The 70697-nt window shown below is 46.8% G+C and overlaps 1 protein-coding gene across 2 annotated transcripts; it reads left to right on the forward strand.

Annotated features, from left to right (window-relative positions):
* The first annotated feature begins 217 nt into the window (after nt 1-217).
* Nucleotides 218-56477, forward strand: DPYSL2 (dihydropyrimidinase like 2). Of its 2 annotated transcripts, XM_049830985.1 has the most exons (15): nt 218-331; nt 1281-1650; nt 16065-16153; nt 17478-17662; nt 35619-35783; nt 36936-36997; nt 38173-38253; nt 39158-39226; nt 43809-43929; nt 47399-47555; nt 47714-47855; nt 48076-48246; nt 51096-51275; nt 52727-52892; nt 53575-56477. In XM_049830985.1, the coding sequence occupies exons 2-15, from the start codon at nt 1300-1302 to the stop codon at nt 53664-53666; spliced, it is 2031 nt and encodes a 676-aa protein (XP_049686942.1). In that variant the 5' UTR covers nt 218-331; nt 1281-1299; the 3' UTR covers nt 53667-56477. The 2 variants fall into 2 exon arrangements, with proteins under 2 accessions (XP_049686942.1, XP_049686943.1); XM_049830986.1 differs by lacking the exons at nt 218-331; nt 1281-1650 and adding an exon at nt 12564-12682.
* Nucleotides 56478-70697: the final 14220 nt, after the last annotated feature.

Raw genomic sequence — 70697 nt, forward strand, 5'->3', positions numbered from 1 at the left:
GAAGGGACAGCGCCGGCGGCCCGGCCCGGCCCGGGGGGGGGGCTCGCCCGGCCCCGGCCCCCCCTCGGCCCCGGCCCCCCTCGGCCCCTCGCTTTCTCGCTCGCCTCCGCCTTTGCCTCCGTCTCCCAGCGCAGGGAGGCTGTGGGCATGGGTAAGAGCGGGGAGGCAAGGGGCTGCTGCTGCTGCTGCTCTGTCTCCTCCTCTAGAAACCTGTGTTCAGCCGGAGCCGCCTTTGGCTGCCTCGCCTGATCCCCCGCAGGGAGGGACTGGGGGCTGCTGGCATTGCAGAGGCTTAATTGACTCGCAAGGTCACTAATTTCGGCTCCTGGAGGTAAGTCTCGGTTAACGGCTCGTTGTCCTCTCTCCCTCGGTTCCCACACCCCTCTCCCGTCTGTCTCTCTTCCTCATTCTCTCTCCAGTGCCATCCATCGACCCTTTTCCTCCCTGAAGAGGGTCTAAGCCGAGTCACGGCACCAGCGATGCCCCAAAACCCAGAAAGATGAGTCAGCATTTTGCCTCCCGCTAGCCCCACTAACCCAACCGCGATCTCATCTGCTCCCCGCCCTCCGGCTCCGCTGCTTTGAGAAAAGTGAGGAACAATAGGATTCCCGGAGCACTCCCTGACTCCACCATTGCGGGGCTAGGGGAGGAAGGGGAAAGGGTGGTGGGAGGAAGGAAGAGATCCTTTCTCCCCTGCCTTGGGAACACGCCTCCAGAGCAGCCGGAGGTGAGGGGGGTGCTCAGTCCCCATCAGCCTCTGTACAACTTGTAGCGGTAGCAGCACGCTGGGGAAGGGGAGGGGGGGAAAGGGTGTGTGTGATGGGGGCTGTTGCTCCAACCTGATCGAGTCCATTTGCCAATTCACCAGTCGCATCACTTCCGGATCAGTCCTCAGTTTCTGCTGCAGAGTGAGGATTTTTTTTTTTTTTTTTTTTTTTTTTTCTTCTTCTCCTCTCTCTCCTTTTCCCTCCCTCCCCATCTGGATGCTGGGAACTTGAAACCTCCTCCCTTGATTGCAGCAGGATCTGCCCCAATCTTCCCTCAACTTTGCACTGCATCAAAGAAAACAGAGCGAGCCACAGGCTATATTGTACCGATGGGGGCAGGGGATCTGCCAGGCACAGCCCTTTGCAATTGATGTTGCCGTATCTCTAGGACCCAGAGCGATCTCTCTTTTTTTTTTTCTTTCTTCTCTTTTTCTCCCCCCTCTCCTCCTTTCGTGTGTGTGCATGTGTGTGTGAAGGATCCTCCTGGTTACCGCTGTTATTATTTTCCCTTAGCAGAGAGACCACACAAGCCATGGCTGAGAGGAAGCAGTCTGGCCGGCAGGGCGAGGAAGAAGAAGTGCCAGCCTTCTTCAAAAACCTGGGCTCGGGCAGTCCCAAGCCCCGGCAGAAATTCTGTGGCATGTTCTGCCCGGTGGAAGGCTCCCTGGAGAACAAGACCATCGACTTCGACTCCCTCTCGGTGGGCCGCGGATCTAACAAAGTCGTGGCAAAGCAGAAGGACGTTGCCCACCTGGGTCCGGATGCTCAATCTGTCTATTCCAGGCAGAGCGGGAAGGGAGGGGAACCATCTGTTGATTTCGGGAGAAAGGTGGAGATCAGGAGTGCCACTGGGAAGGAGGCGCTGCAGAACCTAAATGATAAGGTGGGTACACATATATAGATGTATGTGTGCGTGTGAGAGATGCAACTCGAACATGTAATAGGCTGCAGAAGGGATGTATCCTTTCCACCCTGCAGTTTTTTGCTTTTATATCACTTGCGTGTGTGTGGCAGTCAGTGTCTTCCTCTAAGAAGCAGCATCTCTCCTAGAGCCTTCTTGCCAGACAGACGTCTAACGTTATCCGTGTGCTCTCTGCAGGTGTGTGTGTATGTGCGCAGGGAAGAGGGCAGAAGAAGAAAGGAGCCCCCGCACCCGCAAACATTCTCCCTTTCCCTGCCCTGCCTTCCTATTTGGTGATAGAGACTGACTTTTTTGTTTCTTGGGCGATTTCCCCCAGCACAACGGTAGCAAAATGCCCCACCCAGCTAGTGAACGCAGCTCACGGGAACAGAAATGCAATTGTTAGCAAAAGAGCATCAATGAGCCTCCACCTACAGGGATTAAATCCCTGCAGGCTTCTTCCAGGGGAAACTCCTACCCCCTCCTCCCAGGGGAGGACAGACTCCAGAGTGACCCCTGGGAGCTGTATTTCAATACCAATTTTGATCAAGGCCTCTGGCTACAGTGGGAATTTTTGCCTCAGGAAGATCTGGGACTTTCACAGGAATGTGGCGTTCTCTTAGAAACCCGCTGAACTCCTCCCAGTCTTTTAAGACTCCTGAAGCTATTTTCTCGCTCTCTGTATGTGTCACGGTGTAATAAAGCCTATCCTCTTCCTGAGGCAAAACCCATTCAATCCATAGCTCTAGCTGACAGTGCACCTTTGCTTTCCTCGATAAATAGATTTAAGCAAGCTTTATTCAGATCTGAGCCACGAAATACTCTGTGTGTTCCTCTGACAATGCTGGCTCCTATGCATAGGCTGGAAGAGCGGAAATGAAGGAAGCGCCGACCAGCAAACCGATAAACTCCTAGCATACTGGGAAAGAGTTTCTGTGAGTAGTCCACCAGTGGGTTTACAGAGCAGTGCTTTCTTCTGGGAACTGTTTCTAGGATGTGCCTTCTGATTTTTTTAATAGCGGTATGGACTACATATACAGGGCAGAAGTCTGCCTGGAATTTATAATATGGGCTTGTTCGCCACTTTCTCCTGCTTTCAGAAACGGGAAATATTACTAGGAGTATTACTGGGGACTCATCCTTCTCAAATCAGACCCTACTCTGCTTCTTCCTACTACAGTAACCTAAGGGCTCCATCCAGCCATATTTACATGCGTGAACAACTGCTGTTTACAGTGAGATCACAAAGGTAGGCCTTGATATTCAGAAGCGGTACGCACCGACCTTTAATTAGGAGTGGGATATGCTCCACACCACTTCAAACCCGATTTGCCAAACCCAAACAAAAGTTTGCCACTACAGATGCCTATGGTTTGATTTGACCATATTGAAGTGCCTACTAATTGAGCAACTTTCCATGATGAATTAGTCTTGTTGGACTAACCAAGGTGCGTCTCAAGAATAAAGGGCATACACCTTTTCATCTTGGGGAGTCAAAGGTTTTGTGCAATTCAGGACACTTTCAGGACTCATTTCCGACAATTTGACATGGCGATGTCCTGCAGGACATAAGTGTAAACAGGTGATACATTAATTCTGAAAAGCTCAATTATTTTGTGATTAACATAATAAAAAACTTTAAGTACAATGTGGTGAAAAATCAGCAGTCCACACAGAATATTAATGACATTTTTTAAAAAAGTGTGGTTTTTTGGTTCTATTTTAACGATTGTCGTATAAATGTTAGCTGAGGCCATGAAATAATGGGATAGTGCAACATTGGAGTTGTTTCTCATTAGCTTTACATAACACTGATGCCAATGGATTGTGTTGTGAGGGGTTGTGAGCATTCGGGTAAGTGCAGTCTTTTATTATAAATGTCTCGCTATGGATTGGCACTTTATTGCAGGAGTGTTTTAGCTTTGATGGTTTTCCAGCTGACTGCAACTGTAGCTTGAATCAATGGTTACATCCTCAGCAGGTAAAACTGGCTTTACTTCAGTGTAGTTAACAGAAATGTGTTTATGATGATAATCGAAACTCAACATATTAAAAAGGAAAAAAAAAAAAGGTAAAGAAAAATAATGTTGCTGGAAGTGGCGTTAAAGGAAACGGTGCATTAAAATCATTTCAGGTAGGAGTTAAAAGGCTTCTGAAGTTCTGCAACTGAATTTGGCCCATTATTTTTGAACCTCTGACTGAAGCATTTAGTAACACATCTGAAATAGGTTCTCCCTGGATAGACTATACGCTATTTCTATGTGATAGGAATCTAAATTATAGTGGAAAGGAACAGTATGCTAATTTATAGGATCTTGAATTTATAACTTGCATGAATTATTTCACAATAGGCTAGAAATCTTACTGCTTCTTTTTCTTTAGCTTGAGGCTGACAGTAGTTGCGACTTTTATCAATACACGTAACAACCAACATAGAGGATGGTCCATGCTCTCTTTCAGCAACCAAAGGACCATATTGTGAGCTGATGGGAATGGGTGCCTAACAACTGGAGGCAATGGAGATAGGTGGAAGTATTTTAGCCAGTGACTGGATCCAAAACCAGTCATCCTTTCTGTCACTGTATAGAAAGCTCTTGAATTAATCACCACCAAAATAATTAACAAAGCAAGATGGAGAAGCTATTTTTTATTTTTCTCAGTTCTTAACTGTCCAGAGGATAAAAAAAGGAATGTAATTATTCCACATTAAATTGCAATATATTGTTCTGCAGGCAAAGATAAGGGTAATCAAATCTCTTTGTGTCTCTCCTGTCTAGGGTATTCTATAGGCATCTATCATGGCCTCGCTTTATTGCCTCTGGGCCATGCTGCCTCATAATTCAGGGTTAAGATCCTCTCTGGAGGCACCAGCAAGGCTCTCTGTCTTGGTTTAAGCAGCTCTTTACAGTGAGGCCTCTGGAGGCAGTGTGACCTATTCAACAGGTCTGCAACTCAGCAGATCTGAGGCAAGGTCTGTTACTTCCCAGCTGTCAGGCCTTGGAGAATTACCTGTGCTTCTATTTCCCATCTTAAACTTTGTCACCTTCCCTGGTTAGACTGTTAGTGCCTGGTCCTGGAGCTACTTGCTCAATGCCTGAGCATTGCTTAGTGCTTTGAGGCCCTGACCTCAGCTGGGCCATCGCTGCAGACTAACAGGAACGTCACGTTCAAACCCGGCATTTCTTGAATGAGACAATAAGCGCTTGGCTTGGCTTTCATAAACTGCTGTGCACCTGCAAGCCCACTGCCTACAGTGGGATTGGGTATTCGGATAGCATCAGGGCAGGGACCTGTGGAACTTACTCATAGCACTGCAAGCTACCTTGTCTCAGAGCAGGGGGACTGATAAAATGGCTTCCCAGGGCATTAGTCCTCCGTTCCTTAGATGACCGGTCTTGAGACACGTGCATTCGTCTGGACTTTGAAAAACCTTGGCCATTGCTTGCTTGACCTGGGTCATTTCTTTGTGTGCGTTTCCCAGGTTTCCCATGTGTGTAATCGGTTTTCCTTCTGTTTCGCTCATCTGTTGAGATTCTTTGGGACAGAGACGGTCTTTTAGGGAACATCTATAGGGGAAAGCAATGTTTGATTGCAAGAGGGATCAGCAAGCCTGGGGCTTGCTTTAATCTAGTTTGCACAGAGAGCCTGAGTAGGTGCTAAGACATTTCAACACAGCTACAAGCCCTGGGGTCCCAGATCTCGCCTTCAGGTGCTAGCTAAAGTTCCCATTGCCGTCTTGTCCTTACTCCAGTGATTCAGGTGGTTCTCCTGCGCAGCAGACAGTCACCTTTTCATACCTTTTTTGCATCCCTTAGAAACAGTTCATGGACCTTTAGGAAGTGCAGAGCACTGGGTGGAAACTACTGGTCTAAACCAACAAAGCTATGTCCTATTGTAATATGATAAGTAACAATAATGAATAAACAGAGACTAGGAAAATATTTTTATTTTAGAATTGACAGGAGAGGAATCACTTGCAAATGCAATGTCATGAAGCTTTTGACGTGACTGGACTTTTTGCTAAAACCTCAAAGCTCTCAGGATCGTGGTGGTTCGTTCCTGGAAAGAAATAATTAACAGGACATTGTTGAGAGCTCAAATAATCATAGACTCTGGAACATTAATGGAACTGTCGTGTAAAACAAAGAAGTTGTTCCAGACAGCTGGAATTGCAGTTCTGAGTTTAATTTGTTACAATGCCTGCAATTTTTCTAGCCTTATTTTGACAGTCATTGCTTGAAAAATAATCATACAGGAGGATGACTTGCATGTTCTTCCAATGGATCATAATGGTTTGTCTGACTACTGAAAAAAAACCCCATAGAGAAACTAACAATTATGAGCACAAATGGCAAATTCCTCTTAACTTCTTAGATAGCTCTCAAAGCCATCAATCTGCATAGCTGGAACGTGCCATACATCCAACGGGTGTCTTGTGGCGTGGTCTGTTAGTGTTATGTCAGGAATTTACCAATACCCCACTCTCCCATGCAGAAATGAGCAAGGGGCTTTGATGCGCTGCCAACTTACCATTTGGGCTAAAGACTGGAGGGAGAACTTGTACACCTGGGGCCAGATCTCCCCACTCAGTTTAGAGCTGAGCCAATTCAGAGGTCTGGTCTTTCAGCAGCACCTTTCAACGCAGGCTTTGTCTCGGGGGAATAGATGCAGTATCTGGCACAATGAGACTGGCAGCTTTGCATGCCACCCTTACGCCAGCGCTGTGGCCATCATTTGACACGAGCCATCTGTTTTTAGTAGGTGCTAAGCAGTTGTTTAAGTCTGCTGGAAATCTTTTACCTGCAAGACCATGTCTTAACTCCCTGTATCGCTTGTCTTATGGCACATTAAATCGGAGTCTATCTTCCGTGGTGGTATTATAGAGTTGGGAAATGATGTAGGCAGCAAAGCTCGTGTGAAGTTGATGTGTGTGTTCTGCATGAATTCTTACCCTAATAAAGGGGCAGCATCTGGGAGCAGCGCTGCAGGAAAAGTACCAAAGCTCAAACCTCTTTACTGTAAGATTCACACAGAAGCGTAATGTGCTGTTCTTTGGTCACCTCCCAGAGATCTGGAATGAATCCCAAGGTGGGAAGAGAAAGGTCAGAATTTCATTTTCTCGTTGTCTGGGGTAATGACTGTCCTGTACATCAAAGCTGGCTGACACAAGCAATGACAGCAATTGCTGAAAGCCTGATGCTTTGCCCCGTAGGTTTTTGGGGAAGGAGAAGGGATTATAACGTTAAGAAACAATGCAAATCACTGTGAAAATAGCCATTTCTTAGACCCTACTCATGGTTCCCTTGGGCCTGGAGGTGCTAAACTCTTTCCATTGGGTGAAAGGGAGGAGCAATGACAAGGATGCCCAAATGTCCCATGCCTTTGTTCCAGAAATGCTGTATTTAACTATAGCGAAGGTCACAGCATGAGTGTAGGCAGTAAGCTGTTCAGAGAGGAAAGCACATTTTTGCTCTGTATTGTACTACCCATGACAGAGCGATCCCTGTCTAGAACCTCAAAGAGGGCTGTCTCTTTCCCGATAGCATGACGCGATAGCAAATTAACTGTGGAGCAGCGGCTGGGGCTTGTTTAAGGACAATTAAGTCGGTAGTGGACCTGAAATGCTCAGGACATTTCCTCTAAGAAACACACTATAACGGTAACGGTCTTCTTAGAAGGTTATTTCTGAACCTTCTCAAGGTTTCCTGGGATTTTAAAGGAAACAAAATCAATGGGAAGGTTAATTTTAATTTGCAGATCAAACGTACATTTTTATCGACCGGTTTGTGCGGTTAGAAAGTGAATCTCCCCCTCATAATCTAAAATAGTCTGTATTCAAAAAAGATTAGGCTGTTTCTCTGAGAAGTTGTATGATTTTTACCTCACAGTAGCACATTTGACCTCTATGGTTATTTCCATGTCATGACACTTAACTTTAATTTTCTCCTGTAAGATAATGAAACAAACGAAAGATGCACATTGGCAAGTATAATTCCCCTCTGTAATTTAATTTATAGTGATCAATAACGGACAGTTCTTTCATCATCTTTTGGGAAGGACAGATGTACTTCTTCTGCCATATATCAGCCTGTATTTAATCCTCTCAGCGCTTCACAAGATGCAGGGGGTTGCTGGATCCATGGGAAACTCCTTTCAAGTCATTGAGACTCGGAGCTGATGCAGCAATTGGCATGGGCAGAATCACGACAGAAAATTAGGGCCTGATGGGTGAACTCATGAAAGCTCTTTTCGCCCAGTCCTGCTGCCTCTGATCGCGATGACAGGAGCCTCGCTGACTTTGGCAGCGGGTGATTCCCCAACAGGGAGTGGGATTTATTAGCATCTAACAAGCCTAAAGGGAAATCTAGAGCTTGTTGATGCTGTAGTGCTAGAATTTCAGATACTTCCAGGAATGCTTCTCTGATCCCTCTTTTGATTACATTTTAAAATGTGTATTTCCACTTGCAGGTTTTATAATTTCTTAGCAAAATGTCCTTGTGGGTAAACCTTTAAGAATTCAGTAGGAGTAAAAGCAATCGGGTGTTGCAGAAATTCTGTGGGGTTTGTTGCAACTACACTAAAATTCCACAGAGAAAGAGACTCTTTTAATAGTTTTTTCCCAGCCACACTGTAACTCCACAGTGGGAATAAAATTCCTTGCGAAGTGCATTGTGGTAGTCCAGAGAATCTGTAAGTTAAGATTCAGAGCTGATGTAAATTGATTTCCACTGATGCCTGTGATGATTTATTTTAGCATAGATTATCACTGTACAGAGATTCTCATATTCTTGTGCCATTTTCCCTCTAGACCTTTCCAGAAGACAAATTTAGGCATAGATGTTCCTTTAACACGAAACGCGTTCCTGCTGCAGAGAGCCTGCAGAAGATGTCCCACACCAGCTGATTATCTGTGCAGAAATGGCTGACGGCCATCTCGTGCAGCCACTGGCCGATATACCCCCAACTACCCTGAGCCCAAGGACGAGCCAGAGACGCTCAGCACAGCTCTGTATGTGGCCAGGGTAGAGGCTGGCAGCGCAAATGTGGGCATAATGCTCTGTTTTCTGCATTTCTTCCCCTGTTCTGCCGCTTGGAGAACGTTGTCGGGGCCCTCAGAAATGCTGATGTAGCATAATGGAAGACATTTACGGCCTTTTGCTCTTCTTCTACTGCTGATGTGACTTGGCTGCATCAGCCTCGCTGGTCTTGTCGTAGTGGCTGCAGTCAGGGAGCTGGGTTGGGCTGGCCAACCGTCCCTCATCACTTTTCCTTCGTTAATGTTTGGCAAGGAGGATTTGGCAGCGCTCAAGCTCTGTAGCACCTTCTAATTTTAGCCTGCTCAGCCTGCCGTGTGCATTAGCAGACCTATGGAAGGCAAAGCGCATCAACTTTATCTAGAAATCCCACCACTTCCCGCAGTACCTTGGCAGGTAACGGCATCGCTGTATGACAGCTGGACTGGATACAAACCTGCAAGGATTTAAGAAGCGGGTTCAACTCTCTTCTTTTAACCTAGGGCCTGACTCCTGCCCCTGACGTTTCAAAAGTAGTTATCTTTCTTCATTTAGCTTATAGGGGGAATTTAGACACAAAGTATAGCTTTACCAGAGGAATAAACCAGCTTTTGTAAAAAAAAAAAAAAAAAATGCAGGTGTACATAGTGGTATCTTCTGACTCTGTTCCCCATTTTTCTCATCCCAACATTGTCCTTTAGCCTCAATAGCTCTTCTCCTTCCCTCCTGATCACCTCCCCTCATGTTCCTTGCCTTTGTTTAGCAAGGCTAACTAAGCCAGTTTGCAACTACATTAATAATTTTTAAATTATTTATTTTGACACCCTTTTAGCTCATCGCTAGAAGGAAAGAAAATTGGGCCATACTGGCAATTGGTGTAATGGAGCTAGAAGATACACCTGGGAGCTCAGTTCTGGTCCTTTGGGTACATGCTAAATCATACGGAAGTTTTTAAAATTTGGTGCTCTGTAGATGTTGAATATTGAACAACCGTGTTTTTCAGCCCTTTAATCTCTTCATTTATTTTATTCTGTACTACTTAGGTTCTTGCCACATGGTGATGGGAAGGAAAAGCTAAATGTCACCTGAAGATTCGTTATTACTTTCTGAACCTAGTCACTACTGGATTCAAGTTACGGAATGTATTCAAAGTTCAAGAACTGCCGTTCTGAATTAGGCCCATGTGCAGTAAGGCTTGCCTTTTAAAAAAAGTCTTTTAAATAGCTGCCTTTGAGCAGATGAGAATAGCTTTAGAAACATCAGCGTGCTGATGGCATCATCCCCTTAAAGGTGCTTCTGTTTCTTCTGCCAGTACTGCTGTTCCACAACTTTTAGCGTAATGTGGAGAAATGACCCTGCCCAAGGTCGGGGAGGCGAGTCGGCGCTGGAGATGTACGTACGGTTTCCTGCGCCCATCTCGGTGGCGGTTCCTCTCTAATCGTGTCGCTGCTGCTAGGGCAGGATCTTGAAATGGTAGCTGGTCTTACCACATCTCAGGTCAGCTGCCCAAGCGCCTCGATGCTATCTCTGAAACCCTTAGGCAGCGTTTGCTTCCTCTTTGATAGCTGAAGACACTCTTTTACCTGGCACGCAGAGGCAAGAAAGCATTCAGATAGAAAATTGAGGAGGAAAGCTAGCATTAAAGGGAAAAAAGGAACAGTTGCATTGTCTAAATTTAGAAATCTGATGTAAATGCTTTCTTCCATGTTCTGAGCAAAAATATGCTGAGGTTTTAAAACTTCTTTCGGCACAGATCAGGAGGGGCAGGATAACTCATTTAGTATTGTCTATTCTAATCATTAAATTGAAATAAAACCCTACAGGCTAACAAATTAATCATTTTGCTACTGTCATAATGAGCCACTTTTTCATTTGCTACTAATTGGATATTAACTGATTGGTACATTAGCTACTTAAATGTTGCCTGATGCCCTACCTATACATAGGAAAAACTCTTCTACTCTTTTCTTTATAGCTTCCTGTGAACTAACGTACATAAAAGGTCCTGGTAGTCATCTGTTTGAACAGATGTTGCCTTTATAATTTACTGCAGTGAGATACTGAAGGTTTTAATTTCTTATGAGCTGCGTACAGTGTGTGCCATGGAACTACTTGGGTACGTAAAGGTTTTGTGATAGGAGAGGCTTGCGGTTTGCTTTGTGTGACATGAAATTCACCCATGATGAGGGAAGAAGGTAAGTCTTTGTCGGTCGTTAATTGTCTGTTATAACCTCCAAGCAGAAGTGGATTTGCGCTATTTATGAGTTCTCCAAAAGGTGTCTTGTACCTTCCCCCAACGCAACTGATGTAAGAGGAACTGGGGTAGACAGATGTATTTTGAATGGTTATCCCACACTCTGGCCGCGGATCCCATCTCCATTGCACTGGGGCAAGCGCACCGTAAATAACGAGGGAATATTTATGCCATTTAATGCATTTCTTTCCTTGAAGTACCAGCTTATGGAGTTCAGGGAGTGAGAAATTTAAGACTCCAAGTGTGACTGAAACATTGAACATGGGAGTTGGCAAGACTGGAATAGTAAGGAAAGGCCAGAGTGACTGGAGAGGACCACCGTGCCTGTGCGCGTAGCTCCGATCCCACGTTTCCCTGGCACTAAAGCTTCAGGTTAGTGACCACGGGAGGGGGGGACTGGAATCTGGGCTGTATTTTCTGCGGTAGAAGGTATTTAGAAAGCACGGCAGACATGCTGGGAAATCAGAGGGCCGGGAGTAGCTTCAGACCTTCCCCCCCCTCCCCCCCCCCCCCCAATTTGCTAATGCTTCCCAACAGCTTTCTGCTCCGCTAGCGCCAAGAAGGGCGGGGTGGGACAAAGAAGATGGACGGCAGCGCCTTTGCCAGCCCCACCGGCTCCCCGGGCAGCCCGCCTCTCCTCCCGTGGGGGTAGAAGGAGGGTGTCCGCACCCCCACCCCCCCCCCCCCCCCCCCCGCCGGGGTGGTGGTGGGTGGGCGTCGTTTCGGAGCATCCCCCACCCCCGGCTACCGCACCGCAGGTGCTGGGCCCGCTGCGGGGCGGGGGCGACCGCCCGTTTCCCCTCCCACCCCCCCCGAGCAAGGCGCGGCAGCTCCGCTAACCGGTCCCTTGGCAGCAGCTTGGCCCCGCCGCGGACCGGGGGAACTGGGCGGCGGCGGCGGCGGCGGGGGGGGGCACCCGACTCTTCCCCGCCCCCGGCTTTCCCGCCGGCGCCGGGAGCGCGCGCCCCCGCGCCATTCCTCCCGCCCCCATTGCGCCACTTTGCATAGCAGCGCCTTCCCCTCTCCCCATTTGCACGGCGGCCGCCTCTCATTTGCATCCCCGCCAGGCTCTCGGCCAATAGGCGTCCCGAGCTGCGCTGTTCATTTCCCTCCCACCCCTCCTTCCCGCCACCGCGGGAAGGGGGCGGCCAGGAGGGCGCATGCGCCGCTCCTTCCCCGCTCCTCCGCTGTTGTTGCTGGCGGCGCTCGTCCTCCCCCCCCCCCCCCGCCCCCCCCCGTTCCCTGCGCGGCCGGGGCTGGGCTGGGCTGGGCGGTGCGGGACTGGGTTGGACTGGGCTGGGCTGGGCTGGGCTCCGGGCAGAGGGAAGAAAGGGAGACGCGCAGGGGTGGCTGCTTCTCCCCTTCCTGCTATTGCGGAGAACAGGGCTCGCTTTCCAACCCCCCCCCCCCCCTTCCCCAGCCCCAGCCGTGCCGCGCCCTGCCCGGCGGACCCTCCGCTCCTCTTCCTTGTGATCGCATTGATTTGGGGCTCGGGGGATTTATTTTTATTCTATTTTATTGCTGCGCTTCTTTTTTTCTTTCTTTTTTTTTTTTTTTTTTTTTTTTCCGGTGGAGGGGAGGTCGGGGAGCAGTTGCTGCACGGGAGACAATAGCCATCCAGCAGCCACCCCGCTTCTCCCCCCCTCCCCCCCAAAAAAAAAAAAAAAAATTTTCATTAAATAAATAAATCGGGGAGTGATTTCCCAAGATGTCTTATCAGGGGAAGAAAAATATTCCACGGATCACGGTGAGTGGAATACCCGGGAATAAAAGCGGGGGAGGGGTGCGCGGGGATTAAGCCCTTTGTGTGCTCGCAGGGCGATGGCAGGGCTTTGGGGCAGGATAATGGGATCAGGGGCTAATGCAGCGCTTCCTGTGCTGCAGCACGGCTGGATGCCGGGGGGGGGGGGGGGGGGGGGGCAACGGCTGGACGGGGGAGGTGGTGGTTGGAAAGGGGGGAGGGGGTCAGCGGCAGTTTGAGCGAGGTGCGGGAGAACCGCGGAGATGCTGAGCGCCCGGCTTGGAGCTGGGGGGGGGGGGGGGGGGGGGGGGAGGATTTCATCAGCATCGCCCCGCCGGCCCCGGGGGGAGCCTCGGGGACAGCGGTGCCTTCGGCCGGGGTGGGGGGGGGGGGGGGGCTCCCCTGCCTGCAGGGTTTGTGCCCCCCCACTCCACCCCCCCCGGTGTTGGGGGTGGGGTGGGGGGAGAGGGATGGAGCCCCCCGTCCTGCGCCAGCCCGGCAAAAAGGCGGCTCGGAGGGTGGATGGGGTGGGGTGGGGGGATCGGCCGGACCCCCCCCCCCCCCCCCCCAGCCCGGCGGGTTGGCGCTGGGGATGGATCAGGATTTCTCTTTTTCTTCCCCAAGAAGCTTCTCGCAAGGCGCGCCTTTGGGTGCGCTCCGCGATGCGCTGAGCCGGGGGGAGCGGGGAAGGAGCCGTTATATAAACCCCTCCCTTCTCCTGGGAGCCCATTTAGGGCAGGTACCGCAGATCCGAGGGTACTAACTTTTCCTTACGTAAGGCAACATATTCGCATCTAACGGGCCGTTACAGCCATTTCGTTTTTTTTTTTTATTTTTTTTATTTTTTTTTTTCATTATTGGCAGCGGCTCCTTCTCGCAGCCCCACGGACACACCCATCCCAGTCCTCCCTCCTCAGCCCCCGCGGCAGAAAAGTGAGCTCTGAAATGGAGCTTTGAAGTGTGACATTGGTGCAGGAGCCGCTGGGCTGCAGGGTTACGTTTTAAACCGTGTCCGGGAAATGCAGGGGATGCACAGAATTGTTACGTGATAAACGGAGCATCCTCCTTTTTGGAGGGGTGGGGTGCGGAATAGTTCTCCTCTGAGAGCCCGATGTTAGGGAGTTTAAAAAGATGCCTACGTTTAAATAAGGATGAAGGTTACTGCTGAATCGCTGTCACGGGCCAAAAGTAGCATGACGCATTTTTCTTATGACTGAATGCTCCGATTTATGTTGCGTGCACCCAGCGCGATTCTCTTGTAAAAATAAGGGACAGAAAAAAATCAGGGTCTGGTCTTATTTGCTGTTGTACAAACCCGGGCTCGATCTACGGAGACTAACGCTTGAAGAAGAAGGATCGTCAACGTCTAGCTGTCCTATTTTGACTGCATCAGGAGGGTAAATACATCCAGGTTTAGCGGCAGGCCCTCGCCCGGTTGCAAACTGCGTGCGCTTTTGTCTCCAAGGTGGCTGAAACGAGCAGAAGGATTCGCACTGATTTCAGAGCCTACCATACAGCCGCAGCAGGAGACCCGTTAACTAGCAGAAGCGTTCAGAGCATCATCGAAACAGTCCAGGCTGCGTTTTTGTTGGGTCGTTATATTTTATTTTATTTTTTCTTCTTTCCGAATTGATGCCCAGTGCATTAGGACTTGGGCTGTCAGTGACATCAATGGCCAAACTAGCCGATTTCACTAGCAGCCGGCCTTTTTAATAGCACAAGGAGTCTGCACTGGAGGTGGGCATAAATACTGCAGTGTTTCTGGAAATGGTAAACATGTAGGACAGTTTGCTGTAGAGGCTGGCGTTGAAAGACAAGTGGGTTTTTCACGCCCCAAGTTAATTCATTCAGGCTTATTGGCATTCACAGCAGATCCTAAATTTAAATCTTGGGGTTTTCTTTCTTTGTTTTTTTAAATCGGTGGCGTTATTCAGGGAAACTCTCTATTGCAGCAGTAGGAGAAAGGAGAAGGAAAAAAAGGAGGGGGAAGGAGAACCACTGAACATCTCATAGATGTTTAGCAGTTATATAAAAGATGGATATAGTGGCATAAATCAGGAGCTGATGCAATTCCTGTAGCCCTTTTGGCGTTAAAAGAGCCGTGTCAGCTTGTGTCTGTTGAGAACCTGGTGCTCCGGCTTTTCAGTTTTATTATAAGCTCTTCGGGGAAAATGCCTGATTCTTTTCTTCCGTTTGACCGGCGGAGGAGTCCCAGCTCAAAATAAGGGCCCTGAGCACCGCTGTCACTGTCTTCTACGTATTTGCTGTAAGTTCAAGGCACCACCGAGTTAAAGTCCTGCTTTCTACCCCTTCTTGAAGTCAGCGTTTGGTTTCACCAGCCTTTGGCTGTGCTGTTCTGGTATAGCTTTGTTCTCGTACAAAGACGTTTCTGGGAGGAGGGAAGAGAATCAGAGCAAGTACAAGTGCAGATATAAGGGCCAAGGTGTAGTTCAAGCCGAGCGCTGCATAGCGTGGATGTGCTTTGCTTTAAATAGATGCATCTGTAACATAGGGAACGGAGGAACCAGAGGAAGAGAGCAGTCGCTTTTAACTTTCCTCCCAATCCAGAGCTCTGCAGAGTGTGTTTCGCTCTTGTTTACGACTACTGCAAAAAAAGATAAATTGGTCTTTGACCTGAAGTCTCGCGAAAGCGAGATGTAACCTGGGCTGCGATAAAAGCAGATCGCCTGATAGCTGCCTCATTATAATTACCTTTCTGTTCCTGCCAAACTGTCGTCTGATTTGAGGAAACTTTAATAACTGTTTTTTAAATCCTTCTCTTAAACTTGATTTGCTAATACGTGCTTATTTCCATCTGATTATGCAGTAGGGCTCTGGAAAGGCAGCAAAAGTATCCGCTGCATCGAAACATCACTAAGTTGGACAAAATGAGTTTGTTTGTGTTGTGTAACCCGTGGCAACAGACTTTTGGTCCATTTCCCTGACAGCAGTTGACTCACAGTTAGCCAAGTAGTGACTCCAGTGTGTGGGTGCATATAGGAAATTGTGCATACGACCAAGGCAGAAAAAATAGAGATGTGGCTATTACGCATCCCTCCAAGTATTATTATTTAATGCTTTTGCTGTAGGTGATGGTGGCAAACTGCAGGTATGAATGAAGCTGCCAAGTAGACAAGCCCACTGGAACCCAACTCCTTTTCTGTTCTGAGTTTTTTGGATCATTAGTGTGATGAAAGGACTTGCAGATGAAATAAAATATATTATCTTTCCAGTTGAAAGTGCAGCAATTGACTTGTGTTTTGACATGCACTTTTGAATAATGCAGAGGTTGTTTCTGTCTCTGCTCTTTCATCTCTGAAATGACACTTGCAGACTGTCAGCTTTCTCACAGAATAATTATGTATTGTTGTATGCTTCTTTGTTGCAGAGTGATCGTCTTTTGATCAAAGGTGGTAAAATAGTTAATGACGACCAGTCTTTTTATGCAGACATTTACATGGAAGATGGGTTGATAAAGTAAGTGAAGCCTGATACCGTGGTGTGATTGGAAATGTACAGAAATGTTCTGCAGATTAGCAAGGAAAAACTTAGTCTCTGAGCTGTATTAAATTGCAGTGAAAAATGAATATTTCATGTATATCCTGGTGTTTGAGGGAGGAACTTTAAAAACAAGATGTTGAATTACATAAACGCTGTTATTAAAGCATGGGTCAAAGGAGGTACTTACATGTGCTTAATTTCAGCCATGTGAATAGCCCCATGCTGAGATGATACATATGTTTGAAGTTATCTGTGTTGTAACATTTTACTGAGTTATGACTTAAGATACTTTGAATGCAGAGTTCAGCATCCTAATACAGTTAATTCTGTTTTGGGGTAGGAGGCTGGACTTAGGTGACCTCTTGAGGCCTCTTGCAGCGCCGTCTTCTATGATTCTATGATGCAAGGATCAGTCCAAACCCCCTTCAAGTTAAAAATGATCCTGTAGTTTAAGGACTGAGGTTCAGACCTCTTTCCAGCCTGCTTCTGTGTTTTCAGTCCTGAAACATGCGTTTCTGGCACGTTAAATATATTACAGATATCTTTGGAAAATGACTCTTAGGAAAAAATGGACGAGCCAGAGGTTACAAACAAGGAATCTTCCTGTTCTGGCTAAACGGTCAGCACATGTGCTTTGTTAATCAAGGTTAAAAGTTAAAGGAGCCAGCCAAAGACAGCTAAATTAATTGCAATGTGTCATCCACTGTGGCACTTTTAAGAATATGTCTGTGAAGAGCTAGACTGGAGAGACCTTTGATGGTCTCATCAGGAATTTGGTAGCTGATATCTTCGTGGGCTTGTATTTGTGCAGGGACTACACGATCTTTTTGCAAGAAAGGAAAGCAGACAATAGAGAGGCAAAAATTCTTCCAGTGCTCCTAAAACAATACTAGCATCTAAATTGCTCTTAGATAGCTAGGATCAAGTGTCGAACTGCTACTTGGCAACCCCAGTCCAGTCCCAGTAAAGCTGCTCGCAAGGTCCTCGCTGTGTTGGTGCGGCGATCATCCGATTATCTGCATGGTCCCTTCTCCAGCTGCCTGCCAGTGCGGCTCCTTCTTTTCCTTCCCGTTCAGTCTAATACTGCCCCGAGGTCCTGAAGTAATTGCATACTTGGCTCTCAATTATGCAACTGCTTCAAGGGGAAGAATAAAACATTATCAGCTACCGATGCCGATCCTGTACGTTGCTTTATATGGAAAAAGAAAACACTAGCCAGATTAAGTAGCACAAGGGTGTATGTTTACAGGCTGTTCGCTTTGTTTGTGTCTGACTTGCTGTTTGCAACCTGTTTACCCAGGCAAATAGGAGAGAATCTGATTGTGCCAGGGGGAGTGAAAACTATTGAAGCCCATGGCAGGATGGTGATTCCTGGAGGGATTGATGTTCACACCCGCTTCCAGATGCCGGAACAGGGGATGACGTCCGCTGATGACTTCTTCCAGGGGACCAAGGCTGCGCTGGCTGGGGGCACCACCATGATCAGTAAGCTGGCTGTTTTTTCTCTTCCAAGACAGCTTCCCTTTTCCCTTTCTCAGATAAGTACAGAAACTGTGGGCTGTTTAAGTCACGTGATATTTTGGACCAGGTACCGGCAGTGGGGGATTTCTGATGTCTTTCCAGGTTGCTGAGAAAAGCTTGTGTAGGGGTGGGAAAAGGGGTGGAAAAGCAAGACCCCACGATTTCCACATCTCACAGCCGTCAGTCGTTTCACTCTTGTCTTCTCTGTTGGCAGGGTTTACCTTGCTACTTGTGTGACTTTGCCAGATATTTGGGTCTGCTCCTACTGAAACCGGTGTCACTTTGACCTTTGGCTCCAGTATGAGTAGCCGATACTCTGCCTTCCTGTGCCTCGGTTCCTTTCTCCATGATGTCTATGGATAGATGTCCATCGTATGGTTCACACCCGGAAGCTTGATGCCAGCGTACTATGTGTCTTTGAAAACAGGGCCACTTATTTAAGGATTTTCACATGCCCGCTTATGTATGCGGCTTGAGCACCAGAATTTTTGTTAGCGTCGTTCCTCTTGTGCTCATATCCTCTTTTGGAGGAAGAGAGAAACTGGGAAGTGAAAATATCTCAAAATAAAAAAGCAGACTGACTGACTGTTCTGCTGACACCAGGGTTAGACACTCGTGGTGTTCCACTCTGGCTCTAAAATGCCTCATGAATGATTTCCAGGCTATCTGTCCCTGCTTGCGTTGGCTACAGATGCTTGGCTTGTCAGAGCCAGGATCTTAAAACTCTGTGAGTCATTGTTGTTAACCTTGTTTGAGCTAGAGAAAAAAATAAAAACCTCTGTTCCAGTGCAGCTGATCACGTGTAAACTGTACCACGGCGCCCTGGAGTCTGTTGCCGCATACAGGAATCAAGGATGAAGGGGTAAAGCGATAGTATATCTGAGCATCTGGCATTCTTTCATGTACTTTGAGGTGCTGCCATTTCGCAGGAGGGGAGTTAAGGTACAGAGAAATGAAAGAGCGTGGTTCAGAACAGGTACGAGTGTCTATTGTCCAATCCACGGATATAAAGAGATCTTAGGCACAGCCAGGAATCGGCCCATCCCTCCTCAGTTCAAACCTAACTCCTTGTGGACTAGAACATCCTCATCTCTTCGAGGAGGGTTGTGAGCGATCTTTGATCCCTGGCCTGGTGGGTGGACTCGGATTGATTGACATGGAGTTTGGGAGTAGGAGCCACTGGGGCAAACACAGCGGGGCTGTTCTGTGTTTCAGAAACAAATCTTTTTCTGGGTCTGGACCTTGCAAAGAGGTTGTGTCTGGCCTGTGAACTTGATCTAATGCTTCAAATAAATAACCTTAAGATAACCCAGGAAATTATTTTTCATAATGTTATCACTTTGGAGTATGAAGTTTGTGTATGAAGATAACCTCACACGTACAGAGAACGTAAAGTGGGAGCGTCGCTGTGGATGTGCATACTAATATCCAGTTTTTTCTTCAAATCTTTGATGTCAATTTAAATTAATAACACCGAAATGGTATTTTCTTTTCAGCTTCAGCTCATTGACTTTGTTTCATTGGTTGCTAATTTCTTGTTAGTACACCTGGTTCACACTTGAATTATCGTTCTGTTCTTCCTTGTTAGGTTGAATTAGATCAAAATAACATTCTCCCTCATCTGCATCTGACCTTTCAACAGCATTATTTCCCACAGTGGCACTTTTTAAAACATTTGAAGCGGAAATTGTTTAGGCAAAATTTTCTGAAGTAGCCCTTTTTCTTTGGTTGCCCGATTTTACCTATGCAGAGCCTCGTACTTCAGAAACGCTTGGACCTTTCCGTATGTGGGTACATGTATATTGCCTTTTTGACTGTAGCATCTGAATATCTCGCTAATGGTGTTTGTAGCACTTCTCTGAGTTAGCGAAGTTGGAGGAGAGTCGCCCATTTTATAATTTCTCATTTTACAGCTGTGGAAAAAAAAAAAAAAAGCACAATGTAGATTATGAACATGGGCGAACCATGTAGGGGAGGCTAGTGGCTAAACTTGACCTTACTGCCTTCCTGAGTGTCTCCAATTAGGATACCAAAATACACAATCATCTCTGAACAAAAATCATCTTCCTAAAGCGTAGCAGCAAGGACAGTAGTTGGATGGCTTAGGCCGATGGAGAGATGTTTCTGATGGGCGGGTATCAGCAACTGGAGCTGAACAGTGGAAAGCAGGATAAATAATCCAACTAGACTTCAAAGCTTCAGAGACTCTGCTCTGTGTCAGCTCAGCTGTTCTCTTCTTAGCAAAATTATACCGTTTGCAAAAATGTTTTTCCGCAGTGAAGCATGCAGAACTGCCCTCGTGAACATGCTCTTGGTGGGTGGCCTTTGGTTGTTCCCCAAGCAGGTGGGAGTTGTGGTTGATGGCAGCATTTTTTCTTTTGTGAGAAGTAGGACAACATTTAGTGAACTAGACTCATAATATCACCAATAAATTGCAGCCTGAAAATGACATGCTAATGTTTATGTCATTGTGTATTTTAAATACCGTGCCTGGGACTTTTCAAAAGAGAACACGCTCCTCTCATGGAAATGTGTCTAGCTGTGTGCCTCTGTTCTTCAGGCTTTTTTGGAAAAGATAGTCTCATGGATGTGAGCTTTGTGGAAAAAACCACCCATGTTTCTTCATTTGTGCTCTAAGCAAACTTTGTATTATTTATTTACAAATAGTTTTACCCCATCCATTTTTCTTTTCTATACATAGCCCTCAACTTGGGTAAGAAAACAGGTTAGTTGGCTTCATGCTTCAGTTTGTTTCACCTTTTCATGCAGGAGGGTACTTCACGACTGTTTACAATCATCGTAGGGAAATACTTGTTTTAGGGACATCTTTTAGTGAAATTAAAACAAGAATCTTGGATAGGTCTCTATTGATCATTGGTTTTATAAGAACTGTGGGTGAAATCCTGGCTTCGTCGAGGAAATGGAGTGTTTTGTCCTTGACCTCAGCAGTGCCAGGAATTGACCCTGTATGTCTGGTTTGGTTTCAGCGAACTTCGTTTTCAGCTCAGCTCAAATTGAGTGTTGTTCCTTTAATTCTCATGGCAGACACATCCAAGGGAAGCACAGAGGAGTTCAAGAATGTAACCTATTGTTTCCAAGCCCTGTGCTCTCTTTTACTTCCGTTCCCCTTGAAAGTAAATTCGCTACTACAGCATCGGAGATAGGAGAATCCGACTCTCAACTGGTATCAAATGGAGCAGCCCCATTTTCCTCGTGGGACCGGTGGAGATTTAGCCTGGTGGGAAGCAGACCTGTGTCCAGTCCAGTGCTTCCCAACTCGTCCCCTGGTTAGCTCCCTCCCTGGAAAGAGGGAGCGTGGCTGGCGGTGACGATCTGAATTAGTCCTTTTCTCCTCTGTGTCCGCTGTGTTCCCACAGGGCTCTCCAGTCCTGGCTCTCCTGAGCCCTCCTCTAGGTTGCTTCGCTCAGGAGTTAGGGCTGATTGCTTTTTCTAGCTACTCGTTCCACGGAGGCCATCTGACCAGGAATTCCAGCTATGATCCTTCTGTCTCTACCCTCTTCAGTGCCAAAGGCAAGACTCCAGCTGACTTTGCTAACGTATGAAAAAAATACAGTTAGTTGGTTTTGCTGTGCAGAGCTGCCGAGAGATGAAGTGACGTGTTGTGATACGATTGATTGTTTTTCTGAAACGGCAATTTGCACGATCGTTTCGCTGTCCCTACCTTAAAACAACATTACTGTGGGTATGTCAGCCGAGGGCGAACAGCACTGTGCATGTATTAGGATAACATTACTCTGGAAAAAACTTGGATTATTGCCCTTTTAAAATGTCAGAATACAGTGTTTGGATATTAAGTTGAAGGGAGGATTCCAGGATGATCCGCAGAAGGCTTTGGAGGAGAGAGGAATATTAGATAGGCTCCAGCTCGTTCAGGGTAGCTTCCCTAAGCTGCGCCGTATTCCATGGAAAGAGAACAGTCCTTTCAGAGTTTTGGAAAAGGACTCTGCCTGAAGTTGCCCTTTACGAGAGGCTCTTTCTCATCCATGGAGCCACCGTTTTGTTGAGCTAAAGACGGCGTTTTTGAGCCCCTATTGTCCCAACTTGAGATAGGTTGATGCCCTAGGATATAAACCAGTCCCTGGAGCTATTCGGGAAGGAAGATACCGCTGCTAAGAACAAGGTGGCCTCTCCAAGTCTTGTGACGGATTGGTTGCTTATTAACTGTGAGGGGTGAAATCCCCATCCAAATCAACGGTAAAACTCCCCCTGATTTTAGTAGAGGCGGCATTGCCTTTCTCTGCTCCTAGCCCTTCAGAAAGGATGAAGCCAAGCTGTGTGTATTTACTGGCTCTCTGATCCTCTAGCCTGTTTAATGTCCCAGTGAGATCTGCATCTATCCAGGCCAGCTCCCACACACATTTCAGCCCCCCCCCCCCCCCCCGAAGACTGTGCGTCTTCCTGGGTATCTGCTGTCCTTGAGTGAAATGGCTTGCTGACATTGCCTGTGTTGACTCAGTCAACCACTGTTATAATCACAGAGAGAAATTACAGTGAGAGAAATTATAGCTCTTTCTGGGTTGGTGACTGGGAAGGCAGCTGCCTTTTGAACTTGACTAGCAGTTATCCTAATAACATGGAGAATGTACGCTGGGGATATGAGCCTTTGTGTCTTGGAAGGTTCAGAAAATGAAGGGGCACTTCACATGGGCTGCAGTCTGCTTCTTAATGCTTTACCCTGCTATTAAAGAGAGAGCTTACGTGCAGGATGGCAGAGGTTTTCAGGAGCTGCTCAGCTACGATCACGTTTGTAGTGAGCTGACACCGGGTCTCCTAGGTCATCCTGAAGACCAGCACCTTGCCAGAAAGAAATGTTCCCAGTCTAGTGTGCTTCCTTGCCTCTCGTTTTTTGAACTGAGAGACATGACTGGAGAGAGTGGAGCCGCCCCGAAGGAGATCAGAGTCTAAAACTGCAACAGTGTGAGCTTAGAGTAGAGTTTAGAAAAAGGCAAGGGCAACTTGGCATGGGATGGCGTTTAGACCCGCCAGTGAAGACTAGATCATATTTTACCCTACTGGGTGCTGCTATTTTGTATTTTCGTGGTTAGTCCTCTGCTGGTAGAGAGCAAGAGTCGAAATGGTGGGCAGAGGAGGAGGACGGAAACAGAGGGACAGAAGGAGGTGACAGCCGTGGTCATGCAGTAACTTGTGGCCGAGCTGAAAGTATAAAACCAAGCGTTTCGAGTCCAAGGGCGGTGACCACAGAGCTGCAGTGTCTCACCAAGTCTCTGTGGTTATGTGTACACAGCGCTGCATTGTTCTGCAGACTCCCGCCTGAATTTTTGTTTCTTTTTGCACCCAGTAGCAGAGATAAAAGAGGAACTGTGCAGCTGGGGACAAGCACTGTAGACGGGCTGCTTTGGGGTGCATGGCTTGTTTCACTTTCTAGCAGCTGGCGGTGGTGCTTCTGCAGCAAAGAAATGTTTTAATTCTCTAGAAATGCAATGAAAACGTCCGCTCGCTTGTACAAAAGATTATTGGTGATTTATCTGGGTAGAGGCTTCCTTGAACTCTGTTATTAAGATAATGACATTACCACACAGGAGCGTAGAGTCCCTCCGGCCCTTTCTCTCCTCTCCCCAGCTCCCCTCGGTGCTTTTCATACCCCTGCGCTCTTCAGCCTCTGCACCGATTCACGCTAAATCTTGTTCGCTTCACTGACTCCCGGCTTGCTGCTGCCCTGTTTGTTGCTTTCATTCAGAGTGGGCTTAAAATCGTTAATGAGAAAGTTGGTCCGTAAACAGAGATGGGCACTCCCCCGTCGCGAGCTACTCTTCTCAAGCTTTTAAACCCCTCTAAGTCCATTAGGCTTCTCCGCCTGCAGAAGTGTCTGCAGCTACCGTACGGACGACAGCCTGCCTCGCTGGGGCCGGCTCTGCTTCCAGCCATCCCTGTGACGCTGGCTTTCCGCTGGATGGGATCGCTTCTATTGTTCTTGATGGGGTTTCCAAAGGGGTCTCGTTGGAAGCGAACGAATCTGCCAAGCCCTTGATGTCCCTTGCCAGTTAGCACAGAAGGAAACAGCTGTTCGGTCCTCGGCATACGTTGTGTGTTACTGCGTGGATTTTATTCCCCCCCCCTTTGGGCTGCGACTATTGTTTGTCATCTCTTTGCTGCTGAGAGAACAGGCCCCTGTGAGGAACAGATGAGGACTTCAGGAGCTGTGGAGCTTTGCCTGAGGTTATGCAGGAGGCCTGTGGTGGGATAGCGTCTTTAACTCTGGCTGTCAGACAGTCGGGCTAATGACTCTGCCTACCAGCTGGGCCATCTTGCCTTCTTAGCGCTGGAGAGCGAAATCAGCAGTGTCTGGTTTTGGGCTGGAGTCCTGTGAAACCGCTGCAGTCCGGCGTGGCTTGTTTGCAAGTCAGTCGGTAGATTTTTCCCTATTTTCCCATCTTCTACCTTCCCCGGAGCTGCTCTGGATCGTGTCCCTCGCTCCTCTCCCAGCCTGCTGCCTCTTTGGCAACGCTCGTTTTTTTATAAAGAGCAGGTGAGCGGGGCCCTTGCTCCGTTTCTGTTTTGCCGCGTTCTGCTCTGGACCCGCTCCATGCCTGTCACCGCGGAGGAAGGAGTGGATGGAGGCTGTCCCACACGTGCTGGAGCCTGGAGACTCTGATTTAGTTATGAACAAATGAATGTTGAAATGGCAACACCACCGACACTGCAGCCGTCTTCCTGCAGATGTGACTGACCTAGATTTTTCCGCGCATCTGAAAAGAGGGATTTGGCACGCACTCAGGAGAAATAACCAATGTTGTCTGTTTATGCAATAGCACTTAATACCTCTTATTCCATACAATGGTTGGGATCAGTAGGGCTGCTTTCCCACCGCGTGGAGAAGAGTTCATGCTCTTTTGTTTGAAGAGCTGCTTTTAAATGCTTTTCTTGCTTTCCTGTGTCCGGTGCTCTCATCCCCAAGCCCATGCCTTATGGATGACACACAGGAGAAGTAAAGAGCTAATGGGTTTCACCAGTGCGTCGTGTCTTAGATAGTCCCTTACATCAATGGAAAATGCATGTGGTACTTTGAAGGGTGCCGGTGCGAAAGTTGGGTCCTTCAGGTAAAGCCTGTCTACTGTAGATGGAAAAGCAATCTTAAAAAAATAAAATACAATTATCCACCTCGGTTAATGTAACATCATTAGCTGTCTGTGATAGGTTTTCAGGGCATGTGTGCTAAATCCTGCTGTATAACCTGTCTTAATCACCTTCAAGTTGAGACAAGGTCTTAAAAGAAACGGTAGGAAATGGTGCCTCCAGCTCTTTTCTTGGCTTGTTTTTCTGGGCACGGATTTTTTTGCCTTCCTACCAGTGTTCAATCCCTTGGCTTCCTTTACCTTCCTGTGAGCTTGACTCAGCAGAAACCGTCCTTGTCAGACAGGAACTTTTAACTTTCCGCGTTGGGAATTAGCTTTGCGTGTCAGGGGAAGGAAGCAAGTGATGCTTGAATGAAGTGATGGCTAAAGCTAAATGCAGTATTTCTCACTTGGGGTGGATGCAGGCGAGTGCTGTCTGTAGAGCGGAATTTGACGTCTTGGGTCAGCAGAGTCTTTTTTCCATCTTTCCTTCAGCCTCTATGCCTTCAGTTCATAGATCCCATCTGTTTCTTAGAGACTGGATTGTTTTTTAATCTTTCTGGTGAGAGGGAGAAATGTTTAAGGAATACAAATTAGCTCCTCCTGTCTAGCATGTTTTAATCATGCTTATAAATTGCCAGTTTTTACCAACTTGGGGCTGTGCCTGCATCTTTGCGCAGCCCTAGCTCCCATGGAAGCCATGTTGCATTTAAAAGGAATGCAACGATGGACACTTAAGAGTAATGGCTTCTGGGAATACTCTTTTCTTCCCTTGATACACTGCAGTTAGTGTTAGGACTACCTCTGTGACGACGGGCATGTCATTTAATTTCTCCATGCTAGTTGCTAGCTGTCCATAATGGGAGGTGGCTTTGTTGCCAAGGGGTTGTAAACTTCAATTGAAATTAGTTAAGTTCACCTAGACCCTCATATTATAAGTACAAAGTGATTATTTTCACGAGAGCCTGACGTGTGAAACACTGGCTGCCACCTAGCCGTGAGATAGTCCCTGTTCCTCCCAGCTGGGACCAGTGCAGATGCAGACACCCAGTCCCTGCCGTTCGTGATGCACAGCCCTGGTTACTGTCAGGATATGAATAAAAGGAAAAACCCTGTGTGAGGCAGAGACGAGGTAAGCCCTGTGTGCATAAAGTGCTTTTGGCTTCCTGGATCCTGAAAGCCTATTTTAGGTAATAGGAGGAACCGTTTGACTTCGACATGCAAATGTTAACTGGGGAGTCTCTCGGTGAATTTTCAAAGCCCATCAAAAGGGGCCGTGCTTTTGGAAAGTTCCCCTTCCTGACCGCGTCTAGGGCATATTTTCACCAGATTGCTTTGCTCCTGAAAGCAGTTACATATGTGCAGTGTGTATATTTTTGGAATCTGGGGGACTCTGTGGTGTTTTACATATGAATGAAATTCCCTGGCACAGCCTACAGGCAACGTGAGCTGGTAAAGGAGTTCCTTGAGAATGATCCCGTATTATTACATAGCACTGCTTTTGTGCAAAGGAGAGGAAGGGGGAAAGTTCCCAAAGCATAGCACAGCAAGAGATAGCGTAACCCAATATCGTCTCAAAAATCTCACTGCAGAAATGCATGTCAGTTAACGATACTTCCCAACAGACTTTTCTTTATTTCAGATAAGATTTCTCAGGGTTCGTATCAGTGTCCAAAGAGAAGAGGTCAGCTACTGATGGGGTGCAAAGTACTTTTCAGGCTGATGTGGAGAGACTCTTGATTGACTGTGAACTGAAAAAGTTCTGTAAAGTCTTTTGTAGCACAACAGTAGCGGGAGGAAAATGTAGATGTGCGGGATGTTCTTAAGTGAAGTAGAATTAGGCCACTGTACCAAGACCAGAGTTCGCTTCTGCTGCTTTCTGACAAGCAGTTAGTCCTTTTGCTGTGTAAACACACTATAAAAGGGGAAAATGGCAGCTGCATGGAAATGACTCACACCGGGCTGTCCCGCAGCATGGATCCAGGGGCAATTCGGGCTGTAGGGGTCCTGGATCGGAAGAGCCGCAGGCACGGTGTCCACCTTTGGGTTGGCCAGATCAGGCGCTGCCCAGGAGTGCATCCTTTCCTACCTCAAATGTGGTGCTTTGTGCCCCCAAACAAGGGGGAGTTTCCTGGGCCTGGGAAGATACCAGGCTGCTTCAGAGGCTGGACAGGGCTATTTCAGACCTGGAGGAAGGAAATTTGGCAGCTGGGGACTGTGTCACAGAGTTCCTATTTAAACAAAGGATGATCTACTTAGGGGCTCCTACAGGTTATTATTACAGCAATCTCAACGGCTGTTTTTGCAGGCAGTATTAGCCTTACAAAGTTGATAGAAAACTAGCAGATGGCTAGGTGTAGTCAGAAAATTGACGTGCGCAGAGGGAACGTGCTGCTTGATCTGTGTCCTACAATAGGTTTTTTAGAAGATGGGTTCTGCTGCACCTCCACATCAGGTCCCACCACAGTTTTCTCTGGACGTGTGGACATTTGGGTCTGGTTCAGTCCTCACTTCTTTGTCTATAGTTCTGTCTGACAGTCATCAAAGTCAGTGGTTTAACTGAGAACAGAATGGGGAGTCTTGGTGTCTTACCAGAAGTGGTATGGTGGCGATTGATGAAAACCTCTTCCTCAAAGCGTCATGTCACTTCATCACAGCCACAAGAAGGAGAAGTGTCTGGTCCTCATCCAGCGAAGGGAGGTGTTTATATGGCAAATACACAGAGGGAAAGGACATGTTCACCAAGCAGATTCCACCTCCCCCTCCCCGTTTCCCTCACAAGCTGTTTAAAAAAAAACAACCCAAAACCAAAACCCAAAGGTGCTTCTATAGAATCAGAACTCTTTGTATTCAGTTGATTTTGTTGGGGAAAAAATTCATCTTTCTAGTCCTGAAAACAAAGCCCCCTCAGCACCATCGCAAATTTCCATTGTAAAAATTCCCGTTCTGCAGTTGTGTTCCTCTTCATCTCCAACGCCCCCCTGAGACAACCATGGGCAATGAAACGAAGCTGAGAAGCCAAAATTTGGTCCTGGCGACAGTGATGCAAATCCAGAATTGTTCCAGCTTCCCGGCTAGTGGAAAAAGCCTGACGGGCAGGGTGTATCTCCACTGACCTGAGAGGGACAGAACTGGCTTACGGCACTTGATCTTTTGTCCTCTTGTTTCTGATCAAAGTGTTGCCCCTTGGATGTGTTGTTATAGTTGTGTTTTGCCTCGACTTGAAATCCATGGCTGCAAACAGAGGTTTTCTCAATCCCATTCTCTCGAGGTTTACAGGCCAGTTAATTTATATGGAGGTCTTTGAAGTCCTGTGTACTTTTTTTCGTGGGCTTCAAGTGTGGAGTATGCCTAAAAGAAAGAATAAATCTTGGAATCGCTTGAAATCTCTTTTGTACTTGGCTCCCTGCCTCCTCTATCGTGGTGACCTCCTGAGATACAAACATAGTTTAGATGTACAATAAACCTGTACTTTAAAGAAATGAAGCCTTTTTTGATCTGATCTAAATATGTAGTCGTTCCAGCTGTTGAAGAGGGCTATTAATTACTGTTTGGACACACAGACCCCTATTCTTTACATTTGTGTCCAGCTGGCATTAAATTATTAATCATATTTTGGATCTAATCGGCTAAAAAGAGAAGTGAAATATCTGTATGACATCAATGAGGGAATAAGAGAACATTGCAGTCTGCAAATGTAATCAGTGTAGCATGGATATGTCCAATTCTTCTGAGCCTGGTCCAGCTTCTGATTCTCTGCATGGAGTCTAATAAACTGGATCTAAACTGACAGAAAACAACCAGCGATGCCATTTAGCCTGCCTTTTCTTCTATTAGTTTGGCAGACAAATGCACGCGAACGGTCCTTGTGTAGTTGTGTTAGCACAGTAAGTGCTATTCTGTGCAGAGTGTTGTTACTCTTCAGAATAATCTCTTTATTTCAATATCTTTTCTTGGGGGAAGAAAACCAACAACAATAAAATAATGTGGGAATAAATGCCCAGATATACGCAAAGCTGAAATCTGATTGCTGGACCCAGGATGTTAAGAAAATTCTTCACTTGACTTTTCGTTACCTTCAAGTGTATCAGCTTAGGTACGTCAGATACGTGAAGTGGTAACCTTAAAAGCCATCTTGTAGCTATCCTTTCTCGTCCTAGATCAAATCGTGACCCGGAGTGTGGTTTAGAGGAAGAACTGGGTATGAAATCAGAACAGAGGAGGTGTGAGGCTCTTTTAGGTTACTTGATTTGGGATTTTTGAGCTCAGAAGAAATGCTGAGGTCTCTTTCTAGCCTAAATTGATGCAGAGCCAGTGAGCTGGCAGCTGTGTGTCAGTACTTCCAGCAGAAGCCTTGTTGCTGGGAGGCTTGACTTTTGAACAACTTTGTTCCTGGACAAGGCAGCTTTTGGTAGCTCAATTTCTTCACATGTAAAACGGTCATAATGATATATTAGCTGAGAGTTTGAAGTCTCTGGGTGAAAGAAGGTCTGTGATGATGGGATAATCTTCTGTGAAGCTTCTTGGGTCAGTCAAGGGCCTGACTTCCAGTTCACATATATTGATTTTATTCCGCTCACTTTCATACTGGGAGCATTACTCCCAGTTCACGCCAGTGCCAGGAGAATATTGTTGCAGCCATAGACTAGCAACAACTCCAGACTTTTAACCAGGGAGCTGTGCAATTACCAGGGCTGAATTTAATTACAACCTCTCAATAAAATGGCTTGTGACAGAATGTACAACTCAATAAATTCACCAGATTTCATCACATGCAGTTGCTGGGAAGATTAAGTAGTATTAAAAAGGCAGATGTGTTTATAGTGATCAAGCTGCTATTTAAAGTTTTGGGTAGGGGAAATCTGCCTGCTAACAGTTAAGCTTAAACGTTAAGGATTTTCACCTTATAAACTCCTCTTAAACAATAGGCACATTTAATGCTAGTAGGAGCAGGAAATAATGTGTAAAACTGCAGTTTGTAATAGCAACTGGAACCCTGCATACATGGTTTTATAACATACACAATTTTTGTAACATCTGACCCTAATTCACGTTTATATTGACCGTATCAAATAGTTTTTCTCTTTCCTGGTAGTGGTGTTCATTAGCTGAAGAGCAAGAAAAATTTCATGCATGCTTTAGATGACATGTAATTAAACCAGCTGAAAAAAGCCTTTACGGGGAAAGCTGGAACCAAGGGCTATTAATAGAAACTCCAGGAAGGGTTTGTTAGCAAGCCAAGGCCTGCTCAAATGAGGCAGGATGCAAAAAAGAACAAAATTGAACGTGCCACAATGCCAGGAAGCTATAAAACCCATTAATCCCCACCCATGAGGACATCCATCCAAAAAGTAAAGTTTTGTTTTCAACGCAAGGCTAATAGCTGAATTCAGCTCTCCCAGTGAAGCAATAACTTCTCTTGAGCTTGGTGAGGGGTCAAAAATATAAAGGCATGGCTCTTAAACCGCCTTTTTTTTTTTTTTTTTTTTGAGAGCGTCGAAGTGCCAGAGAGATTATATGGGATTTTTTATGGCTTCAGTCTCAAAGCATCCTGCAGGCTGTTGGTTCAATTCCCCTGTCTTCTCTGTGTGATCCCTCGTGCCCATGCAGAGCAGCTACCTCCGTTCTCAAGCTGGGCACTTGTTCAGGGCCTGAGATATCCCAGCTGCAGATAGCCCCCTGCTTCAGAAAGGCTCCTAAGGACCAGAAAGCCACAGCGTATCCGAGTCTGTAAAAGGCAGCCAAGGTGTGATGCAACACTTAGAAAGCCAGTGTTTAAAGCTGAGGTCAGCACCATTTTAAGTGTGCTGTGCAGCTAGCGGGTTGATACGGTTTTTTAAAGTAAGCGAGAAGTTAGAGTGGCTGGATGAAGAGCAAAGGCGTGCTTAGAGCCAACCCTTAATATGCACGCTGACCAGCGATGTGATGAGTAAATAACAGCGCTTTATAAACCAATGCTGTTACTTCTCCTACCCTACTTAGATTTTTCATGCTTATGTTAAAACAATACTACTTTATTTTCCCCGTACTGGGAAAGTTCCCTTTAAATCAGTTCCTCTAAGTTTTTGCCTTCCCCTTTCATTTAATACCGAGTGCCTGATGTGCTGGTGCTTGTTATCTCTCCACCACAGCATTCAGCCATTTCGGCTCGTTGGACGCCTAACATTTCAGTGTGGCTGAATGCCAGCTCCGGTATATTAAAGCCACACAGATAAGCTAACAGTGGTTAGTGGTGTTGTCTCACTTCAGCTTATTGTCTGCCTTTAATCTTGAGCCGATTAATCTGTCCAAGGAGGAGCGAAGGATCACGAGCGAGACAGAAAAACAGCCATGGATGATGGGTGGGTGGGAGCTGAAATACTTGGAAGAGCAGATGTACCTTGTAGGCCATGTGAAACTGTATGTAATGATTGGAGAGCAAAACCAGGCACATGGGAGAGGTAATTAAGAGTCTTAGCGAATGTGGCTGGAACAATCGTGGCATGTGGGTATGCAGGTGCTCAAATCCCAGTGCCTTCCAAAGGGAGGTGAACGCTCGGTTTGTCTGGGAAAAGGATAAACAGACTATCCAGTAATTTTGGAATATCTTCAGTGTTTTACCAAGGGAAAAATTAGATGATTTGTAAAGTACAAAATCCCTTTTTAAATTTATTTATTTATTTATTTTTTAAAGCAGTTACTTTGCTGATGTAAACAAGCTTGCTTTTGCTTCTAAGCCATAGGCTGTTGCATTTTGGATTCGTCATCTCAGAAGGTTGGAAGACAAATCTACGGAACGTTTTCTGTTCATAGCTGAGAAACCACGGTAATCCTAACCTTGGCTTTGCCATGTAACTTGCTGAGAGCATATGTTAAATAAAGAGAAACATTAGCGTTAAGCCTGAAATTCACTCTGATTCAGGGAGCCACTACAAGGACCACAAGCTATTAAATTTCTCCTTTGAAGGTTTCAGTACTGATGAAGTGATACTTAAATGATCTTTTCCTTTTCTCTTTTTTTAATTCATTTTGTTACTGGTTTTGGAGCAAGCTTTGAGCTTAAATTGAGCTGGCAACTTCCTTTTCAGACCTCAGCAGCTGACATCATTTGTATAGCAGTAATCAGCAACAGGAAGACAATATCTGGGCTTGGAAGCACGAAGAAGTCAAGCGGTCTAGAGAATAAAGGGGTGACAACAGTCTGTGTTGCAACAGTTTGTCTTGAGTGCGTCCTGCAGATGTGAGGCCACTCCAGCGGCTGCAGGAATTGAACATTCCTGCTTTCCGAGATGAAGGCCTGGAAGATAGGGCAGTAAGCTGTCGGATTCCCTAGAGAGAAGTGGTTCAGCAAGGTCAGGACAGCACACTGTTTTTCGCATGGGAAGCCTCCAGGGTAATCTCCGCGGCTGGGTTTGCTGCGTGCTCCGGTGGGTCAGAAGACCTTGTGTCCGTGGTCCTGTGGCGGATCATACCCGAGGGTCATCTCGGGAACCTAGGGCTGTGGGAATGCAGCGGATGGAGCTTTCATCAGCTGCTTTGTACTGCTCTGAAGCACAGAGACCTTAAAGAAAAAGCTTTTTGTTTTAGTCTGAGTTCTTGAGCTTTGCCCGAGGACTGGAAGGAGAACTTCCTCTGAGCTGCACGTGGGCGATTCCTGTCCATACCAATAGGCAGAAGTAGTTGCAATGCTCGGTTCTTTGAACAGCAGGCGAAGAATCAATCTTGACTCTTCTCCTTTAAAGGATCTAGGCTCATTCTTTCTTACTTGGGGTCCCCAAAACCCCAACCCTAGCACGTAGGGACGTAGGTCGTGATCTTGCAACGTAGTTGGCCCTTTCTGTTGCAACAAGGGATGGTGAAATTGAGGAGGTGTTTGCATTTGTGTCTGAATGACCTCTAGACCAGTGCTTAGGGTTACATCCACCTTCCTCGTGTCTTATGTGCAGCATCTACCGTTTCTGCTGCCTCACGCGTGGCTACACGGCTTCATTCCTGCTCCAGGGTGCCGTCTGTCAGGTGTGGCTGCTGCTGCCCTCCAGCACTTGGACCCTTGTCCGGGGATGTCCCTGTCACTGTGACTACCCCATGGTACGCTCAGGCATATGTCGCTCCTTCCCCGAGTCTCCGGGGACTGGTTAAATGACAGGCTTTTGAAGGCCGTTGACTTACCTTGCACGTTCAGGCTGCCTTCTTGCTGACTTCTTCCACGTGAATATGAAGAAGTGGTTGATCGGTAATATTTGCCTGGCAGAAAACTGCTATGGAAACAAACTGTGGTCTATTTTGGTGGGGATGATGGGTGATTTGGCTATTGGGGAGCTCAAGGGAGCTGCTGTGAGATGTGTCGGCAGCGCAGCTTCCATATGAGATATTCTTAATCCCCAGAGCTGACTTTCATGCACATATGCACCACTACCTCCATCCCTTACCCTTATTGTAACCAGCTGTGGTTTGAGTTTGTCGAAGATCTGATGAGCTCCCTTACCCCCTCTCCCACTCCCTCCGCAAACTCCCATTAGTCATACTTGGGCAGCGCATGAAATAAGATGGTGATAAAGCTCTGATCCTAGACACCAGAGTCATTCCGAGGGGCTCCGTGCTGGGCTGTGAGGACTCCGCCGTGTTAACCCCTTGGTGCCTCCAGGCAGAATTTCCAATGCCCATAAGCCGTGTATCGTCTTGGGGCTGATAGAGCTCTTAGGGCACCTTTTGTCTTCAGTAGGGATGGATTTATTACTGTGATGTGTTAGAGATTAAATAGGCTTTTTTTGCTTTTTAATTAGTCAGTGGGTTGAGGAAGACAGCTCTTGTGTTAAGGCACCGGCCATTTGTGAAAACCTGGGTTTTCTCTCTGTCCCATTGGTAACGCAGAGAGAATGTTACTTTTCTCCTTGTTGTTCATACTACTTAAGCTAAAGATTAACTTTGGCAGAGTGACAAGGGGCTACGTACTGGCCAAGAAACAATTCAGTCTGGAAGTTAGTGGAAGGTTTCTGACCACTGGGGAGGAGGAGATCATGGAACAGAAATTGGATGATTTTTTTAAAAAACAGGACAGTTTATCGTCTGGTTAAATTTGGGTTGCTTTTCCCAAGGGTGGTGGAAAGCACATCCTTGATCTGCTGCCAGTCACCAGGCAAATTGCAGAGCTTTCACTCATAGCATAGATTTCTCTGAGGGGCAGGACGCTGCATTCTGAGCAGGCGAAGGCCACCAGCCGCTCCTGAACCCCTAAGCCACTGCTGGTCAAAGCTGCAGCTCTACTGCCGATGTGTCAGCAGAGAACTGTACATCCCAGCCTTCACTTCGCGGGCTGGCGTGACGCTTCGAGGCGCCAACAGGAGCCTTTTTGGAAAAGCACGAGTGTTTTACCTGCTGTTTCGCTATCTGTCACGTAGTCACCTTTGCGAAAGGGAGAGAGGGTGGGCAGAGCTTTGCGGGACGGATGGGGTTTTTTTGGGTAATCCTCTCGGCTTTCTACAGCGTTTGCACATCATAAACGTTGGAGACCTCGTGATCGACTCGGGTGGCTGAAGCTCGTGGATCGTTCAGGAGAGCTGCGCTGCTTTTTTTTGCAGCGGGTCGAGAGCCCCCAGCGTAAATCCAGGTCTTAAGGCAGTGCAAAACCAGTAAATCTAGGCTGATGGGTCTGCGTGGGGGCAAAGCAAAGCTTTGTACTTCAATGAGAGCGAGTAGGGCCCAAGGACTTTGTCTCTTATCCCAGTTGTGATTTAGAGCTAAGTACTGAGCTGATGGCAGCCCAGATACTCGCTAATGAAGTTAAAAATAAACTGCTTGAATTTCTCTGTTGATAATTGAAGGAACTTTTTATTTTTTTTGTGTGAGTTGATGTAAAATCAAGCCAGGGCGCTCTCCTCCTCCGCAGCAGTGCCTGCCCAGTTTGTGACCCCTCAAGTCCCGCAGGCTTTTCCTACTCTCTTAGCAGCAGTTCAGTTCCTGAGGTACTGGCTTGCTTCTTCTGTTTCATTGTGTCCAGTGAAGATCTTAGGGATCCCGTGCATTCAAATAGAAATTTGCATGCTATTCGGATTACTGTGAGGAATGCTAAATCTTCAGAAGCAGATCTCTCTTGTTACCCTTTGAGGCTGTTCTGCACCTGTGGCACTGGTGGAGCATCCTGTAGCTGCCGGTGAGCCCAGTTGCTGCTGGACCTAATGCGTTAGGCTGGCGTGAGGATCAGACGGAGCAGATGCCAGAGAAAGGCAGGACCATCGTGTTGTCACGAGGTGTCTCTCCAGCCGTGACAGACTGTCGGTCCTGCTTCTTCCAGTCCTCGCTTAGACGCCGTCTCTGGAAGGTGCTCTCGGTTGGGACGCGTAGCACAAAGCAGCTCTGATCCACTGCGTACGTGCCAGCAGCAAAACGTCTTTGCACTCTTTGGACACCTTCTCTAGCGTGTCCAGAGGCACAGACGAAAGCACTGCTGGACCATGAGGTGCTGAGTTCCGAAAGCTGCTGACTGGTGCTCACGGGGGATCTCGCCTGTGTCGTTGTTTATTTGTCACCGAACAGGAGAGCGGTGTTTGTAGAGCTCTCGGCAGTGGTTTGTGTTTGCTGCCCTGGGAGTTTCCTTTGCTCTGTTCACAATTGCAGTAAACAGGCTGTAGTAATTGAACTATTTCTTTCAGCTTCTGCTCCCTGATCAGCTTCCTGGCTGCATTCTCGGATGCGGGGCTTTAGAAACCGGGTCTTTCAAACTCAGATATTTTAAGGGCAAGGGGATGTCTTGTTTTCGCGGCAGCCTCTGCAAAGCATGCTTTCTGTCTTGGACATCCAGGAAAGCGACTGTGGCAGGTATTTACCAATGCTTCGGTTGTCTTTCCCAGTTGATCACGTGGTTCCCGAGCCAGGGACCAGTTTGCTGACTGCGTTTGACCAGTGGCGAGAATGGGCAGACAGCAAGTCCTGCTGCGACTACTCTCTGCATGTGGATATCACCGAGTGGCATAAAGGTGTCCAGGAGGAGATGGAGGCTCTGGTTAAAGATCACGGTAAGTTCCGTTACTGAAAGTTCACGGAAACCTTTCCCCTCCTTACTTTTTTAGGACTGGCTCCCTATTTTTTTAGGACTGGCTCTTGTGAAATATTTTACCCTTACAACCCAATAAAGCTGTTTTGGGCCCTGACATTAACTTGGCCCTTTCTGGCTTCTCGTGGAGGTTTGGACAGTCACTGTTGTAGAGGGCTCAGGGGGACGGAACGCACTGGTGTCACTGCAGTGTGTTAGGTGGGTGAGCGCTGATTTTGTAGAGGTGACTCTCTTGCTGCTGCCATGCAAAGGAACACCTTTGTTTAGTGGAGGCCCTTTGATTTTCGTTAGTGCAGGTAGGTGCTAGCTTCAGCCGTTAAACTGTTGTAAACTAGGGAAGGATCAGGCCCAGAAGGAACAATCCAGCACTGGTTGCTAAAAGTGGAGAAGAGCTGAATAAGATGACCTCATAGGCTTTTCCCCTCTTTAATTTCCTTGACGTTTCATCCTTAGGCTAGAGTAATTTTCCATCCTGTTTGTAGTTTAAAAAACCAAACTTTTACATCCTAATGAGCGCTTCCCCACACGTGCTGGGTAAGAGCTTTTACTGGTTCAGAAGGCAGGAGAGGGAAAGCCGACTTAGGAGCACTCCCTGTGTCCTGGCCAGTACGAATACGGTGGAGGGGGGCATGCCTACAAACACAGATTTCCCATTGCTCTCACGGGGGGGAGTTGGGGGATCAGGCAGCCAGGCCCAGTCTCTGCTTTTGTGTGTGATGCGTTTTGCTTATTTTTTTACTCAACCTCCTACAGTGCTGAATCCACAGAATTACTCTTACTTTAAGTTAAGTGGAAGCCTGGGGGTTTAGCTGTCCCCACGGCTGGAGTGCAGGCTCCTCTCTTCTCATCAGTTGTGTTAATAAATGCCACGTGGCTGAGGAGATCCTGGCTTTACACTGTGATCGGCTGAGAATGCGTGTGTCTGTGTGCGCGCACATGTGTGTACACGTTTCAGAGCAGATTAAAGTAATTTATTTGTCTACCCATCATTACTGCTTGCTGGGGCCTGATGGAGGGGGACGGCTTCTCTCTGCGAGAAACGGTGTGTTTCGTAGCTTTCTCCGTGCCTGCAATTTGTATGTCAAAGATAATTTCTTTGCTCTCTTTCTACTAGGTGTGAACTCCTTCTTGGTTTACATGGCTTTCAAAGATCGCTTTCAGCTAACTGATTCTCAGGTAGGAAGGCTTAATGTTCACACGCTTCTGTCACTGCAAGCAGTGCCTTAGTCACATATAAGGGTTTAAATTCAATACACTGGGATCTGACATTCTCTTCTGGTTTCAATCTTTGTACGTGTAAGAGTACCTAAGATTTGCAACAGTACCCAGAGCTCTGGTTTGAAGATTATTTTTTTAATAAAAAACCCCAACCAACAACAAACCCTGAAAGCCTTGGCTGGGGAAAGCAATGGCAAAACCCTCATTTTGAGAGATCTAAGGTTTTATTCCAGCTCCTTTGGTGTGGAAGCAGTGGCAGTTTTATAAATGGCTGCTTTATGCCTAGGCGCAGGGCAGGACGGCGAGATCTCTGGCGTAACTACGCGGTGTGTTTATAAGCTGAAACCGATCCTGGTCCAGAAGTGGGTTTCTGGCTTTAGCGTTAGAATCGCTGTGACCTTAGAAAGGAATTGCCCTCCCATTTGCAATTCTGGTGGATACGTTTGGGTACATTTAATTGTTGAGATGGGCAGTTTATATTTCTAAACGTGGTGGGAGGAGAGGAATGCCTGGGAGTCATTTGGAACAGTGTAGGAGGCAGTGGTGTATGACAGTTATCTCTAATGACTCTGGTAAGCATTTTAATGAGTGACCATTGACGGAACCGGCGTCAGTTGTGGGTTACTCGACCTGAGCCCTCTCAAACTGGTTGCTGGAGTGGGAAATGACACTGCACCTATCCCATGCAGTGAGAGGGGTGGTGGGTGCAGGTTCTCTGTGAAAATCAAATGTAAGGTTTGGGGTTTTTTCATGCCAGGCACCAGTAGATGAAGGCATGAAACAGTTACAACTCTGTGAGCTCTTTAAAATCACTCCAGCTGTAGGCCTGTGCAGTTGCTGTTTCTTCCTCCAGTGTGGTAAATATACCGAACCTGGCTTTTGGGTAGCGCTGCTTTGCCATATCAGTAGCATCCGACTGTACAGATTGGGAAATTCAGTTACAGGCAGGAAAATGGATCGTACCTATCCAGCAAACCACATCTCGCATTCTTTAATGCTTCTCTTTCTCTTTCTCTTTTCCATTCTGCAAAATTCTGTATGCTGTGAAGGAGTCTGGAGTGTATACTTTATAATAGGTGCGTACCCGAGCGTACACTCAGGGTATACTGTAATGTGTGTTTTCTCTCTTCCAGATATATGAGGTCCTGAGTGTAATCCGGGATATTGGTGCGACAGCTCAAGTGCATGCTGAGAACGGTGACATCATTGCTGAGGTATGTTGTGTTTATTCTGCGGATTATTAACTTCAAAATGCCGGGAGGGATTTAAACTCTTAATTCCTTCTTTGCAAACAGAAAATCACCAAGACTTATTAAAGCATGGCATAGCCGTATCAAGGATGCAAGCAGAGCTGTACATCAAATCTTATCCCCTCATTGTCACTGATAAAGCAGGGTTTCATGGCAGCTTTCAGCTTGTGGTGGCTGTCGGCCGTCTCTGCCTTTCTCCCCATAAGTGAAAGACTGCATCTGGGTGTGACTGTCGCCGTGTACAGTAAAATGTTCTGTGGTAACTAAGACCAGGGGGAGTGGGAAGGGAAATAGCCTCATACAGTAACTGGGATGCTGATGCTTGGGATCTGTTCGTCCTTTAAACAACAACAACGAAAAGTGTTAATAATGTATTTGGATTTAATCTGATCTCCAGCTCACTTTACACATTACGTCTCAAGCATGCAAAACTTGGCGTTGCAGAGGACTTCTGCGTTGTCTGACTGGGGAAGAGCCCACCTGAGTCTTTGAGCCCAGTCACCTGCAGCTGCAGGATGTTTTTTCATGAGATGCTGTTTTGCTGTATCTTTAGAGATTATTTCGTAGGCGCAAATGAGTAGTAAAAGCTGGGGGCTATGAAGCCAGTGTGAAGCAAATCAAAATAAAAAGTTTCCCTGACCTCCTGGGAACAAATCAGCGAGGGTTTTGTGAGCTCTGGTTATTCTCAACAAGGGAAGTTGGACAGGACTCTGGTTGTAAGGCCCTTATGTAAAGCCCCATGTGATTATTAGCTAGCACAGATGCGTAGGATCTCACTTGTACCACTTTCAAACAGCTGTGTTTGCTGCAAGAAAAAATGCATGTTGCTTTAAGTCTTTTTTCCTGCTCTTTTTTCTCTCTGCCGTAGGAGCAGCAAAGGATCCTGGAGCTGGGGATCACAGGCCCTGAAGGGCATGTGCTGAGCAGACCTGAAGAGGTGAGGACGTTGCCACCTTTGCATTTACTCCCCCAATTTACAGCATTTCTGCATTGCCATCAAGTACTTCATATTGGGATGAATGTGGCCAGAAAACCATTTCATCCTGGCTGTAAACATTATTGCTGCATGGGGTAAGGGAAGAGGCTGAGACACTTCTAGGGACTCACTAGTAACTAGTCCCTTCTAGAGAAATAACTGCTGTGGGTACTTATGAGGAATTCCCTCAGCTTCCGTACTGGAGAAGGGGACATCTCCAGGGTGTACTTCATCCAGCCTGAGGTTTGATTCACTCTCTGGAAAAGCTCGTCTCTTTCTGTTAATTATCGGAGATAAACTATAAAGGCTCTGCTCACACATGAGGTGTCTAAAGGGAGGTGAGATGTGTTTGAACCACAGAGCCCATGAGAAGCACTCAAGACACAGAGAGCTGTTGGTACTTAGCTCACCTTCAGTTCAGTCCTTTGAGAGCCCAAACTGGAATCCTACATGAGGAGATGTAGAAAATGTTGAACCTGAAGCACAGGTATGAATCACCAATTCCTTGATTCAGCTGCTGCACAGGAACACTTTTAAGATGGAGTCCCTGAAGAATTACATGCTCTGATTGATGATGTTGGTCTTTATGGAGCTAGACCCTGAAGTTCTTAAGGTTTCTCATTGCTTTCGGTCGAGTTTAGCATAAGTAAAGACTTCAGAATTTAGGTTTATGTAGGCAGGATTTTGCCACGGACTTATCTGATCCCATCTCTTGGGCTTCTCTCTTGGTCCTTATTTTATCAGGACTTCGTCTGAATCAGTAGAAATTTTTAATGTATGCCCAAATCCTGACATTCTGTCTTAGGCACTTGCATAGCTTTCATTACCGTAATATTTGATGATCTGATGAACGTTTTACCGATGGCGGATTTTTATACCAAGGGACGAAGTGGTTTGCTGAATGCACAGAAAGTATGTACCGGAGAGGGGAGCTAATTCTCAGATCTCAGCCTAACGCTTTAATATAGTTAGCCTCCATACTTTAGGGTCAAGCACCCCAATCCCTCTCACTCCCTTGAAGTCTTTAAAATAAATCTCAAGACTAAGAACGAACCTTAAAACTTCCCTTTTCAGGTTGGTTTCCATTGCATTCTTCGTTTCCAGTCTTTCAGTATCTCTAAGCTAGACATCTCACTGTGGCATTTTGGGTTTGTAAAGTCCATCTGTTATGTACAAGCATTTTTTTTTTTTTTTTTTTTTTTGTTCCTCTAAGATGTTGGGGCTTTGCTGACTGCCAGATGTGGCAGCTGGAAGCTGGGGGTGTGAGATCATCCACACGTGCCCCTCATGCTCCCTCTCTATTTCCTCCCCTTGGACCAGACAAGCAGCATCCAAAGACATTTCAGTAGGAATATAAATCATTCAGTTGCTTCATGCAGAAGGGGAAAAAAAATGCTCGACTTGGGCAGTATGTGAATCCTCACAGAATTTGTGTTTGGCTCCGGGAGCTGGGATTTTTTGCTTCCTGAAAGTTGTGAGCAAACACTTCCACTGAGCTTTCCACCCACCACCCCTGCGTTTTTATTTTTTTTTTAATACATATTTTTTGGCTTGCACCAGGAGAGCAGGAACAGATGCCGCCATGACACTTGGGGCTCATCTGTGGAGCACCCCTAAACTTTTGTTGACTTCAAAGGGGGGCTGCTCCTTACCTTAAAAGATCTGGCCATCAAACCAGCCAAGTCTTGTCTGGCTACTTCAAAGCTCATCCTTAGTGGAGCAGGAGCTTTAAAGTGTCAACTGTGTGGTTCCCTGGCTTGCTTGGTTTGTTACATCTGTGCAGAAATGTGTTCTTTCTCAGTATAGCAGAGAAGGCTGCCTGAGGACACGTGGCTGCCTCAAATGAGAATCTTAATTCCTCAAGTAAGGTCTAATTCCCAATGTCGCTGGGCAGCCTCTGTGCAGCTGAACTCAGCTGTGCTGCCTGCCCAGCGTGGAAGCATTTGGTCCAAAATTCTCCTCCTTGAAAGTCATAGGAAACAGAGCAGGAAACGATGTCATCTGGTTTCCTCCCTTCCTTTTCTCCAGCGCGGGAGTAACTGTGTTTTTAAAAGCATACAACTTCCTTTAAGCTGGCTGATGATAAAGGCCAGATTCTGAGGGTGGCAGCAGATCCATAGTTCCTGTTGACTTCAGTAGGAGTGGATGTTTCTTGGTGTCCCTCTGGGGTGGTGTTAACACTAGAATGGGCTTTTCATGCTGCCCCTTACGGAGTGTAAAGCCTGTCCAAAGGTCTTTATGATGGTTGTCGCCTTGGTGAAGAGCTGCTTAATTCAGACCTCCATCTACAGCAAACTAGCGGGAGTTGTTGAAGAAGTCTAAAGTATTTATTAAATCAAAACTCCCATTCATTTCAGTGAGACTTAGTCAGAGTGAAGCATTCAGGGCCTGGCCATGTGCATTTGTGTCTGTCTTGGAGCGTACACATCTTCTCAATGCCCAGGTTGAGCAGAAGGCATGAATTAAGGCTTAAGTTTCACCGCTGACTCACGGGTTTAGCTTGCTCACCTCAGTAACCTGGGTTGAGCCAAGGTGATGGTATTCAGCATGTTGTTCCAGCCAGCAAAGGGAGCCTTAATTAAGACACCACCATCCCAAGTCAGCATCATCCATCACTTTCTGGAAAACTCTCCCCCTCATGGCTCAGATCATTCTGTGATGACTTTTCGGAGCGATCCGTCATTTTTTGTTTTTATTTTAGCCACAAAAACGCTGAAAGCACAAGCAGTCCAAGTGCTCCAGGAAATGTCTGTCTTTTTTTCCGAGAGAACTGCTGTGCTAGGGCTTCTAATGCATACTGGTAATTGCAAACATTCCCCTTTGGACTACTCGTTGGGTTATTGTTATGTGCCTGTCACCATAGCATCTGGGCGCAAGGCATGAATTCAGCAGCCTTGTTCTCTTCTGCGCAGAAAGTCTTCTCCTGCTTAGCAGTTGCTCAAAATGCCTTTTGGTCAAAAGTCTGGAGATGCGTGTTGTTTTATCCTTGTTTTGCAAGTGGGGAAACTAAGGCACAGCATGGAAACGTGCCTTCCAAGTGCTGCAGTGACAGAGCTGTGTGCAGGCCTGCTTTAAACGGGCAGTTTGCAAACTGATGCCATCGCCTGGAAGCATTGGCCCATCCGAGTTCTCTCCTTGTCTCTCAGGAGGGACAAGCATGCTTTTCTTGGCTCTTCCTTGGAGCCTGCGTCTTCCCTGCAAGTGCTGCTGGCTGTGACCTACTCGAGTCGAATGTCCTGGAATAAACACCCTTCCTTGCAGCCTTTTCCATTTGCGTGAGGCAGCTGGGCCAGAAAAAATGTCCCCTTCTGTGTATCACCCTGCCTGGGGAGGGTTAATCAGAAGCCCTGGCATGGTGACAGGCAAGGGCTTTAACCCGTCTGGCACTAGAGCCCAACCTACTGGCTGGGGGGGGGGGGGTGCTGTTTTCTTTTAAAAACTCCCAGCTGTTGCCGTGTTGTTTTTCTTGAGCGGTCCAGCTGCAAACAGAGCAGTGTTACGAGAAGCGGTGGCTTTGTCAGCGTGAGCAGAGCTGTTCTGGGCGCTTGGACGTCAGTCTGGCAAACACACCGTTTCCTAAGCTGATGGGTCCCTAGTCTCCGGTACTTCTTTTGGTGGACCAAGAGCAGAGCTAGGAGCCAGCAGGCGGTGATTCTGGGACTGATGATGTACGGCGCTCGGTCTGCGATAAGTCGCTGCAGAGCAGATTTTCAGAAGTGCTGAGCATGTGCCGGTCTCACCGGAGCCCATGGGAGGTGCTGGTAGCCTCCTGCATTTGGGAATCAGGTGGCTGGTTGCTCTGGGTTTCAATTTCCTCTGTTGTTCGCTTGGAAAATGTCTGTGGTACTGCAGGCTTAGTTCTCCATGGCAGCAGGCACTATGAGCATTACTCTGCTGTTAAATCTGTCATCTGGACTGCTTTGATTAGGATGTGTGATCTGTAAAAGTCTGCAGAGTGATGACGTTCATTCCGAGGCTGTAGTTATACAGTGATCCTCAGTCTTGCTGAGGTTATCTCTCTACACATGCAAGGAAAAGGAGTGGATTTATGGGGTGGTTCACACTCTGTCAGATCCCAAGCCAGATACTGTAGTGGAGGGTACAATTTAGGAGGCTTGTTTGCAAACGTGGCTTACCAGAGTATGCGGCTACAGCATCTCTCTTCCGCGTGGGCTGGAACATGAATAGTTTTGTTGAGTCAACATTTAGTTGCTTATTTTTGTCTAGGTTAAAGAGGGGGCTTAATCATTCTGACCTTGAGCACCTGGGGTGTTATTTTAGGACTTGGTCTCCTTGCAGAGAACCTTCGAAGCAGCCTGGGAGAAAAGGTAGTAATGAGAGGGGACTACAGCTTGATGTCATTTTAATTACCATGATTACACTGTACAGTTTTCTGGCTCAGAATCGGAGAGGTGGAAAGTGTCTCATCTCGGCCCTGCACACCCTGTTTTCCCGTGAAAGCGGAGGCTGTGACCCTCTGAAGGGGAATGGGATATGCTAACGTGTGGAATGTTACTAACTTGCTGCCGACTTTGTTTCTCAGGTGGAGGCAGAGGCTGTGAACCGGGCAATAACCATCGCCAACCAGACCAACTGCCCCCTTTATATCACCAAGGTGATGAGCAAAAGTGCTGCTGATGTCATTGCTCAAGCCAGGAAAAAGGGTAAGTTATTTCCCTTGGATGGAAGCGCCCTATTAGCTCATGCAGTTAACTCCTTGCCAACATAAGCTTCATCCCTACAGGAAAGGTTTCTTTTTCCAGTGTTATCATCCAAGCTCTTTTTTAAAAGGTCCCAAGCAACTGCTTCTGTCTCATCTCCCACAGACAAGTATTCAGTGGTCCTATCAGTGCCAGGAGCTGTTTCTTCTGTTCACCCTAGAGCCCCTCTCTTGACACTCATCCTACCCCATCGAGCCATGCGCCTTCATGTTACTGCAGAGTAATTCCATGCTGTCTCCATTTAATGAATCCCCCTGGAGATTGCAAGTTGTGTCCTCCTTCCAGCTGCTGTGGTCTTTTCCTTGGTGCTTTCTGCTGAGCTGCTTCCTGGCGTCAGAAGTGATTCCCAGAGGTCTCAACTCACAAGCCCTGTTGGATTTACTTGGAGTAGCCGAAAAGGTTACCGATTCTCCTTGCTTGTGAAATAGATACTCCTCGTGGGCTGTCACTCACAGCCTGGCATCCGAACAGGAATTGGGATCAGTAGTCTGGGTTCGGCTGGGAATTGCAGTGGCCTCTGATAACTCTGCCCGAGGATGCTGCAGGGAGCAAGACTCGGACCTGCTGTGGATGCTGCTGCCTTGCGTCTCTTCCCTCTAGCCGAGGTCTGTGAGGGAGCTGCGCTGCTCGGAGTGAGGCAGTAGCTTTTCCCGAGTCCTGACCCTGCTGTCTTGCCCCCAGGGGTACAAGGGTTACAAAGCACAGTGAGCGCCCATCTCCCTGCTTTATTCTGTGACTAAACCCTTCGTTTCTATTTAAAGCAGCTCTGGGTGGGTGAGTAAGCAGGAGGGATGATTTTCCCCCTTCTTTCCTCAGAAGGATTGGATTTAATTTTGTGCAGTCTAAATAAGCCTGAATGGATATACAAATGACATCACTTTCCATCTGGGTGTTTGGTGTGAGAAGAGCTAATTTCCTACCACAGCAAACAGATTTGTGTTGGTGTATTGGCTCAGAAGTATTTTGGTCCCATGATTCCTTTTAAGTGAGTTCAGAGTTGGTGAGGAAGACCGATTTCCAAGGCAACTCTTTCTGTTCATGGCATGGAAACAGCTCAAGCTGTTTGGGATAAACCTTCCTCTCCTAGCTCCATTAGTGGAGATCATGCTGAAATGAGAAGATGTGTTGACACGGCAAAGTGGCTGCATGTTGCGTTACCCCAGAAAACAACTTGATGCCGTTGTGCAACTCAATCCTATAAGCCCGAGAAACATCCTTTCCTTTTTGTAGGTAACGTACTGGCGGCAGATGCACCACAGAGATGGAGCATCAACAAAAACACCTTCTTGCTATGCTCGCTGTCCCCTGAGACCACTAGCTGGCAAGTGGAGAGGGGCGTTGGGATGAGGGACCGTAAGCTTAGATCGCAGAAGCCGTAAAACACAACCTGACGTGGGTGGACGTTACCCTGCCTGTGAAAGGTGCTGGGATTGTCCCAGGTGAATGATCCACAGAACTCGCTTCACTTAGCCTCCTGAGTGAACTAGCCTATGCGGTTTTCATTCAGATTGTGTTTTCTCCTTATAAGGAGAATTTGGGTATAAATGGCCCACCATTCTCTGTTCCTTTATTAAATAATTCGATTTAAATGCTGTGCAGTTACCCAACTGGGTAACCCAGGAGGGCCACACACACTAGCGTTGCCCTCCCAAGCAACAGAGGAAACATAACTGAAGACTATCCAAGGCGAAAACAAAACAGAATTGATTTGCTAAATGGAGAAGAACGAATGTTATTTAAAGCCAGATGTTCCCAGTGGCATTTGTATGGAGGAGATTCCCTGCAGACTCTGTCGTTGGCAGATCTGGGAGCTCAAAACATCGTTCCCTGCAGAACAATCCTCCCAATGTATTGGCCCGCAACAGGCCTCCCATTAATAGCCAGCGTGTGTTTTGCCTTGTTCTGATTTCATAACCCTATTTGTGGCAAGTGATGTCAGACGGCCTCTTCCTCTGCTGGTGGATCCCCTCTGACAAAGGCTGTTCCTACACCTCCTGTTTCAGTGTGGTCCTGGAAGCAGCATGAAGCCAGTTAATGCATCGTTCTGCCTCAGCTAATACGCTCCTTCCCAGCTAGCTTAGAGCCTATAGACATAACAGTAGCTCAGACAATATGGTGAAAGAAAGATGGTATGTTTTTTTACTTCGTACGGGGAGGTGCGTAAGACCCTGCTGACCAATTCTGGGGTCACCTTTACCACTCTCTTCTGATTGAAGTATTTAGGGTTAGTATTTTAACTACCCACATCTTTTGCAGGCAGATACGAACAGATGAAGTGTCTGGGCTCAGAAGCCAGATGGATAGGCACTTAGCAGAGATTTCAGGAAGGTTGCATTTGGTGAGCAGATCTGTGGGGCTACCAGCTTGCATGCTTTTGAAGTTGCAGCATCTTGCATCTGCTTGGTGTGTAGATGTTGCTGCTGTGTTCCAGCTCGCAAAATGTTGTGGCCTTAAGGATCTGCTTAAGGTTCCTTCATGTGGTTCCAGAAATGTTAATGAAGAGGAAGGATGCACTGGTGGTTAGCGCACTGGTCAGAGAGTCAGAAGATCCGATTTCATTTTCTAGCCCTGCCACAGATTTACCGTGTACCCTTGGGGGAATTACTCAGTTTCACTCAGCTGCATTTGTGAACCAGAAACGCTGATAATTCCTCTGGCATGGGCTTTCTCTGTAGGCAGGAAACTTTCCCGATAGGAGTTTTCTCTTACCTGATATATGCACAGAGCCTGCTCCAAGAAACCCAGCCTAGATCTTTAATACATACACTTGTAGGCGCTGTTTTTTCAATTCATGTGCTTCCATGTCCCTTCTAGATCAGACTGAATCTTCTCAGGCTCTTGGAGTTCCCCTCAGCCTCTTTCATAAGGTTCTTGGTCCAGCACACAGTACAATGGATCTTTACAGTAACCCTTTCAAGCACAATTAATCAGCCCCGACCTCAGCAATTGTGTAAAGGCATTGGGCGCGTTTTGCTGCTCCAAGCTCTGGTCAGTAACAGTATCTTTATTATTAACTCAGGTATTTAGTTTTTTGGATACTTAGTCTGAGTAACTGATTTCTGGAAAATTCTCAGTGTTCCTTTAGCGATCTCAAGATAGGCATGCAAAATTAAGAGTTGCTTGTGAAAACATGCCCGTAGGAACATAACACAGTTTCTGAGGAGCATTGAGCAGGCCAGGAGTTTAATGACATCTGATCATCTCGTTATGCAGGCCGGTGAATTCAAGCCAGTGTTGTGTCTCTGTGATCACATACTTAAGAGGCAGTCCCGAGAAACCCTGCAGCGTGTGATGCTGTCATAACTTACCCAGTTTGTCCTTTTTCAGAAGGATGCTTTATGCGTGGAAGCCAGGCTGGAGATGCATGTTGCTTGGTGCTCACAGTGGATTTATCTGCATTCCTGTCCTGTAGGCACCGTGGTGTATGGAGAGCCCATCACAGCCAGCTTGGGTACTGATGGATCTCATTACTGGAGCAAGAATTGGGCTAAGGCGGCAGCTTTTGTTACTTCCCCACCACTGAGTCCTGACCCAACCACTCCTGATTTTCTCAACTCGCTACTGTCGTGGTGAGTAGAGCTTTTGTGTTCATACAAGGTGTGCTTCATCGTGAGACAAGCCGGGGATAAAAATAATAGCTCTTGCCAGCAAGCAAAAGGCTGTTTTACCTTTAGGAGTGAACCTGTGGCAGTAAAATATCTTAAATACCTATCATTGTCATTTCCAGCGGAGACCTCCAAGTTACTGGCAGTGCCCACTGCACCTTCAACACTGCTCAGAAAGCTGTTGGGAAGGACAACTTTACCCTGATCCCTGAAGGAACCAATGGGACTGAAGAGAGGATGTCCATCATCTGGGATAAGGCTGTGGTATGTCACGTTGTCGCAGCCTTAGGCTGCAACTAGACATTCAGAGCCGAAAGACCTGCAGCAGTGTGTTACTGTCTCCCCCCAGACGCTTGTTATGGTCCTTGCGCTTGAGGTTTTTGCTCCTGCGGAGATGGTTGGGAATCTGCTGCGCTGTCAGCTCTTTGCTTTTCAGAGTGGTCCCCACCTGGCTGATGCAGTGACTCCTTTTGTCTTTCCCTAGGTGACTGGCAAGATGGATGAGAACCAGTTTGTCGCTGTGACCAGCACAAACGCAGCTAAAATCTTTAACCTGTACCCGCGGAAGGGCCGTATTGCAGTGGGCTCGGATGCTGATCTGGTTATCTGGGATCCTGACAGCGTCAAGACAATCTCCGCCAAGACTCATAACATAGTAAGGATATTTTCTACGATGCGAGCTCTGCTGCTCGTTTCCTCCTCTCTTCCTTCAATGCCAGACTGTGCTGCCAAGGACTAGAGCTCATGACAACTCAGGGCTTTGTTTTCTCGATGCCCCAAGCCCTCTCTGGTCTTACACCCAGTACGGCTCAGTTGTGTGAGCAGAAGGGAAGATAATCGCTTGAGTCCCAGTCCGAAATCACATGCATACCCAGAGATTCCCCTCAGAGCAAAGAGATTGTCTGCTCTTTCTGAGATCTGAGCACACAGAAAGCTCTTTGCATCTTCTAAAATACCAAAAGGCCTCTTATCACAATGTGTCATTTATGACCTTCTGGCTCGCTAGCAGCGGGAATGTGAACTGCCCCTTTTCTAGCTGGGGTCAGTGAAGCTTGCCAGCTCGTGGACACCTTCGCTGGAGACCTGATCCAGATCAGTGAGTCTGAGTGGATTTACACCAGGTACTGATCTGGCACGTGCCTGTGGAGTCACGTTTAGACGTGATTTTTAAACGTGATTTTACTGGCGATTATCCCAACGTTAGTTGGCCCAGGGAGGCACGGGGCAGCACCCAGACTAACCAGACCTTCCCCTTGTTCCTTCTGCGGCTTTGTGGTGGCACTGTTAGAGGCACTGTCTGCTTGTGGCCCGCAGCTGTGTCCCGTATCTCGTACCTGGCTCCTACAGAGAAAAAGCCGTTCCACCCTGTGGGAAACGGCAGAACGGTCCCAGCGCAAAGGGCTGGTTGGAGTCTCCCTGTGACATTCGGGCACTGTCTCAGAGAAAGCAACCACTGTTTGCATTTGTTGACGACTTGTTTCACTGCTGGCGATGAACCTATGGAATGTTTCCCTGGAAAAAAACCTCCTTGTTCTTTTTTCCGTGAATGCTTTCATTCACTCTGGAGCTGAAGGAGCAAAATTTTCTTCCACACTTGGATCCCTGGGCACATTCACAAAGAAACTTTTTTTTAAAGGTTTGGTTCCCTTCCCTGTGACTTAACTCTGTCAGAATTGGTCACGGATGGCCTGGATTCATCCTGCCTGTGTTTAGACTTCTAACAGAGGCATCCAGACCCAGAAGTCCAGTCACTTCAGTCACCTTAGAGGTGCTTCCAGACTCATCACACCTCCAGTCTGGAGAAGAATGACTTAGAGGAGGGAGCCCAGGGATATACCGCTACTAGGTGCCAAATTTAATGGTCTGAACCTGGGTTTGTGCTTATGAATGGCTCAGAGAGCTGGAAGTAGCTTGCTGGATGGAGTATTTGAAAGTCATTGCCATTTAATGGCTGTTGTCTTTAGGAAATGGATTGGACTCTCTAAAAATTTCCTAACGCAAAGCTCCGAGACCATCTTTTGTGGATATGCTCCAGTACAATCAGGTTTGACTCCATGATTTTGCCATGGATCTGAGCTAGGCTGAAGGAGAACCAGATCCACCATGGAGCGACCATTCAGAAATACTTTATACGCTAAGGACCGCAGATCCCCCTGCAACTCCTGTACCACCTAAGAGGCCTCAGCGCTCAGTGATCAGCTATTGCCAAAGGCCGCATCTCGCAGTTGTGCCGAGACTATGGAGGATGGAGGGCTCTTGTTTTCAGGTGGCTTGTTTAGAGCTTGGAGGGTTGTCTAAGAAATCACAGCTTTTTTTCTTACATGTCCAGCTCTAACCTCTTCCCCTGTCATTGCATTGCCTGTCATACCTGGCATTACACCTGCTGGGGTACTTTTTTGTGTCTCACACTGCACACGTGCCTTGTGTGAGAGGAGAAATTGCTACCAGTGATGCCTGTAGAGTCAAGGCATCCTAGTTTGGTCGAGTATAAAACAAAAGCCCCTTTGAAAGGCAGGGCGGTTGCTGCGACATAGGGAGACGTAGTGATTATGTGGCATCGGATGATTGTTACTTTTTTAAATGCTAGGGCAACACACGGCTATTTTCCAAGAATTGACACTGCTCTTGCCACTGTCTGGCGAGGAAACACGAGGAGCTAGGGAGGGAGATAGTGTTGTTCTTGGAACCCGCCTACTTCATAAGCTTCTAACCAAGCCTCCTCCTTTGCCACCGCAACTTTTTTTCAGGCTGGATCTGGTTCAGTGTCGGTTTAACCGCCATTCTAGCTAACTGTAAATCTGCAGTCAAGCCTACCCGTACTTGTAACACACTTCAAGAGCAAACTCCATTATTAACTCGGTAAAGATGACCTGGATTTGTCTCAGAGATGGTCACTAGAGTAAGAGTCCCCAGATAACATGGCTGTAGTGCATCTCATTGCAGGATGCTTCATGGGTGGGACATTTACCAGTGATTCCTTTAAAACTTGTCTTTTTTTTCCGTGGTGTAACGTTTCCAATCCTGTTAATTGAGGATGGGCAATCCCATTAGAGTAAAACAAGATTGTCCTGGTCCCTGACCCATCAACCAAAACACTGGTTTGAAATACAGCTTTTCAGAATTATCATTATGTTTAGTATGAAACTCAGATAAAACTTCATTTGGCTCCTAAATCCCCTGCAGTTTGGAAGAGACAGGCGCCTAAATGCATTTATAAAGAGGGAGGCTTCGAGATATTCTCATTTGAAACTGTATTTCCTCCTTATGAATCTTGTTGCAATGGAAATTTTGCATGAGGAAATCCTTAATAAATTTAGACTGATAGTAAAGACCAGCCTTTCTGTTAAACCACAGCATATACAACTCAGGTAAGTGCTGTTGAGTTTGCTTCCATCTGTCCTTAAAATTGTGGCAGTTAGCATGACAGGTGATTGCTAATTAAAGCACAGCAGGCTTTGCTGGGATGAATACGTTTGCCTCATGTTGTCTCTTTGTTTGTTCTAGTCTCTGGAGTACAATATCTTTGAAGGCATGGAGTGCCGTGGGTCTCCCCTGGTGGTTATCAGCCAAGGGAAGATCGTGCTGGAGGATGGGAATCTCCATGTCACCGAGGGATCTGGACGGTATATCCCCAGGAAACCGTTCCCTGACTTTGTTTACAAGCGCATCAAAGCAAGGAGCAGGGTGAGTATAAATGGTTGGATGCGCATTTGTTCTCTCACTGAAACTCCTGAGTTAAAGAGGGTGGAAAACAGATGCTATCCCCTGGCTCGCAGACACACACTTCTGCAACAGAAAATGTTCCCTGGGTAGGAGCCATATTTATCTCATTCCTCTTTCATTTTTGCTATTCGCTTGAGTCATTACAGGAATATGCTTTGGCTTGAGCTTTTATTTTCTGCAAATTTTATTTTTCTGCTCTTTAATTCTTATTCTCTGTCTTGGGACACCTATACAGAGCATGTGTCCAGGAACTGTCCGGTTTGGACATGAGTCAATCTGCAAATCACTCGGCAGGCTTCTCCTTCACAGAAGAACCAAGAGGAGTTACTGAGAGCATTTATATATCAAACCTTTCAGCAACAATTTGGAATTCTAATTTATTGTTATAGATACATTATGCTGCTTTCCCTTCTGTCAGATATGATCAGATGCTCTTGTCTGGTGACTGGTGAGTCACAGGCACAGCCTACCGACTGTTTAAAAGTGAGAATTTTCTATTTTTAAGAGGCTAAAAGTGTTGGAAAAGTGCTCCTGTAACCTACACCCATTCACAGCAGAAACTGCCTTTTGATATGCCTTTAGCTGGTAAAAACTGACAGAGAAGGTGACGCTGAACGCAGCTGCAACTTAGTTGCTGAGAATCCAGGGAAGTTTATTTCTAGATGAGGTCAGATTTCTGAGGAGGAAAGTGTTTTGATGTTTGAAGTGTTGCCCTCTCCTGGACAAAACCAGAGTTGTGTTAGTTCCGCTGACCGTAGGTAATCTTCACATTCCTTGCAATTGGTCTTTCTTTAATTGTTCTTTTGAAGAAATAGCAAGTTATCAAAATTACAACCGCAAATAATTTAGCACCGCAGCGAACAGATCCGTGGTTTCTGTTGTGTTCTGGTCTCCCACAGAAATACGTGTCTGAGCTATAAATCCAACTTGGCAGCATCTCAACTGGAATAATTGCATTTAACCCAGTCTAAAGCTCCCGGGCTGGCGATGCGAAGCTAGCCTGGCTCCTCTTTATGCAGGCTTGCCTCTGTCTCAGCAGTGTTTTGCTTTTTGGGGATGAGTAGTAGGTTTCATTTGAGAGTTGCCAGGAGCCTTTAATACAACAGCAGGTAGGTTGAGATCATTACAGGGCAGAACTTGCGGTGCAAGGGACAGACCGGCTGTCTTCTGTAGGCTGCTCGTGCCAGCTAACAGCTAGCTGGCGCCGCAGCGGTCCGGAGCGCGTTTCATTTTCTCCGTGCTGCTTCAGAGACCAGCTACCACCCGAGGACCAGCACGGAGGAGATGATGTGCGCTTTCAAATCCTCTTACCGAAGACAAATCTTGAAGTGTGTGTCGTTGGCTTAGCAACATCTGGCCAGCTGTTTAGTTCTGTTTTGACCCTGAAGACTGCCTGCTTCTGTGTTTTGCAGCTGGCCGAGCTGCGGGGTGTGCCTCGAGGCCTCTACGACGGACCCGTCTGCGAAGTGTCGGTGACACCGAAGACCGTCACGCCAGCGTCTTCAGCTAAGACGTCTCCTGCCAAACAGCAGGCCCCACCCGTGAGGAACCTGCACCAGTCTGGATTCAGCTTGTCTGGTACGTGCTTCCATGGGGCTAAATTGCTTTGAAATCGCGGCTTGTTTATACTCCGGTACGCTGAATTAATTCTGCTGAAATTGGAAGGCAGCGAAAGAGGCTGTGATGTGTTTTTAGCTTGGAGGTTATCCCTTTAGAAAGGGAGAAGAGCAGTGTAGGAGCTGTCATAAAGTCCTGCTTGTTTTCGTGCTGTGGCACGAATGCCGAGCACCCGCGTGCGTTCTGGGCTCAGTCCTCAGCCGGGTGTCTGAAGAGGGCAGATGGCACCAACTTCAGCAGAGCTTTGCCAGCTGAGACCAGCTGTGGATCTGGTAGGTGGCAAATTTGATTTCTCGGCGTGCTGTTTCAGTGAGATAAGGGACAACCATAAAAAAGGACTAAAAAGCTTCGCTAAGGGAAAACCATTTGGCCGACTCTTACCTGGGCAGGGCTGGGAGGCTCAGGTGTACGGTGCGGAGATGCTATCGCAGGACAGGTTTCAGCAGAATTAAGGCACTGGAGGCCAGTAAGGGCTTTTCCTCCAAAGATGATGCATTTTGGTGCACACCGTTGGAGCCTGGCCTGAGAGGACTTGGGTGGGTTTCAGTGCAGCCGTGCTCTCCCGACTCCCTCGTCCTGCAGCTCGCTCATCTCAAAACTCTCGCCGACCCGGGGGACCTGACGTTGCTTCTCTCTCCCGCAGGGGCACAGATCGACGACAACATCCCACGCCGCACGACTCAGCGCATCGTGGCACCGCCGGGCGGACGTGCCAACATCACCAGCTTGGGCTAAGGACCGACCCCTTCTGTGCCCGCCTAGCGGACCGGGGGACGGGGGCACCTGGAGACCCTTTTTGATTCTTTTAGAGCCTGTGACAGTTACTGCGGGCAACCAGTGAGGGGGGGCTGAAGTAAGGCGCCTCTTTCAGTCCCCTCCGATTCCCTTCTCATCCTCACCGACCCCTCTCACTTCCCCCCTCAGCCCCTACACATTTAAAGAAATAAGCCCTGTTTTGACACCTCTGACATGCAAAAGTAAGTGTAAAGAGGATGTTTGAGATATGTGGCCTCTGTCCCATTCAGCATCTTTCTTTTACTAAAGGAAGGATAAAGTGAATTTCCCAGGAGCTGCCTTTAAGACACACACAAAAAAGGAATAAATAAATAAGAAATGTAAAAAATAGCTTTTTTTTTTTTTTTTTTTTTTAAAAAAAAAAAGTCAAGCAGAAGAGTAGTTCAAGGGTTTTAAACTGGATATTCTGTAGGGTTCTGTGTTCCAGCAGAATAGCTAGGCAAGCATGGACGGACATGAATCCCAGCCTGTCTGTAACCATTCCCCACCACCGCCTTTGAGGTCACTGAATAGCTGTCTGCTGCCAAGAGAGAGAAACAGGACCCAGCAGTAGGAATTGAGAAAGCGCATCACACCCAGCCATCGGGTGAGCTAGAATTGTTGGGGACTTCGGTTCTGTTGGTTTGTTGGGTTTTTTTTTTTTTTTTCCTTCTGGATTTTGCTGCAAATTAGGTCCTTGAGGAAACTTTTTTTTTTTTTTTTTTTAATGTTTGTGTGTGTGTTTTTAATATGTTTGTATCATTGTGTTTACGAAGCCTTATCTGAGAACTGGGGTTCTCCCTGTTCTTCCCGGTCCTTCCCGACCCTCATTCAAGTTACAGACTCCCGCCAGTGTCACTGCCGCCCTGGTACTTCAGGTATTCCTAGGTTGCATCATTCCAGCCAACGCTTGCCACTTAGCTGCAATAGGAGGTCGCGGAGCAGGTTCATAAGCTATGGTCTTCACTTCAGTGTACTAGGTCTTGAGCTGGTGCGAAGGGGCTAGATACCAGCTGAGGAGCTGGGACGGAGTCTCCTGAGAAGTTCTTAGTGGCTAGTTTGTCTTCTGTTCCCGGAGGTGGAAATCGATAAGCAGGGGGGCCGTGGGCAAAGAGCAACATGTTGCTTGAAAGATTTCTGTAGCAGCCACCTTCCCCCTTCCTGGCCATGGATGAGCGGTTATTTAAAACTTTAAGAGAGCTTATCTTTCTTTAGCTCTTGTCGAAAGGCCGGCCAGTTGAGCGTGTGCCTGAGCATCTGTGGCAATTCCAGTTCGAGTCCAGATGCCCAGCTGTAGTAACGGGGAGCCTCAGAATAGCTCGATGGGTCAACGGCAGCTGAGAATCTCTCGTACGTGGTGCGAATTTCACAGTCACTCATGCCTTCAGGAATCTGCCTTTGTGCAAATACTCATGAGAAGGCCTGGTGGTTCTCCACCCTTCCTCAGATGCCTGCTGCCTCAGATTTGAGAAACCAGAGGCCGTGAGTGGTCCTTAAATGAATTTAGGAGCCCCGGCTTCTGTGGCAGTCAGCAGGATCTGGGTGTTTAACTGTATTCTGGGATTGGCGGTCTTTTAGCCCTAGTATTGGCGGCTTACTCTTTTCAGGACACGGAGAATAAATCCGCACCATTAGATTCCCACCTAAACTTAGCTGGAGGGCTCGGCGGTCCCGAGGACTTGGCCTGTCTCTTAGCACAGAGAGCTTTTCTACCCGCAGTTAACACAGCGTTACCTCCACTGTCTGTATGCCCTGGCACTTGGCTGCATCTTCTGCTTTCTCTTCTATTTGTACTTTGCCACGTATGTTGACCTTGGTTTTTCCGTATTTGTGAGTATTTTCTTAAATGGTGTTTACAGGTTCTTTTAGGGAAAAAACTATATATGAAGGCTTTTAAGAAACGAGTACCAAATTTGTTGTTTTGAAGCATCAGTGCTGGGATTTGCAAAGGATCTGGAAGCTGCTTAGGTACCCAAACCCTCCCAGCTTCAGCACCTAATTCCTTTAGGCCCCTTTGAACACAAAAGTTAAGAAAAACATTGCCATATTCATCCATGCATTTTGCGTTTAGGTTTAACTATTGGGTCTTTTAGTTTTGCATACAAGAGTTTGCACTTTGTTTGTTAAGTAATCCGTGAACTTAATATATATTGCAGCTACTTTCATTTTTTTTCACCTGTATGTTAAAATCAATTTGAACGAGTTGGGGAGAAAAAAAAAAAAGAATTGCAGATCCGTTTCAATTCTACGAAACACTTGCGGCTCTTCAGTATTCACTTAAGTCTTCCTTTTTTTTTTCCTTCACTGACTCATGATATGACTTTTTAGTTTTAATTTGTTCTTCAAAAGGAAAAAAAAAATCACAAAAAAAGATCATTGCAGGCTATGTAAGCATGTTTTTTCCTGTGAGAGCTCGTCCGCTTTGTGTCTGTTTAATGAATGTCATATGTAAATGCTTAAAGAAAAAAAAAGACGATGACTTAATTAATTAATTAACCGCAGTGACTTGAAGCTCTAAAAATAATAAAAAAAAAAGTAGGATTTAATACTAGCTGGATTTAACCCTTGGATTTGTGATTGTGAACCATGAGTGGAGGAGCTGTAAGTGCTAAAGCTGATCATGTGTGTAGACAAAAAGAAGTACTGATATTTGACCATTGTCTCAATGGCAAACCACCCCACCCCAACCCCAAGTCTTGTGTTTTATTCCTTAAGAACTCTGTGTTATATTACCATGGGAACTCCTAATAAAGACAAAATGTTGTTGTTTCACTAGGTGCATCTGTGTCTCAAGGCGATACGTGTTCTGTGTAACTGCGTACGTTGGCTGGTGTCTCCAACAGATAAAAACTGACCGAGCTCTGAAATCGGTGCTGTTGCAGGCTCGTGGTAGTCCTGTGTAGGAGTAAGACGTACAGCGGCAGAGCTGAAGATAAGGTCCCATGGTTCCTTGGAAGATGGTGATGGTAAAGAGGAAGCAATGGTCCATGGTGTAATTTCCTTTAGAGAAAAGCGAGCCTCTTCTCAGGGCAGTTCTCTGTTTAAAACAGTATTTGGCAAAGTAGAGACAATCGCCTGAAAAATCCTGGCTCCGCATTGCAGAGATCGCTGATGAAATGTGAGCAAAAGGAGCTAAAACTATTGGCGTAGCCCTCAGCCCTCCAATGTGTTTCTACTTGGACCCTCCTAACAGTGATGGAGGAGGGGAGAGAAAGTACAGCCGTAAATAGAAGCCACACACAGATAACTGCATGGGGAGGGTTAGAGCTGGCTGGAAAAACGCCAGCGACGCTTTCGGTGGCGGTGGGTTGGGTTTTTCGGTGTCGCAGAGATGCTGTGAGTGAGATGGCAGCAGATCGTGGGAAGGGCTCTGGAAGAGCCAGCATCGCTGTCAGCCGCTCACGCCGTTGGTTGCTGCATCCCTACATCCACCGTATCAACGCTCTTGGTGGTCTTCCCCCCAAATCCGAGCACGGCTGGAGTTCGTAACTGACTTTGCAATGATGTTTAGCTCTTGTTCTTCATCTGAACAAAACCAAATGTTTAAGCGCTCCGTGAACTGCGGTCGGCTTTCTGCACACAGCTTTAAACCTGGCACCACTATCCAGTCGGAAATTTTAAGAGGGTTTCCTTTTTATCTGTTGAGAAGGGACAATGGTCGTCCACTAGTAAGACCGTTTCTGCTTAATGTGGGGATCCTGGCTCTGTCACCAGTGACATGCAGTTATTTGGCTACTGGCAGCTTAAATTAGATATTAGCACATGTGCAATCAAATCCCATAGAGCAGGGTTAGTGGGTTGCTGTGTATAAGATTTATTAGCTCGTCCCAACAATAATATCCTAGTGAAAGATACATTCAGCCTAAAGCCCTGGTGTTTGGTTAGTGCACATCTGCAGAGCCTCTATTTGTTTTTCTTCTATCGTTATTTCTTCCTCCACTGCCTACATTGCAAAGAAAGAGACCTCTTCCACAGGAAATCAGTTCCAGGGACTCCGTGAACCTGGTCCATGTTAGAACAGGCCAGAAAATATCAAGTGAGGCGTGTAGAAGTTTTTGAGGTCAGGAAGAAGTCAACAACAGCCAGATCTAAGCCTAAGGTGTACTGAGGAACCAACCCCTTGAGAAATCTCAGGAAGATACTCAGTTCAGGTCAGTGGGGCAGTGCTGGTTTGCTGCTCCAGAAGAGCACAGGAATAGCCATATTTTGTCAGCCGGTTAATCCGGGTAATTCTTTATGCTGGCAGCAATGAGCCCCACTCGTGGCTGGTTCGTATGTGCTGCTTTGGTTCTCTGCAGGCCTCCCATTGACTGGTCTGCGGCCCCGCGTGTAAGACCCAATATAGATCGAATCGGATCTTAACATCGAATCAGAATTAGTGGCCAAAAGGAGAAGAAGGAAAGTAGATGATGAATTTGACTCGGTGACCTGGAACGCTAGCTGTCAGCTCGTGAGGAGAAGTGGGTTATCAGAGCTGAGGACGATGTGGTTTGATTTATTCCTTAGCGGCAGGGTGTTGGGAGCGATAATTGTCACTGGTTCTTGCATCTCGGCTGTCCTGCTTCAGCGTGTGCCAAGACCTAGTGCGGCATTTTCAAAGCCAAGGCTTCTCTGACCTAGGGCTCTTTCATATCTCTCTCTATAATCTATATAAAAACTTACATATGTGCCTCCGTCCAACCCAACCGGTTTTGCAGCAGACAAGGCCAGTTTGCACTATTTTCCTACCAGCTAAAACCAGTGTTTGTGCAGCTTGATACCTTCCCCCACGTTAATTTGTGGGTGTCTGAGTGCACAGGCCCCCAGGGGCTCCTTGGCAATGCGGACCTAGTTGTTTGCACTTCAAAAAAGCCCCACTGTTGGGTAACCCTCAGCGTGGGTTACCGTGACTGGCACCTTCACGTGGGCTGGGAACAGGGTATCACCCCCCTAACTTAAGGTACTGTATGTGACTCTAGATAGCTTGTGCAGGACATAAATCCTATTAATGAATACTAAGTTTAATTAACTTAAATTTCCCAAGGTTTTTGTGACTCTAAAGCATTTAGTACTTCTAGCTGCTTGCTCTACACAGACAGAAGCTTCAGAACAGGTTTTCTCCTTCTTTTTTACACCAAGGGTGAAGGTTGAGCTCGCTGCCATTAGGTGGCAGCAGGACATGAAAAATGAGAAGGACAAACTCCCTTGAGGCACATGGATCATCTTAAGAATGATGTAGGATGTAATAAATGTAGAACATGCACAGGGCTTATGATTACTGTGACAGAGAGATGACATACGCATATATCCTCTCTATTATATTAATATATTGGATAGTATTTCAATGTTAAAAAGATCTGAATCATCTGAGTGTATTCTGTTATAGTTTAAGCCTAACAAGACACCTTCCTCTAATAAAATACAGAGCAAGCCATAAAGTTTATCTATCAATTTAGTTACAGGAAAAAACACCCGAACATTCTCTTTTTAAACAGATTTTGGCTTTTCTCCACAAATGTCCGATGTCCAGGAGCAGAGGTAAGGTAGGTTTGAAGAAATGGTGGTGTTTCCCTTCCTCTGAAATGCTTCTGTTTCTTCCCTGCCATTTCCTGCCCCTCTTCTGTGGTTAACAAGTTTTTTGGCTTTTGGCTTTGTGCAGCTGTTCCCTGCATAAGAAGCTACTGGTGGAGGGGGAAAAAGAGGGAAAGAAGGAAAAACTCTTTGGTTTATCATATTAGTTGTTCCACTCGTTTCTCATTGAGAAAATAGTAAACAATAGAAGTACGAAACTCCCCTAATGATTCTTCCTCTCTAACCTGGAAAAGAGGCATATTTTTTTTGCTCTATGTTGTTTTTACCAGTAGCAGGAGAAGTTTTCCCTTAAAAAAACCAAACAAACTACTCAGAGAAAACAAACCCATTTTCTTTCCGGAAAATAATCAAAGCTAATTCTGTTCAGCACTAAGCTGTGCCACCATCTCTTTCCAAGAGCTAGCTGCTGGCTAATATCTGCAGGAGAATCATTTCCCTCTTTGCTATTGCTCCTCCTATTCCTCTTTCTTCTCGTAAAACTGCAAACTTTGCCAAGTGACTGCTTTACAATTAGAGGAGATTATCTATTTTTTTCTCCCACGTAACACAGGCCAGAGAAGTTGCCCTCTGCTAACTCTGCTGAGTTGTGATTGACTTACAGCCTTGGCACTCTTAACTGTGGATTTACCATTATGTACTTGAGCGCGGTGTTCTTTCCGCAAGCGTTTTTTTTCGACCATTAACCAATAAAATTTGGCAGACGCCTTATAGCGAGTCTTTCAGTGCTGACTTGCGAAGCCTCAAATGGCAGAAAATCCCTTGGTTATTTATTCCATGGATTAATCGTCTTTATGGTTAATTTTTTTCCCCTGCTTCTGATTTGAATTGGCCTGCCTTTCATTTCTTGCCAGTAGTTCTTGTTATGCCTTCCCACAGGAGGGGAAAGATCCCTCCAAGACCGATGTGGGACTCTTCTCTGGGGTGAAACGGGGCGGCTCAGCTGCCGAGCCGAACGCCGCGGCTCTGGCCGTCTTCCACCCCACATCCCGCCACGTCCTGCTGCAGAGATGCAGCCTGTCCCCTTGTGTGATGAGAGCAATAGATCTGCAACCAACAGCACGCTGAATATTTATAAGCTTATACAGCTAACGCGTGCTGATGAAGGCTGCGATGCCTTCCCCTCGCTGACCCTTTGCTATTCGTCTTGAGTTGCAGTCCGGCCAGCCCGAATTGACGAAAGACTGCGTTACTACAGAGGATTCGTAACACCGTCTAAAACTGTGGAAGATCTGGCCTGACGAGCCTGCAATCTTCAGGTTTTGGCTATGGCTGTGGATTCCTGTTGCTGGTATATGTAAATGCATATAGAAAATGAAGAGGCTCTTTTGCAGCAGTCCTTTTTTTTTGAGTTGCAAATGAGGCCAATGTTTGCTCCCCCTGAGTGCAGTTTAAAAAGTAGCAATGCTTATTGGTCAAAAAAAAGGTTTAAATTGCTCATTTTTCCCACGGAAACTGTGAGTATAAGAGTCATCTCATTTAACCAATAGTGTTGAATCGTTAGGATTGGAATGTGGATGACGGCAAAGAATTCATGCTTCGGTGGGCAAGCCAGACCCCGTACAGCAATCGAGGGCATTTATATTTAATGTCTGTCATGCAAAACATTCCTAAGATATAAAGTAGATCAGAAATCAGGTTACCTAGGTGGTTTTATCTGATTATAGCTTGTTCTGCTTTCTGGATTTCAGTTTGAAAACATGAAGATTACTACCCAATTTTTGGCTCTGTTTCATTCAGATTTCAGAGACAAGTGTTCAGAAATTTTACTTAAACTCACATACATAAATTTCAATTTCATTTGTGCAAGAGCCACATCTTGTCCTTCGCCAGTCCCTAAAATAGGAGCGAGCGGAGTACAGCATCCTAATAGAGACTGTTGTTTACTAACAGTCAGGTGATACGGGAACAGGCCGTGATTATTACAGCTATGCAAATAACATGTAAAACTATCTCAGTCGTTAGCCCAGAAAATCACACAGTAGATTTTTGGAAAATGATTAGTTAAAATGCTAACTGAACTCCAGTTTCTATCATTCTTAGCCTTATTCTAAGTCCAAAAAGTAATCCCTACCCCTGAGACCTTTCTGCTCATTAAAACCAGGCAGGATTTGCTCCCTTCCCCCGAAGTGGCTCGTTTCCACAGGATGGCACCAGATACACGTGTTGAAGCTGCAGTTCTGCGTTTCTTGGGGCTCTTTCTCCCTCCTCTGCACATTACTTCCTCCACGAACAGATACGGACCTACTTAAATACAAAGTGCACAGGCCTTGGCATTTCTGTATCTGTTATGCTTTTCGACACCAAAACCTGCCATATTTTACTTTGTCCTAAATTAGATAGATGCTGGTTCTTACACAACTGAAATAATATTCCCCCCCCCCCCCCCCCCCCCCAATAAAAATTGGCTCTAAGTGTAATAAGGAATCATCTGTTTTTCCCTGCATTTTTTAATTCGCACACAAAATTCTGCAGCAAAGCTATAGTTTTACTAGTGATTTTCTAAGAGCCCCGTCAGAGTCACCCCATAGGCTTTTTCTACAGATTCTTGCAAGATTTTTGTTACAAGACAGTCAAAGCATGATGAAAACTGCTGTATCTCTCTCCTTTAATGACATCAACTAAGCAGGAAAATGTCCTGTTTCATTTATGCATCTCTTTGTAGGTTTTTCCTCCTGTAGGACAAAGACAAAGGTAGCAGGGGAGAGGTAGAGAGGTTTGGAGGTGGATGCCACCTTGGTGGAGCGTTGCCTTTCTGGGACAGGGAGGGGAAGCCAGTTGCCAAGTCAAACAGCAGTTGGGGGTTGGACTGGGACTGGATGACATTCAAATGTCACAGCTCATCAGCTACGCTCTGCCTTCTGGCTCCAAATGCTAGACAATCCCCGGGAAGGGCTCGCTTCGTGTGATACTTTAAAGAGCAGGCACGTCATGAGGTTTAGCGTGGCCTTCCTGTCTGGGCCATTTCATATTGCCTCTGGGTCAGAGAGAACCACGAAGTCCCAGAGCATTCAGCCCAGTTGGCCATTTCAAGGCTGAGCCCCAAATTATCTGTGGATTGACCAGAGCTCTACAGAAGACCCTGTGGTTTGCTCCCCTTTGCTCTCCTGCCCTCTCTAAAGCTTGTCCGGTGATAGGACCAAGCTTTCCCAGGCTCCGGGCCAATTCTGTAAGGAACTACCATCCCACGTTTTTGCTTTAAGCCAACGGTTGTGTTTTGTCCTTTCCTCTAACCAACTTGCAGCAGCCGCGCTGCTGAGTGCAGAAAAGACCCTACAGAGGCTGAGGGGGTTCCACCGTGACCAGGGCTGAGCAGTCAGTTTGAAGTCTCCTGAGATCTGATATTTTAAGAAACACAGTGAAAAAACTCTCCCTCTCATAGGGTAACAGGGTAGGCATGGAAATGAGTCCTTCCCGACTCTGCTAGCATGGAGGCTTGGAGGAATCAGCATTAATTTTCCAGCCTCCTGCGAACCTCACTCCTATAATTAGATCCACATATTGTGCCCATGTAGAGACATAACTGGGGCTGGAAGGTTTCTTCTGCTCATCTCCAGGTGTGTGTCGTGCCTCAGCCGAGGTAAATCCTAGGATTAACAGCTCCTAACAGGCAAGGTCATTCAAAATATCCACTGCCCCAAACAGCCACAGCAACGGTGCAATTGCTTTGCCTCGTTCGTGGGTATCACTGAGGTTGTGTTCCTGCAGATGACATTCTTTAACCTTCCAGTATGCTAAGGAGGAATTTGTTTGTTTGCAGTAGACTATTTTTACTGCACCTGAATTCATTAATCTCTCCAAAACTAACGTTGAAGGCACATGCATAAAAAAGCATGCTTTCAGCTTGCCATGGACGGGACTAAGCACCCCCAGCGAGCGCTTTACGGATGGCATTGATTTAGTATTTTTGCATGCATGCAAAATCAAATGCCAGAAAAGCACAAGCGAGTAAACTTTATCTGAAAAGGGGGAGGGAAAGGACCTCTTTTCCCTGAGCGACCATTGATTTACTGTGATGAGAGTTTTAATCAAGCCCTTGTACCTTTAAGCCGTAAGTTATTAGAGGAGAGCAGGGACAGCCTTTCTGAGGACTTGCTGACACTCCGAGCTTTCAAGATTATTAATCAAAAACGTGGTATTGGAGGAGGGTTTTTTGGGGGGTTGGGGTATTTTTTTTTGCAGGCACCACTAAACTGCCAAATAATGTCAGATGGTAGAGAACAATGCGAATCCCCCATAGAGCTCTATAAATAACAGCTATAAACGTGCCTCATAAATTACTCAAAGGGTTATTTTCTCCTACCCGCATTCCCTCCCTCACGTTCAAATTCAATTTTATTCATCCGGTTCCTCACCCTCCGCTGCCACGTGGGAAGCTTGGGCAGAAATCTCCAAGCGGCCAAGGCTGGAGCTCTGCAGGGGAGAGATTTCCACTGTGACAGGCACAAACCAGTGCTGCAGAGAGACCCCCAACCTAATGCCAGAGCTGGTCCCCTTCTAATATGTCCCCGAAAGATGCCACGCAGCTTCTTGGTTCGCCCACTGACTAGGTTTTGTACCTGAAATGAAACACAAACCATAATGGACCTAGAGAAAACCTGTGGCATGACAAGGGGGGGGGGGGGGGGTTTGCCCCTGAACAATACATTGGTTTTGTGAAGATCCTGGAGGGAGGGAATATTTCTGGTTTAGAATTTTGAGAAGGACAGACAGAAGGTCTAAGACAAGTGAAAAAAAAAAAGCTAAACAGTGACAATGGAGAGGAAAGGTCGTACCCAGCATCCCAAAATAACTCAGTGGGACAGCCAGAAATCCAGAGAGACTGTCTTTGTTGAACAGTGTTGTTTCAAGAGGCACAAACCAGTCCAATGGGAGGAGCAGGACCCAGATGGTAGATGCTGTGTACGTCTGCGTGCATGTGTGTCCGCACAATACCGCAGAAATGGCAATTATTGTCCACCCGTGCCTAAGCCCAGGTAACCACCGGTGTAGCCGTTCGTGGTTTAAAGTGGTCTCTGCTTATATGTAAACATTACCACGTCTAAAAATGATTAATTGGCAGATTAGAAATATGACCCCAAAAGGTATTGTTCTCTGTGATGAAAGATGAGCCTGGCCAAGGATTTACAGCCTGAGCGTCTTATTGCCATAGTAGGGCTGTGCTTGCAGGCGAGGTTATTATGGTGAATGTTAATGATGACTGCATCTGGGTAAAAGCCTCTCCATCACCTCTCGCTGTCGATGCCTCTTCCGTAGCTATGGAAATGGCACCTTCTGTTCAGCTGCTGCTTCTGATTAAAATTCAAGTGGAGAGGGATGGGGAAAGAAAAGCCAGGGGACAAACACAGCCGATGAGCCAAGCAGCATGGAGAAGAGGGAGGCTGCAACGTACCTGTTCAGCTTCTCTGAGGGAGGGAGGGTGCTGGGCTTAGTTACTCCGATGGCAGCAATTTAGGATGAGAGCCACCGTCCCATTTGCCCACCGTGATGTCTAGATTAAGAAAGAGTCCCTGCCACGAGGAACTTGCGTTCCGAGTACCCATGGGGATGGCAAGCACAGAGGCAGAGTGCGTCGCCCCAGACATCACCAGCCCTCTCCCTGGCAGAGCCAGGTAAAGAGAGGGGGTTTCCTGGCTGCTGCGTTGCTTCCCATGGTTTTGGCTGCTGATTAAAGCCCTTCAGTAGTTTTTGTCTCTTGAAGTCCGTAAACCCATTTGCGAGAACAATAGCAGCTCAATGGCAGATTTCAAAGGTCTGTCATATATCATCTTCTAACGCAGATTTTGTGCAACTGCCTCTGGCTTCAGGAATTGGAATAAAGAAAGGGGCTCCCGCAGTATGTGTAGGAAAAGAACCACAACTTGGTTATTATAAATTCCCGCTATTATGACTGTGACACAGTGGTAGTAGAGGAGCATCCAGCCAAAAACCGGGGCATTGTCTGAGGCAAACACGACCGTGCGGAGGAAGCATTAATACAAAAGGTAGATAAAGGAGCTGTGTTCTTGCCTATGACACTCTCCATTTTAAATCTGGAGAACAGAGGCCCGGCGAGATGAAGTGTGTCATCCCAGGTTAGGCAGGAATCCTGTGGCAGAACCAGGAGATGCGTCAATCTGCTGCTCCCAGCCCAGCGCTGGGCTGCCGAGCACAGGGAAAGGGGCTGCCGCAAAATTTAGGGCTGACTCCTCAGCCTAACCCTGGCTCCTTAGCCTCGTCTCCTGGAGCCTCACTGAACCACAAGGTCAAAGGCACGCTCGGCAGCCGGAGGTTGGAGGGCTACTGGGAGCTTTGGCATTGTGAACGGGGCGACATCTGCTCGCTGAGCGATTTACAGAGTCAACACCTCATTTTGACAAATTCCCCACAAAGAAATAGAATTTGGAGCTGGTCCATGGCCCTGCTGTGCCATCTTGGATCTCATCCTCCAAAAGCTTTTAAGGCATAACAACATTCTTTTACTGTTGAAATCCTGTGTAAATATTGAATTATCTGCCTGGTCTCAGCACAAGTTGATTCCCTGTGTCTGAAAGCAGCATATGCTGTCAGCGTTGTGCTATCGTTACCGTCCTCGAGCCGTGCAGAGCCTCCTGGCGTCAGGAGCGCTGCCCATGGAGGACTGCCTTGCTAACTGCCTCGTCATCTTATCGCTCGGGCATAGGTCTGAAGCAGGGTTTGAGCTCAGAGACACCTGGATCAACGCACGAATTAAAGGTCCAACCCTATTAATTTGCAGATAATGGGATATGCCATGCCCTAGCCGCTACAGGGCAACCATGGCTCCCGGTGGACTAATTCAGGTTAGCGTGAATGATATTGCAGAAGTGCTGAGTCTCTTTACCGTTCGGTGAAGGCAGTAGGTGGACATGCCAGAGCATCGGTGTTTTCTAGGAGACATCCTGCTGAGGCTGCATACTGGGATTATAAAAGTATCTGTGCAGGAAACTGTCCTTTAAAACTAACTATGAGCAGAAACTTTATTCTGACCTGCCCCTTGCCAGGGTGGCTGGGTAACGGGGACCCTGGGCTCAGGGTTCAGCCTTGGGGGGACTGACCGACCTCTCCTTACTGGAGAAGCCTAACCCACCTCCGTCAGGCGTCTTCAGAGAAAGCACAGGTTTGGCTCTAGATGGATTCTTAGGTTTGCAAGACGTGACGTATCACTTCACTGTTCCCCAGTGCTAGAATCAGTATTTCAGGAAGCACCTTTGCTGGCAAACCAAAGCAGGCTTATCTTCCCTTTTTAAAATACGAATACAGTACTGGTAACAGATTCTCCAGTCCTTGGGATGCTATTAAAGCATTTGCTTACCACCACTAAATTGCACCAGCATAGACCGTGTGATCTATGGATTTGGCCGACTGCTTAGATGTGAAGGATTTTGTATTGTAACAAGCTTTGACCCAAAAGGCATATGTTCAGATCTATTTCATCTATATAAATCTTTCCATTTTATTTTAGCAGAGCTACTCTGGAGCCATACCAGGTTTTGATCCCAGTTTTACTGTTGTGACTCTTACTGTTTTCACAACGTTCCTGCATATCCACGCTGGGTTTGGATCTGAGGTTTTAAAGTACAAATCATCCTGGGCATGGAAAGAGTTAGAATGAACTTCATAGGCTGGTAATTCAGATCCAATTCTGGCTTATAGCATCTCCTCCCTCCCTCCAGCTCTGGCTAAACAATTGTGCTGGGAACTTCAGCTAGAACAAATCAGCTCAATATAATTCTGAACACTTTGTTTTTTTCAGTTAGACAGTGCAAACAGAGAGAGAGAGAGACATCCCTATGAAGAATTAGGGATCTTTTCAGCACTTTCCCTCCTCCAGATTTCACTCATCTCCACATTAGTGCCCAGAACATTACCTGCTTTAGTGGACAGCAATGACTCACCCCGGCAAGGCAGTACGCGTTCCTCACAGCCTGGCAGCCCCGCGGGTCGGAAGACGAAGCAGTAGTCACTACACAGGGAACATTGTGCCTTCCTGAGGACTGGATCCAGATGGAAGGTGAGCTATTATTAGCATCAGCGTAGATGCTTTTAGAAACGTGCCAAGCTGTGGCTACAAAATCAGGAGGGGAAACAACGTGCCACGGCAGAGGAGCCTCTGGGAGTTTTGCAGATGCTTTTCAGTTCATCCCACGTTGCAGCCACACATCTGGCTTTGGACCATTCCTCTGTTGCGCATTGCTTTACATGCACTGGTTTTAAAGTGCCCGCAGGACCACTTCAGGTTCCATTTGTAGGAGTAGAAAGAATATATTTTGGCATTCACGTTATTGTACAAACAACTTAGCCAGCATCTTCTTGCCTCAATAGAAAGAATAAGGAAAACAGCCCCAAAGGTGCCACTTAGAGCTCAAATACAACCTTAGTGCCGCTTTGTGATTCTGCATCTTCAATCGTCATTTAAAGCCTTTTCCCCGGCAGACTGGGCAGGGGAGAAAGGCTTCTTTCCCAGGATGAGCTGCAACATACCTAAGAGTGCTTCTTTCCCTGTACTTAGTAGCAAGAGTCCTTACTCATCCAACTCAGGTGGGGATGCCTGCACCGAAGATGCTGGAAATCGGTGCCATGCTTATGTCTCTTTCTGGTTTGGGGGCTGGCTTCGTGCCTCAGTGTACCTTCTGTAAAATAGAAATACAATTCTGACTGCCTTTGTAAGCAGCATGGAGGTCTCCTGATGAAAACTGTCACACAGAAACTATATTATTAAACTAAACATGCTTAGGTTTATTCTTACGCCAGAGCAATAAATCAGATTCTCAGAAGCAAAAAAAGCCCTTGGGCTCAAAACTTTTCAGCTCAGATCCATTTTCCTCTTTCTTCTCACAGTCCAGTGTTGATTTCAACAACAAAGACCGTGTCCTTCGCGACCGAACTGCTCTGCCTTTCACCGACGTTAAAAAAATCACCGAGTAGAGCAGTTCCCTTAACCCTGACAAGGTCTAGCAAACCCTCAGAGCACCCGTGACCAAATCCCAGGGCTGCGGTGGGAGGAACCCAGTCGCAACAGGGGCTTTATGGTCTTTCGGGCAACTATCTTTGTGGTTTACGGGCAATCAGTCTTTATTAAATGCGTGCATATGGATGGTGCTGAGTTTTATTGGGCAGCACCTTCTGATCTGACGAACAACGGAGAACTCATTAGCACGGCTCTGAAAAATCCTCCTCCGGCCCCGCTCTGTGCAGCTGAACAGATCAAAATCTGGAAGCATCAGAGGGGAAAAAAATAGCAAAGAGTTTTTGCCCTTTTTGCTCTTGTGGAGCCCCTCTAGTGTTAACAGGCATTTACTCTCTGTTACTGCAGACTTCACCCTTCCCAGTACAGTCAGGCTGGCTGGTGGGCTTTTTTCTAATCCAGCTCTAAAGTAGTTTTTTCTAGAGGAAGCAGCAGCCACCAGAGGGCAAGAGTCCCCCAGCCTGGGCTGGAGAATTCTCTCCCTGTGCAGCCATCCAATATTAAAAACAGGCTGATCCAAACTCACTTAAATCAATGAGAGTATTTGCATCCATTTCAGTGGTCTTTGGATTGGGTCCTAGAGTTCTTTTAGTATTAAAAAACCCCCGACAAAACCAGCAAGATGTTTTATATAAACTTAGAAACAAGGTTTTATAAACTGAAAAAAGCCCCTGGCATTTATACACTGTGGGTTTCACTGTAACTTGTCACTTGGTTGTCAAATGGTCCTTTTTATTTATAAGAAGTTTATTTTTTAAATACCCATGTTGTGAACGAGCCACGGCAACAGAGGGGATGCGATCCAAAACCCTGCAACTTTTGTTTTAAATCTTCTTTGAAGAGCTGTGTCTGCCTGGTGCTGTAATGGGTCAGCAGTGCTCCTCGGTACACGCGCTCCCAGGTAAGCGCCTATAAGACAGTTTTAGCCCATAATTTAGCAGAGTATGTTGGCACGTGCTTGGCTATAGGCATGGTTCCAGCTGGTTGACTGCGATGGGCATCGATGAAGCCTGAGGTTTGACATCCTATTTTGCCTCCCAGAGGAAAATCCACGGTCCTGATCCCAGACCCCAGCCCAGATGCTGCCTGCAGAGCTCCCATAGCCGCTCACAGAGACACGCCGAAGGGAGCGATGGACGTAACCCCAGCCACACCATGCGCAGCTGGGGAGGAGGAGGAAGAAATCTGGATTAAATTTTCCGTCTGAGTACATCTGGACCTATATTTTCCAGAAATGTGAATATAAAGAGCTCCTGGGTTCAAGACACTAAATCCCTCACTGGCCCATTGTATGATTCAGGGCAAAGCCACATTTTCTAGTTTTACAGCTGAAGAAATGGACGTTAAAAACCTTTAACAGGGCTTAGACGGGGAAGGACAGCAGGAAGAAGAGCTTTGGCCAATGCCAAATACTTAGACAAAAATCTCCCCAGTAATGTTTATAAAGCCTTTTCACGTTCTCTGATGAAAGATACTATGGAAGTGCATAGTGTTTGCTGGGATTTTTCCCTCCCACCTACTGTACTGTTTCTAGGCAAATATCTTGCCCTTTTGAATAATACGGTGTGGAGTGAAAAGATAAACTCCTGTAATTATGCCTTCCCTTAGCGTGGCTGTGCCAAAAAGACAAACTGCCTCCTTCAGCGTTACCGCTCACAGAAAAATTGGACCTGAAGCGTACGTGGGAAGATTAGACTGACTTTAAAACGCCTTTCCTCATACCCCGGGTCTTGAGGATGCTATGTCAGGGTGTAAAAACAGTTCAAAAAAGCCCTGGGGAGCACCAAGACCTTATTTCCACCGGGAAAGTCATCATCTCCGAGCTGTAGCAGAGGTGAGGAGGAGTCCGGGGGTGGCGAAGGACTTGCTGCCAGTTTATCAACAAAACGGGAATGAGGAATGTGCCCAAACTCTAACACAAAGTTCCGTGTCAAAGCCATTGCTTCAACAAGGCTCTCCTGCCAGCCCAGCCGGCCTCCCCACCGCCGGATCCCACTGGCCAACGTACGTATGGTGGGCACCAAAAGGAAAGGGTCGGAAACGTGCTGGTTACCCTGGCCACCCTCCGCTTTGCGTTGAGATTATTTCAGTCTTCAGGGCTCCCAAAACTTATGCTAGCGCTAAAACCCTTTCAAGTGAGCACCAAAAGAGCTTAGGAGAAAGCTCAGGAACATCTGAGAAGATGATATTAGCGCGTCTCTGAGTTTGGAAGTGTGGTTTGCTACCCAGTGTGAAGGGAGAGTGGAAACTCCTATTTTGAGAAAAACCTCTTGGCATCAGGCGTGCCCCATGAGTTCGATATAGAAATAAGGCAAACTGCAGATGCCACAGTCATAGAGCTGTGTTTGCTCTGGGCTAGAAATCATTCACCTGCTGGCTTTTTGTTGCATGAAAGTATTCCCAGTGACAGGCACTCACGATGGAAGGATGCAAGAATGACTTCAGCCTGACATCCAAAG

The sequence above is a fragment of the Accipiter gentilis genome, chromosome 28, assembly GCF_929443795.1.
Source record: "Accipiter gentilis chromosome 28, bAccGen1.1, whole genome shotgun sequence".
Lineage (NCBI taxonomy): Eukaryota > Metazoa > Chordata > Aves > Accipitriformes > Accipitridae > Astur > Astur gentilis.

What these genes read in the sequence shown, in the direction of transcription:
- DPYSL2 (XM_049830985.1), top strand. Translation starts at nt 1,300, where the DNA reads ATGGCTGAGAGGAAGCAGTCTGGCCGGCAGGGCGAGGAAGAAGAAGTG. An exon ending in TTCAGCTAACTGATTCTCAG is followed by an intron (nt 36,998 to 38,172) that starts GTAGGAAGGCTT and finishes TCTCTCTTCCAG; the next exon opens with ATATATGAGGTCCTGAGTGT. An exon ending in ACGGTGACATCATTGCTGAG is followed by an intron (nt 38,254 to 39,157) that starts GTATGTTGTGTT and finishes TCTCTGCCGTAG; the next exon opens with GAGCAGCAAAGGATCCTGGA.